The 50,823-nt window shown below is 34.6% G+C and overlaps 3 protein-coding genes across 3 annotated transcripts; 1 reads left to right on the top strand and 2 right to left on the bottom strand.

The window, feature by feature from the left end:
* Positions 1-4,109: 4,109 nt before the first annotated feature.
* On the bottom strand, positions 4,110-11,699 carry LOC132557740 (mitochondrial import receptor subunit TOM40 homolog 1-like). The gene is made up of 7 exons (XM_060222261.1): positions 11,446-11,699; positions 10,319-10,485; positions 10,044-10,145; positions 9,674-9,779; positions 9,054-9,185; positions 8,157-8,342; positions 4,110-7,035 (listed from the first exon to the last, which is right to left on the bottom strand). The coding sequence occupies exons 1-7, from the start codon at positions 11,618-11,620 to the stop codon at positions 6,887-6,889; spliced, it is 1,017 nt and encodes a 338-aa protein (XP_060078244.1). The 5' UTR covers positions 11,621-11,699; the 3' UTR covers positions 4,110-6,886.
* Positions 11,700-24,130: 12,431 nt separating this feature from the next.
* On the top strand, positions 24,131-32,683 carry LOC132557733 (uncharacterized). Its single transcript, XM_060222254.1, has 7 exons — positions 24,131-24,343; positions 25,477-25,771; positions 28,443-29,009; positions 29,388-29,494; positions 29,837-30,071; positions 31,416-31,742; positions 32,070-32,683. Exons 1-7 carry the CDS (start codon positions 24,131-24,133, stop codon positions 32,681-32,683), a joined length of 2,358 nt encoding a protein of 785 aa, XP_060078237.1.
* Positions 32,684-34,277: 1,594 nt separating this feature from the next.
* Positions 34,278-43,255, bottom strand: LOC132557732 (uncharacterized). Its single transcript, XM_060222252.1, has 10 exons — positions 43,219-43,255; positions 41,451-41,592; positions 40,335-40,592; positions 39,482-39,558; positions 38,729-38,850; positions 37,432-37,501; positions 35,787-35,934; positions 35,375-35,510; positions 34,853-34,941; positions 34,278-34,377 (listed from the first exon to the last, which is right to left on the bottom strand). Exons 1-10 carry the CDS (start codon positions 43,253-43,255, stop codon positions 34,278-34,280), a joined length of 1,179 nt encoding a protein of 392 aa, XP_060078235.1.
* Between the last annotated feature and the right edge of the window lie 7,568 nt (positions 43,256-50,823).

The raw sequence follows: 50,823 nt of genomic DNA, 5'->3' as shown, positions 1-50,823 counted from the left end.
TTTATTTCAACTTGTTTTTTTAAGTCTACACAAACAAGATGCAGAGACAACAGTAAATAGGATGTTTACATAGACACAGAAAATGTTTATCATTTAAATATGTCTATCTCATATTTTCTTGTGTTTATGTCTGATGCCTTTACTAGATGAAGTAGTGTTCAGAGTTTCACAACTTGAATTTTGACCATTTGGATAAATTGAATACAATATTTTAAAATCTTATCAATGCTGTAAGTTCAGGAACACATTGGCTATTCTGACATCAGTGGAGTATTGGTTGGTGGTTTTATTCAAGTAACTTTCCAAGATGTTGATTGGCTGGATTATTACAAGGCATGATTGTATAACAGGATCAGAGTTGCTTATTACAGACAAAGCTGTGTACCTGTAATTTTTACCCATCAGGTACTGGAGTAACAGTTTTCAGGAGTAGGAGCCTGTGCTAACTGATGATTGATATCCAAAAATTTAGACAAGTTCCAGTTGATAAAGATTTAAGTTCCACAAGATCAATTAACATTTAAGCATTAGGTGTTTCAGAGATGAAGATGTGACCACCAGAATATGAAATATTGATAAAGATTTAATTACCACAAGATCAATTAACATTTAAGCATTAGGTGTTTCATGTATGACCACTATGAATATACATATGTCTCTCCATTACCTTTTTTTCAGGGAAATTATGCTTATGTTATCATATTCTGTAACCGAGTTTATGATTTAAAACTTTGATCTACTTTGTTTTATAAACCTTTTTGAACCTATTGAAAATTTACTGTTTTGCTCATACATAACCTAGCCTTTTTTTAAGTGTCTTACAAATAGAGATATTAAATATATGTTTACTTTTCTTTATTTTTAGCACTGAAAATGGATATGAAAATTATGATTTCAAAACTTGTTGTTAAATCAAGATATTTGTGAAATTAGATGTTTTGTTTGCTGTATAGTAATTATTATTGGTGAAATTTATGCGATCTTTTACCCACTGAAGAACGAATCCTAGAGTTGATCTTAATTTATATGCTGAGATTAGTACACTGCGGAAGAGTCATGTATTTGGCATCAAATCTTTGATTAGAGTAAAGGATTGTTAATATGAACCTTGTCCAAGATCAAATATATTGCCAAATGCCAGAGTGTTTTTTGTTGCCATGAGCATTCTAGGATGAAGAGCTATTTAGTTGATTCAATTAAATGACCTTGACCTATTTTCAAGATCATGTGAATTAATATCATCAAATAACTCCTTCAGAATAATTATGAATCTCTCGAAGGTCAGTACTATTTCAATGAATCTGGCCTTGCATGCTTTGAAGTTCTCATAACTTATCATGTGAACAGTACAGGTTCACTGAACCAGTTGTTTACAGAATAAAAGGTTAAAGATACAGGTCCATTGAGCCTCTTGTTCACACAACAAGTGTATGATACAGGTATATTGGGCCTCTTGTATGATAAATAGCTGTAGTTCTTTCATTTGGCATCTTCTGAGTGATGTACTTGAAATGCATCAGTTTACATTGTATGTGTTCCTAGGTAATACCTTCTATAAGCATTTATCATTGTTTATAGTAATAATGATAACAAGGTTCACACAAGTTTTTAACGGTGCTTCTTTACTCACACCATAACAGATCTTAAGCACCAACTGATAAATATATAATAAATTATCTTTACAGAAAGATATAAATATATACTGTCATAGGTAGCATCATTATTTCATGGTTGACTGACAAACATGTTGTATTTTTAGCAGGTTTATTTTCATCATTTCCTGTTCACCTTACTGAGACGACACATAAAATTCAAATCATACTTCAAAATCATAAAAGAAACCAGTGAGTCAAAATACTAATTCCAGATGTCCTTTGACATGAAGTAAGTGATAAGCAAATTTACAAAGTAATATATGCTAAATGACTGTCCGGTGAAATTTTCATTTCAGATTTATGTTAGCTGTTGATGTGAAATTCATAAGGTACGAAACAAGGTATAGCTTAACTGTACCTGAGTTTTTTAAGCGATGCCAATTTTATTGATTGTTCAAATAAAAAATAATAAAAATCCAACAGTTTGAATGATTTAAATCCAGCCTTAGAGTTTCTTAAAAGACTCGTAAGTTTTGTTCTGAAATTAGGATGGAAATGCCAAGTGGTAGTTAGCCTTATGAATTTACGTTAAAACGAACAAGATTTTGTTTACTTAGATATGTTTTACTATCCATATGTTCTTGTTAGAGGAACAATGACTGTTTACCAATTGTAGTTATTTTGTATCGTGAAATATTGTTTGTCAGATGTAGTGCCAAACATGTCAGATTTAAGTGTGTATGTGTAATCAGTGGATCTCAGTTAAATGTGACACAAGTTTATCATTGTGATTGTTTGGACATTTTTTTAAACTAATATTTCGCCTTGGCATCATGTTGATTTCAATTTCAACCAGCTTATAAGAACTGGTTTTTCCATCAGTACATATTTATGCTTATCAGTACTCAGATAGTGCTACATTTTTTAAAACTGTTTTATCTATAATTTGCTTCATGTCAACTTGATTTTGAATGCTAACAAAAGCATGAAATTAATAAATATGTTACTATTTATATTTTTTAATTCTTTGGTCAAATTATGTTCACATTCAGTTATATTTTTGTTCTGTTGATGGGAATTTTCTTTCAAAAAAGGTTGATAATGTTAAGAAAGGAGATGTCCATATTTCATAAAGAATTAGGTGATATCATGAATTGATATAGCTCTGTCACATAGGTTTAGAGCTCAGTATATTTGATTAAATATAGATAAATATTAAATGGATGATCAAACATTAAAATTTATACTGGTTTGTATTTCAAAATGGCTGCTTGACTTAATTTACAGAGTCTCCACTTGTGCTATGAATTAATCCACATAGTTTGATAAGAACAGAGAGTAATACTAAAATTGATTACATTGCATATCAGAATGAAACCTTGGCCCGGGCGAAAAATGGAGCGATACTAGGATTCTCAGCCAGGGACAGGGATGATCAAAAGGAAGTAAATTTAAACGTCTGAAATTGAAAGTGTATATTATGTTGTTGTTGATTATATATATATATATATTAAATAGGTGATTTATTAAAATTGCTTTAGTAAATTGAAATATTTGTCTGGGTTGTATTTTTAAAGAGGCCATCATGATCTGAATACAAGGGCTTGGCCAATGTCTAAAACCAAAACAAGTATGTCTGATTTGAAGTGGTAAAGGAAGACAAGATAAACTAGCAGACTTAAGGGGCTTGATAATTCTTCACAAATTGTTAAGGAATCTGGAAGCCAGATTAAACAAGGTTGTGTATAAAAAATATCCACAAGTAATAGAACATAGGCTATCTACTGTGATACTGTTATCAAAGAAAAATTAAAAGACAGTATGCTATAGATATATTGACTTCAAATGTTTCTCTTTGCCTGAAGTTGTGATCATGGACCCTGTTATGCTGCAGTGATTGTCATGGAGTAAAAGGTTCACCATAATTGTACTAGATTGCATGCTAGTCCTCCCTTATGTTGTTCAGTGTGAAAACTACCAACCGACTGAATCAAAATGACCTGAATCCTCAAATGGCAATAAACCAACAAACGTGAAATTCTTTATGAAAAATAACTGCAAGATCTTCCTGAACTTTCTGTAGGATATTAAACTGAATGTTCACGAAGTATTAAAAAAACAGACATCTTGATTCAGAGTTTCTACAACAAGACCTTGACCCTAATCATATGACCTTAATCTTACTAATGAAACAGACTGGATAAAGGAAAGATAACTCTTAAACATTTTATATTCATGTATTAGCTGTCATATTATCGATAATCACAGCATGGGTGGATAGCAAAATTAATGAGGTTGGATGGTTATTAAATGTGGTGCAGCACAATTATAATCAAGACAAACTGGTATTAAAAATAGTACACAACAGAGAGTAATAACAAACTTTGAACTAAAGATGATCACCTACTAGCAATACTGTTCTTAAACTGCTAGGATCCTCAAATGATGTTTAAGTGATGACAATAATCAATTACAGACTTTCAAATAGACCATGAACAATAAAAACAAAACTGATGATGATTTCTGGCATTTAATCCGGCTTCTCACAATCATTCACACACATATACTTCCAATATGTACAGAGAAAAAAGCTTAGCTGTAACAGTCAAAATAGTATGATACACCTGCATATACATCATGTATTCTGCAATAATCTGTCAGATATATATGACCTTCCAGATATACAGGAGTCAAGATATTATATATAATCTTCCAGATATATTAGGGTCCAATATGTGAGTTGTTCACTAAATAATTTGATCTAAATATTCAGACAACCTTATCATGTTCAAGGATTCCAGAAACATGCCATCCTTTGTTGTTATTACTGTAAGTTAATTACTGTAAGTTAATTAAGTACTGTAATTAATTTCTATTGTAAAACCGTATGTGACCACAGATGCAAAAAAAAAAAAAAAAAAAAACACCTCTGCAACCAGCCATATTAAAATTTTTTTTTGATAAAACTGACTTGATCTCAGTGGAAGATTCATGGTGAATACTTATGAATTAGGAACATAGAGAGTGTTCATAGATTTTTCTCGTCATAAAGACTTAAAAGTCACAAAAAATACATCCAGCACTTTGTGTAATATTTTAGTTGCATCTTCGTGTAAAAATCTTCCAGATGTTAAGTTGATGTTTAAAAAAAACACTGCATCAATCAAGGTAAGCTATGCAAAGTTTAGAGACTGTTATGAGAAAATCTTTAAATTTTGATTATGAAACAGAGGCCAGTACAGGGTTGAGATAGAAATATTGATGGATTAGATGTACAATGTTGAGAGTTAATTTGTATACCCAGATCATATTCATCCATTCATGAACAAGTCTGACATTCATTTTAATACATGTATACAGTATATTCTACCAAATGCATGCAAAACTACACATTTACAAAAAATATTCAAACTCTGCCAGGTAAATAAAGAGATAATATCTGACAGTTCATGAAAATGGATGTGATGGTGTGTAAGAGGCTGCCTCTGAGGTCTAGTATAGAACAACAGGAGAGACTCATTGTGGGTGTATAATAGTAATTTCTCCCTATGTTCAGCATTTGTATATAAGTACAGAAAAGTTATTATCCATTGTACTTAAATATTTTTTTGAAATCCTACACGTCTACATTTTTGCTGTGCCTTTGGACTATGTATTGGACATTATTACATATCTATTGTAATGTATCTACTCAAGCTAACACTGTAATAACATCAGCTGCCATAGATACATTCTTTAGAAGTGTTTAAACATTGTAGGAAATAAAATATTCTGATTCTGTCTAAACCTGTCAAACAAACCACACGTTTGCTACCTAACAAACCATACATATAAACAAGCTGTACAGATCTCTACACAAACATGTCTGTCGAAGCTACTCCTCTGTCAGACTCGGGCTTATCATAATGAAGTATCGTTACATGAACACTGGAATAGATGTTGACAAGATCAGTCCTCATCTCTTCAGTACAATCACAAGTTTAAAAAGATGTAGATGCTCTGGAGGTCTCAATAAATTTTACAACAAGATTTTAATAATGCTACTCCATCAGAAACTACAGTTACTGTCATCACACAACAAAATTTTCATGTAAAAAACTTTAGAAAAATGCAAATCCCTGAATTGAAAGAAAATGCGGCAGTTGGTTTTTTACATGCTTATAATGACAAGTTCTTAAAATCATACAGGCCTACAATCCAATTGTTTTGGTCAATTCAAATGAACATTTTTATACTTCAAATATGTGCTCCACAACCTTTTTCTCTGAAGCTTTCTAGTAACATGTCTACATTTGAGGTTCTACCTCTATTAATTGTTGATAAATCTATTACCTGATGTAATGTAATGGAGGAAACAAGGAAAGTTCACCACAGTAGTATGGATAAACCTGTCTAGAAAGTAGTCTACACTTCAGTGTAAAATTTTCATATTTCTCAAAACATCACTTAGAAGTGGAGAGATTTTCTGTAACACTTTCCTACCATAAAATTGTAAAGGTAAAGAGAATGCACCCGTTAATGTTGGTGTTATGTGGTAAAATTGATGAAACCTCCCTGGCAAATTGCATAAAGTGATGACATGATGTTTTTTTTACCACATTTATTTTAATGGGTAGGTATAATGATGTCTACTCCAACCTCAGATGGAAATACCTGTATGAAGTATGGGATAGCACTTTCTTATTACATTTCCTGTGCCTTCCAAACAGTTCCATAATGATAAACCTTTCAGATTCTACCTATCCTCTGTACCCTAACAATACACAAACTGTATCTGGTCAAGTTCTTGTTTAATGTAGCTGTTGGTATCAAACTACAAGCTGACTTTACATTGTTCAAATAAAGAAGGATTTCAACATTATTCTTTCAGATTTATCCTGTTTTGCTCAGATTTCATCTGTAAGATTACTACTAATTGTAAAATCAAACTTTAAGTTAAAAATCTTGACACAATTTCCTATTTCACCACACTTTCTCTGTCTTTAAAAATAGACAAGTTTCTGATGAAAACATAAAACTGAATTCAAGATTTGAAAACTATTTACCATGTAAACCTGATTTCCAAACACACCAGGTATATCCTTAAGTGTGAGCATCACTTCAGTGTACATGCATCAACAAGAAATCCAATCAGCTTTCGCATCATTTAAAACTAACACGAAAGTAGTTTTATCAATATTCGTTAGATCAAACATGTGCCCACTAAGAGTAAGAACAGCCTTCAGTATTTGTTACTTATATCACACTGTAAATGAAATAATGATGTAGTCTTTATCACTGTCACAGATTTATCACCCAACTATCAGTCCTATACCAAAGCGGTACTGAGGTTTCTGTGTATTCGCATAATTTGCCATGCCACTAAGGGCAAAGGTGAATGGAAGTGGCATTAATTTCTTCTCCATCGTTGCTCCTACAGACCAATTAGTATCTACCTGGCCTGAAACATCCAAATTACAGAAAAAGTTAAATACAGAATTCTTGTTCAAGTAAAAATATTTACAAAGACAATGACAGAAAAAAGTTAAATACAAAATTCTTGTTCAAGTAAAAATATTTACAAATACAATGACAGACATTGCATTACTATTCAATGATATGTAATTAAAACAAGAGGCCCATAGGCCTTAACGGTCATCTGACAAAAAGCAAGCCAAACTCTAACAACAGTGAGTCTGCTGTTAAAACAGTGGGCTTTATTCATTTGAACAAACATGGTAGCCCTTCCTTCCAGCATACTACAGACCCAATATCAGCACTCATGGACTTTTGCTTATTGAGAAGAAGTCGCTTGTATATTTTAATATATTTGACCCATGTGACCTTGAAAGAGGGTCAAGGTCATTCATTTGAACAAACTTGGTAGCCCTTCATCCCAGCATGCTACAGACCAAATATCAGCATTCTGAGCCTTTTGGTTGTTGAGAAGAAGTTATTTAAAAATTTAAACGTATTTGACCCCTGTGACCTTGAAAGTGGGTCAAGGTCATTCATGTGAACAAACATGGTAGCCCTTCATCCCAGCATACTACAGACCCAATATCAGCACTCATGGACTTTTGCTTATTGAGAAGAAGTCGTTTGTATATTTTAAAATATTTGACCCCTGTGACCTTGAAAGTGGGTCAAGGTCATTAATTTGAACAAACTTTGTAGGGCTCCATGCCAGCATGCTATGGGCCAAGTATTAGCCCCCTAGGCCTTCTAGTATTTGAGAAGAAGTTTTTTGAATGAAAAGTTTACGGACAACGCATGGCGCACGACGACAGACGAAGCATGATGGCTATAGGTCATCTGGACCCTTCAGGTGAGATGACCTAAAAAATCCATGGGAGGGCCAAAGATAATGGGATGTAACAAAAGTTTCTATTGGATAGGTGATTTACAAAATGAGTCAAAGAGCAACAAGTCTGGTATGATTAGGTATTTGTTGAATACAATCACTTCTCTTAAATGAACCTGCGAAGATCACTTAGAGGAATAGTCCCTATGAAAGCAGGACATTTTCACAGCCACTTGTTGTAAACACATTTTTATAAAACAATATTTTTAATCTCTTACCTTTAAAAGTAACATTTGTTGATGGTATTTCTAGTTGGTAACCAAGTGTGCCAACACTTTCCTTGCTGGCCAGACTAGTCTCCACCTCAGCTGCTATCTGAAGTTGTTCACTAACTTTGTGGTGGTAGCAAGCATGAGCAGCCCCACCAGTAGGACAAAAGTTTCCAGTTAACTGCCACTGCTTTCCTGTAAATGTAAAGGTCATATTAACTATATGACTCTCCACAAGTAGATATGCTAACTTGGTATCAATTTTCTTTTTATCAATATCCTCTAGTAAAGTTCACAGTAACAATTAATTCTAATAGATTGGTAGATATTAATTTTGCTAGAATGTAAAGAATTCCCTACAATCATATGTCATGGTCAAAATTAAGAAGTCTCACCTTCCCCACTTTGTCTCCGTAAAACTGAGCTTATTTTTTTTTAAGATAATTTGAACACAGATTCTAACAGCAATATCAAAGAAAAAAGACGAAACTTCCTCAAAAAGACAAAACTTCCTCTCCATGTAAAGTTCTTTTTATGTTATAACTCTTTTTATCTGTGCACAATAAAGAATCTCATCGGGTAACATGAGTGATGGATCATCAAATTTCCTTAATGGCAGAGCTAGCCCATACTTCACATGTCAGTGGTCATCAATTCAGGAAAGACATATAACACACAACAAATAAATGCTGGTCTGTCAGTGTGTAACCAACAAGTAAATCAGAATTAGCTCGTGATATCACAGTGAATTGTTTAGATAACAGTAAATTGTTGTTCTACCTGTTATACCTGTCTAATGACACCACAGTAAAGAGTTTAGATAACAGTAAATTGTTGTCCTATCTGTTATACATGTCTAATGACACCACAGTGAATTGCTTAGATAACAGTAAATTGTTGTCCTACCTGTTATACGTGCTGCTAATGATACCACAGTGAATTGTTTGCCAGGAATCTGTGGACCAAACTGATACACTAGTTCTCCTCCAAGTGCTAACCGTGAAGTTACTGTTTGTAGGTACTGTGTAACCAAGATACCTACAAGACAATATATGTCAGTATAAAATCACTTTTCTCAATATGACGTAAAAATCAAAATAAATCCAGTTATACTTACAATTTGGTCTGTAATTATAATTATGGGCTAAATTCCTTAAACTTTATATTCAGAATACTAGATGCAAAAAGCAAAGTATTATTAGGCAAATTATTCTACATATGAAGAATGTAATTTCATTGGCGAGACTCACATTTGGAGTTTTAACATCTCTGCGTGTAATGTAGGAGCCAACAACAAAATAATAATTTTCTGAGATAGAGTCTTTCTCAAACAAAAAATCTCATTCAAAAAATGAAAATATCTTTAAAAGATTTGTCCTTCAAAATAAACCAAAATGCCCTTAGATTTTTTAATTTTTTAAAAATTTTCTTTTTTCCTCACTATTTTGAAACAGTTGGTAGTGCATCCTTTACTGTTGGGAAGTCTGTATTTGGATAGTTTTTAACTTTAAACTTGATGCCCTTACCTGAGTTATTTATAACGTCTATATTTCCAGCTGTAAGTGATGCAGTGTAGTCACTCCCTTTATAGTCCAATGTTCCCTGGGCAGCAGCGCATTTATTGTCTTGGAACTTTAAAATCAAATATAAAACTTTATTTCAAATTTGTCTATTATTATTTTAAAAGAAACAGGAAGTACAAGGACCATAAATATATGCTAAGGACAGTAAAATGGTATGTAAATCCTTGCCTAATAATGAAATGGCCTTTCACCATATTGGATACATAAAGAGGTAAACAGGTCTGCTCAATTTACCCTGAACCTACAGGAGGAGGGTTAGGTAATGATAGTTTTTACAACATAATTCATTTATCAGACATTTGTCTCAATTTACCTGTGAAACAAATTTTGTTCTTAATCGATCAGAAAATGCATGAATGATGTTGGCGTTGAGATTTCCACTGGCATCCACATCCCCTATAATGACTGGGTAGACCTGTGAAAAAAAAATTCTTCATAAAATCTAGGAAATTGGGAAATTTGATCAGTAACATTAAAAATGAAAGAAATTTGTCTTCACAGTAGGATCTTTATGTTGTCTGTTATGATGGACTAAAAAACCTTTAAATGACATATTTTTTCCATTCATTCTCCCATCCTCTTCCTCACCTCTGAGGGACTAAGTTGCTTTGATCCTATGTAGGTTGTACCAAATCTGTATCCTGATAAGGCTGGGTTTGTCCCACTCATGTTGATCGTATGACTTATCTGGAAATGGCTACTGAGACCTTTTGATATTATAAGTTTTCCTCCTTCAAAATTCTGTGGGAATAACTCTGTGAAATAAAAGTCACTGTTAATACATATAGTGGTATTGTAGTAATTTAAGAAAGCAAAGCAGACAGTAGATAATAATCTAAATACCTGTCGAGATATCAAGAAATTACATGAATTTTAGCACCAATATTTGTTAAGATTTGCGTTGATAAATTCATGGATATAGGATATACATTGCGAATTCCTGCACTCTTGCTTATTTGTTGAATTCAATACCAAGAGAAGTATGTAGTCATTTACTAGAGATTAAAACTGGGCTGACAAATAGTAAGATAATACTACATAAAAATCTGCAGAGATTCAGGGATTTCAACAACATGATTTGTTATGTTGAAAGTTCTCTTAATGGCACTGTATACATGCCACATCATACTCTATACACACATCATATCATTCACTAAGTCTGAGAATATTGGGGTATGTGTATGCTCAGTTAAGTTAACATTATCCACAGTGCTTTTGTACTGTCTTTTTCCATCCACAACAAAAACATTTGTTCTGATTGCAGGACAACACATCAATACTTTACCAATGAAATAAATTCATCATATTCTTCATTTGCATTTTAATGCAGGTCTTCATGATTTCTTTAAGAAAGGCCTATAGATACGTGCACACTAACACTGACCTCTTTAGGCTACAAACAGATCTCCTGCGATGAGGGACATCTTTATTTAAGGCAACAACCTTAAATAAGGATGTCCCTCGTCTTTTAACTATGTCTCGATTCGTGAGTATTTGATTATCCATTGTAGATACAAATTATAAACCAGGATGTATATTTATCAATTTCGTCGTAATTCCATTTGAAGATATCAATCTCGACAGAGAATGATGACATAATTGTTTGCCCTTGACACCATACACCTTATGACAGAAACATTTCATAGCAAGGTAGACAAACACTAGATCGTCATATCCAAACAATTTGTAACTAACAAAAATACATCACACTCTACCTTTGCATTTTTTATGAAGGTCTTCATAAGTGCCAGGGTTGTTATCGTCTGCATTTGACGGCGGTTGCGGAGCCGTTTCCCCGGGTGCACTGGTCATTGGCGGTGGTGCCAATATTGGGGGAGAAAGCGGCATACTGGGTGGAGGAGGGGATGCGGCAGCGTAAACGTTACCCATTATTTATGTTGGTAAATTTTCAAAGAAATTTGCAATGTACTTTCCTTCACATTCGCTACTAGAACATGTCTGTCTACTGTCCTCGTGGTTTCACGCCGCCATTCAGTTGACAATCGTGCATGCGCAAATTGAATATCCGCCTTTGTTAAATTTGGAAACAACATCCGACTATATTTCCGGATTATGACTTGCCATTAAAGGCGTTTATTTTCTCGATGGTAGTTACGTGCAATTTAAGGTCTTCATTTCAGCATAATGAACGAAGGAGATTCAGACAAAGAATTAGAATATGCCAATCAGGAGAAAGTTAAAAAAAATTTGACCATGCTGTAGAATGTATCAAACCATTTAAGCATTAGACTTTAAGATAGGTTCAGTGCTGTAGTTATTGAGGTCGGTAAAAACTTTACATTACCGTGAAAATGTCAACTTATACCAAATATATATCTTGTATCCGAATCTACTTCTCCGTAAATATTTTGTATTGAACTTCAGATGAAAAAGCAGAGACCAAGACAGAGTTTGTTCATTTGTGCCATGCTTTTGAAAACAATGGATTACAATAGTGCCGAAGCTAAACAAGATAAATGAATGAGAATATCAAAATGATACATCAAATCCCGCCCCCCCTCTCCCTTATCAATACGTGATAATAGTTTTCTGTGTCAAAAGCAAACACACATTATATATATATATATTTTATGCTAAGAGCATTTTTTTTTCAAATCCCAACCTGACTAAATTTCCAACTGTAGTTCAGTCAGATAAAACCAGGAGTATGCGCTAAATGATAAACTAAGTTAAGGAACAAGGAGCTAATTCACTAAATCTGAATTTAACGAATTTAATGTGTATCCTGGTCACTGACAATTAAAAGGAATTTATTTTTATTCCGTATAATCCAACTGAATCAACAAGGTTGAAAACCGCATCAAAATTGGCCGGCCCAATACCGAGATATTGACCTGTCTTTCTCCCTACCGCACATGACATCGGCTCTCGTTCACTGAAAGGCCAAATAGAAGGCGTATATCCCGTTAAATGTTCATAGCAACCGCATGGAAGGATAAAACTGGACCTTTCCCTAAAATATTCAATTAATAGAAACAAATAACCTTAAAGCTCCATCTCAAATCACGGACTAAGAACTGAATCCATCTATATCTAAATCCGTGATGAAATAGCTTTGATTTAAAGTTTTACGGGAAAGCGAGCTAGTCGAGTGCAGTGAGGGGGTCGTGGTAGTCAGTATAGAAAGGAATATACATTCTCGGAACCCATCGCCTGTCAAGCTTATCGCTATACTGACAGAGTGAAACGAAGGGCAGTAACTCTGGGATTTCAGAATGAGAAAATAAAGCCACGGGCACAAATGTTAGATTGAAACGGAATATTTTTTAGTCTTGAGGAATTAGATAAAGCTGATGATAACACTAGACCAGAGGCGACGTAAATCTCTCTGTACACAGTACGTACAGCCACTTGAAATTTGTAAAAGATTTCAGTCACGGCCTTGGATTGAATAGCAAGACATCGCGCTGTATGACACATTTTATTATATATTACGATGACAGATTTACATTGTGCACTCCTGATGTTAGGCCAGCAATTCTAATATTTGATATTATTTACAACAGTAACTTTTAAATATCGAACACACGATGTACATTCGTGACCTTTTATTGTTTAACGTGAAGTACTTTATTCCTGGGAATAGAAAAACTTTCAGGGTATATTTAAACACAATGAGCTTCAATAATTCACGGGATCTTTATCTTTATTTTCATTTATGCTAACTAAGTTATGGACAGAAACTGAAGACAACGAAGATGTTCAACGAAATACATCAGCAGGCAAGATTAAATCCAGGATAGCGAAATCACATCATTTTGGTAACTTATATTAGTTGCACGAAAACACAAAGTTAAATGTTTGATTAAGAAAGATAAAAAAAAATGTATGCAAAACAAGCTGAAAATAAAGAGCATGGCGAAAAAAATCAGAATATATGCTAAATCAATATAGCACAATTTACCGCAAGGACCCCCCCCTCTCTCTCTCTCTCTCTCTCTCTCTCTCTCTCTCTCTCTCTCAGGTCACGATATATCTTGAATCTGAGCCTTTTTTACAGGCGCTGATGTGGTTGTTTCATAGACCCAAACTCTCTACACCAATTGCTCTGAATGGAATGCGATGGGCCTCCCGCATGTTACTCAGTGATGTAGCCACTAGCTACCCCAAGGAAATCCTTAAAATTACCCTGATTAGTTGTGGGCTGATTAAAAAATCCAACAAAAATATTTCAAAAGTAGTCCAAACATTCACCTACAATCACTATTAAAGTGTATAACTTGATTGTGTGATGTTATAGACTAAGTTTTACCAAAAACTGTCCTTGGGTTCATGAGATGTCCCGTTCTGAAGATTGTTTATGAATACGCACAAACAACGTCAAACACATAACATATATTAAAGATAATATTTATTGATATATATATAGATTACATCTAATTTGAATAAGCATGCGAGAATGAGTAGAAGTAAAGTCTGATTGTATCCATGGTAATCTATCACCACTGGTATTGTTTCCGGACATTAGAAGGACAATCTCTTTTGACGGAAGACAGCATATCTCACATTGGACATCAATTTATTTCCGTTGGAATAAAATCTTATATCTTCGATGACGAAGTTTTCGTCAATTATACCAGCCAACGTTCCCATGCTATATTGTACAAGTAAATGAGTCAAAATATCTCACAGAATAAAACAATTAGCCGTTCCAGTATTTATATTCAACATGTTATATCAATCACTAAAGCCGGACATAAAGTGATAACATTAATTCTATTTATTGAATTAATCATCCTCAAATTTCAGGAAAAATGACTACTGCCTCTAAAAAATGCCCGAAATGGCGGTTCTAATTGATTACTAGTAATCTTGGAATTTTCTTTCATCAATTTTTGTTCCAGGTGAAATCCTGTAAAAGGGGGCGGGAGGGGGCGTGCGTGGTGGTGGTGGTGGTGAGGAGGAGGGGGGGGCGGGGCGGGGCGGGTACATGTATTTATTGATATCATCAATCAACTGAATTAGTGATATCATTTATTTCAAAAGTGGGTAAAGGTGACCAGTAACCTTGACCGATGACCACCAAAATTTAATCCGATATCGGGAGTGTGATTTTATCGCTTGAATATTTGAATTAATCTATTTTAGGACTCACGAGACATCTTGTAAAACGTTTTTATTCCAAAAGTTGTTTAGAGTGGCATTTACGTTAAACAATGCCCATTAAAACTAAAACGAAATCATAATTTAGAACTTAACTGCGTGCTATTATGGTGCGAGTATGATTTAAATCTATCGAGATGTTTATGAGATATCTGGGTAAGCTCTGTGCTGGACGCACGAACAGACAGACAGACGCACAAAGGTGTTACTATCTACCATATAATTAATTGGTGTAAAATTGGACATACATGTGACTACTGTATGAAAGGTTAAAAAGATATTAAAGTTATATATTTGAGCATTGATTTCACAGGCTGTAGCCCCTTTGAATATGCTGTGTGAAGTTGGTTAAAATACAACATTCATGATTTGAATGCTGCGCAGTTCGGCGTACATCGTTCAACATTCATAATCTGTATGTTGTGCAGGAAGAAATTCGACATACAGCTTTCAGGATCTAGTTATATATCAATCAAAATGCGGCATCTGGTATGTTGACTGTGAGGTATCTGGTATGTTGACTGTGAGGTATCTGGTATGTCGACTGTGAGGTATCTGGTATGTCGACTGTGCGGTATCTGGTATGTCGACTGTGCGGTATCTGGTGGTATCTGGTATGTCGACTGTGCGGTATCTGGTATGTCGACTGTGCGGTATCTGGTATGTCCATTGTGAGGTATCTGGTATGTCGACTGTGCGGCATCTGGTATGTCGACTGTGCGGCATCTGGTATGTCGACTGTGCGGTATCTGGTATATCGACTGTGAGGTATCTGGTATGTCGACTGGGCGGTATCTGGTGGTATCTGGTATGTCCACTGTGAGGTATCTGGTATGTCGACTGTGCGGCATCTGGTATGTCGACTGTGAGGCATCTGGTATGTCGACTGTGAGGTATCTGGTATGTCGACTGTCGACTGTGAGGTATCTGGTATGTCGACTGTGCGGTATCTGGTGGTATCTGGTATGTCGACTGTGCGGTATCTGGTATGTCGACTGTGCGGTATCTGGTATGTTGACTGTGAGGTATCTGGTATGTCGACTGTGAGGTATCTGGTATGTTGACTGTGAGGTATCTGGTATGTCGACTGTGCGGTATCTGGTGGTATCTGGTATGTCGACTGTGCGGTATCTGGTATGTCCACTGTGCGGTATCTGGTATGTCGACTGTGCGGTATCTGGTGGTATCTAGTGGTATCTGGTATGTCGACTGTGAGGTATCTAGTATGTCGACTGTGAGGTATCTGGTGGTATCTGGTAAGTCCACTGTGAGGTATCTGGTATGTCGACTGTGAGGTATCTGGTATGTCCACTGTGCGGTATCTGGTATGTCGACTGTGCGGTATCTGGTGGTATCTGGTATGTCGACTGTGCGGTATCTGGTATGTCGACTGTGCGGTATCTGGTATGTCGACTGTGCGGTATCTGGTGGTATCTAGTGGTATCTGGTATGTCGACTGTGAGGTATCTAGTATGTCGACTGTGAGGTATCTGGTGGTATCTGGTAAGTCCACTGTGAGGTATCTGGTATGTCGACTGTGAGGTATCTGGTATGTCGACTGTGCGGCATCTGGTATGTCGACTGTGCGGTATCTGGTATGTCGACTGTGCGGTATCTGGTGGTATCTGGTATGTCGACTGTGCGGTATCTGGTATGTCGACTGTGCGGTATCTGGTATGTCGACTGTGAGGTATCTGGTATGTCGAATGTGAGGTATCTGGTATGTCGACTGTGAGGTATCTGGTATGTCGACTGTGAGGTATCTGGTATGTCGACTGTGCGGCATCTGGTATGTCGACTGTGCGGCATCTGGTATGTCGACTGTGAGGTATCTGGTATGTCCACTGTGCGGCATCTGGTATGTCCACTGTGAGTTATCTGGTATGTCGACTGTGCGGCATCTGGTATGTCGACTGTGAGGTATCTGGTATGTCGACTGTGCGGCATCTGGTATGTCGACTGTGCGGTATCTGGTATATCGACTGTGAGGTATCTGGTATGTCGACTGGGCGGTATCTGGTGGTATCTGGTATGTCGACTGTGAGGTATCTGGTATGTCGACTGTCGACTGTGAGGTATCTGGTATGTCGACTGTGCGGTATCTGGTGGTATCTGGTATGTCGACTGTGAGGTATCTGGTATGTCGACTGTCGACTGTGAGGTATCTGGTATGTCGACTGTGCGGTATCTGGTGGTATCTGGTATGTCGACTGTGCGGTATCTGGTATGTCGACTGTGCGGTATCTGGTATGTCCACTGTGACTGTGTCGACTGTGTATCTGGTGGTATCTAGTGGTATCTGGTATGTCGACTGTGCGGTATCTGGTATGTCGACTGTGCGGTATCTGGTGGTATCTGGTATGTCGACTGTGCGGCATCTGGTATGTCGACTGTGCGGTATCTGGTATGTCGACTGTGAGTTATCTGGTATGTCGACTGTGCGGTATCTGATATGTCGACTGTTCGGTATCTGGTATGTCCACTGTGCGGCATCTGGTATGTCCACTGTGAGTTATCTGGTATGTCCACTGTGCGGCATCTGGTATGTCGACTGTGCGGTATCTGGTGGTATCTGGTATGTTGACTGTGCGGTATCTGGTATGTTGACTGTGCGGTATCTGGTATGTTGACTGTGAGGTATCTGGTATGTTGACTGTGCGGTATCTGGTATGTTGACTGTGCGGTATCTGGTGGTATCTGGTATGTCGACTGTGAGGTATCTGGTATGTCGACTGTGAGGTATCTGGTATGTCGACTGTGCGGTATCTGGTATGTCCACTGTGAGGTATCTGGTATGTCGACTGTGCGGTATCTGGTATGTCCACTGTGAGGTATCTGGTATGTTGACTGTGCGGTATCTGGTGGTATCTGGTATGTTGACTGTGCGGTATCTGGTATGTTGACTGTGCGGTATCTGGTGGTATCTGGTATGTCGACTGTGCGGTATCTGGTATGTCGACTGTGCGGTATCTGGTGGTATCTGGTATGTCCACTGTTGGTAGCTATCACGAAAACTGTGATGTTGACAACACATTCTATTGTGTAGAAGTACACGCGCTGTACGTGACCATATGTTTGATACAGTAAATGGTTACCGTTCAGAAATTGACATTTAGCAGCTGATTACTATCCTGAACTAGAGTGTACTATTAATCCTATGTAGTCGTTACATTTCTTTTCTGTAATCTAAAGACAAGACATCATCATTGACATCAATATGCCTTAAAAGTACAGTACTTGACACGGCATTATTTACCAGATAACAAAAAGAAGGCAGCAAAATATATACAGCTCTTTAACGTATACCAATAGTCTGTTGACAAATACTTTCCACAACCAAAGACTTTGAATAATCCTTTTGAATGGTGAACTGGACGCATTTTCACCGTTCTGAAAGTGAACACATCACTGGATGTCGGCAAAGAACGGACTCTTTTCTGTACACACATTGCGTTCTGCTTATCTAAAACGGATGTGACTGTGCCCCCCCCCCCCCCCCCCCCCCCCCCCCAACCTCAATTTTGTTTTCTTTTTCTCATTTTATAATCCCATCTTTAACTAAAAATATGAAAAGTTCTAAGGCTATTGCGTGACTATCTTAATTTGTATGTTTTAATTTGTTATGGAAAGGGCTTAAGTAAGTTGTTATAACTTTTGTCCAATCCTGTTGTATTTTGTTTGCAATAAAATTGATTTAAACTAGAAACTGGATGTTTTTTTTCTTCCTCTTTCTGACATGTATCCAAACCTACAAAATTCTGACGTGTTATTTCAGGAATTCGTAATATTCGTAATATAACGTGTGGACACCCCAGATAGAACAAAAACCTCTATCGTTGTATGAGGTAGATCAAAATTGAGTTTACAGTGAAGAAGTTGTATCATTATCTTTATTACGCGAGTATACAGTAAAAAAATATACAGTATGTCCCCTCTTCGTTACCGTAATAAAAGGTCTTAGGTGCGAAATTGATTCTGATGTGCTACAACACACACATATTTCAAAACTTTTTTTTTCTCTCTTTCTTCCTTTTTTGATACTAATTACAAAATATTAAATGTTGTAGATAAAGCGTCTATACCGTTATAGTTTGGAAACATGCCTTTTCCTTTGGTTTCCCTTAATCTTCGGACTTTTGAAGTGTAATGTTTGAACAAACTCCTTAATATATTTATTTTATGAATACCATTTACAGATCTACTTGATTTCAAGGTTTTTTTTAAATGTTTAAAAAAGTTATATTCTTGTAGAGAAGGGAAATACATGGTACAAAAAAGTAGATTTACTGTAAGGATTAAAGTAGTATTAATGTACTTTCTTTCTGATGTCGCCATCATACTTCATAATTTGTCCGAAGTCGCGATGACAAGGCATGTTGCCATGGTTTTGGACAAGTACTTACACCAGAAAACTTCACCCAGTATATTTTTCCTGTACAAGCGTCGTTGAGAATGGCCTTATCGTGATTACTGAAAAATCGGATTGTAAATAACAGATTCAGTAATCTTGTTTGTTTTAACCTTTTGTTCTTAACAACCACTTAATAATTATAATAATAAAAATGCCACTCGCTTGGTGATCTGGTCTACAAAACGTTTGTTCGTTCGTCATTTCAAAAAACTCCTTAGCAACATCGAACCTGTGTAGACTCTTCTGTTGTATGTGAATATTGCCGCGGAAAAAGGACGACTAAAAATATGACTGGTAATCGACATCGGCACAGACCAGGAAGCTTTAGTTTTAAACACTTTTACAAGTAATTAATCGTTGTTTTAAACAAAATTGTACAAAAACACACAAGTGAAAGACACCGTACAAAGAAATAGGTACATTAAGTCCAAAACTGCATCATACAACTGTTTCAGTTTTCAGTCTAAATATTGAAATCTCCGAGATTACTGAAAAATCAAAAAAATTGTTAAGATCTAGATGGGAGAAAGAAAAACCTATAATTCAATTAATTTCGAATTTTGTATATATCTAATGATGATGAATAAATTATTCTCGTATAGGACAAATACAATTATTACAAAAACAGCAATTAAGTTTACTTCAAATGTAAATCTATCATATTTCTGCTGAATTACTTTTTCTATACTCAATACCAATACATATTGGTGTATATATAACTTGCATACTTATACACAACTGGTCATTACTATGAAATAAAAACAATGGATCAGGGAACTACCTTTTTCAAAATTTTGGTTTGAGTTATCTCCCTTGACCAAAATCCGTGACATACATCATTTCCCATTATATCCTTTATATACTACTATGCTACCGTACTCCCATAAAAACACAACCACTATATGCATGTGAGCCGAGCGGACGATAGAGCCGGCATTTAATGTCATATTCTCTTTTTTTTTTTTTTATATATATATACATACCCTTACTCACTCACTAGCCTCTCGCTGCCCTAATTCTACCATGTATAACAAGCCTTAGGAGAACCAAGCGAGCCACCCAACCTCAAAACCGTTATACGGGATGAGAGGAGGTGCACCAGCCCAAAGTGCTTCAGGCTCCCGAAATAATGCTGGGATTTCAATTGTTCATTGATTTTAAGCACCTGCATTTTAATGGTCTACCATGGTATTTCTACCGGTCGTTAGATACTTTCACGCTTTATATTTCTTCAATACCTTTACTGAAAAGCGAAAATATGTAAATTATATATTCTATACTATATATAAGTGCCTTGTATACGTTTTCAAACCCTGAAACTATAGCAGTCAACTCTTTGGAAGTCCGCGGCTAGAATGAATACCCGATATACCCCTCACGTGCGCGTCGGTACCCTAGTACTCCACGTGGCACGCCAATCATTCTCCTGATTGGTCAGGTACTATACACTGCCTTGCACGCCTTGCGTACATATGTACGTGACCGAAACTATAGGATAGCAAATTTCCGCTATTCTCCGAAACGCGGAAATTTTTGAAATCACTGCGGGCAATCACATATATTACTGAAATTATCCGATAAATTCATAGTTTTTTTTCAGATTCTAATATGGCTGAAAATAATTGTGTCTTAAACCGTATTATATACGTACTTATGGTATTTTTCGTATGTTCAGCCGGTGACTGGCATTAGATTTTACCTTTGACCTTGATATATCTCATTCTCTTTATATAAATGCAAAGTCTATAGAGAATATTTTTCATTCAACAAAAATACGATACATTTAGAAGATCAGCTGTGAGACTTTGGTTAACTTACGTAGATTACTCAGAGCTTTTGACATTGTTAGAATGAATTCGCGGTGTAAACTTCATACTATTTGGAATAGTACTAAAGTATGTTAATCGTGTTCCTTTCGTTATCATTTAGTATATAAACGTGTTTTTTTCAAAATTACAACCATTATTTACATATCCTGTAGCAAACTGATATCGAAGAATTGAAAATATCACTATTCCATGTTTGTAAGAACATTATTGTGGAATGTCTGCTTATCAATAAGTTTTATTGTTGGTTGAAATTTTCACAAAATTGAGAATTCTATATTCATCAGATCAAATTCATTAAAATTATTTTGTATGAAACTTAAGTATGGGACTACTATATAACAATAATTTATTATACATTAGAAGAGTATGTCGTCTTTTCTTACACTGTAGTAGTATTCTTCATCAATAATTTATCTTTCTTGTTTTTATATCAGTTAAATGTAGACTTGCTTGTGCCCAGTTCAAAATAAACAATGTAGCTGTGCGCATTTTCTTAATACCTAAAAGTAATTTTACAAAATTTGAATAAAGATGAAATAACGTAACCCATGGTTTTTTTGCTGGAAATTACAAAATGTACAAAAATTGTGTTGACCTCCAATATCATTACCGCCATAAGTTTTCATAACCTACAAAATCATTAGGTGCTTTTCTCTTTGTTTCAATTACACTGTACTTGAGATATGTTAGCTAAGAAAAGAAAATTGATTTCATAGTTTTTCTTTGTGTTGTAGTGATAAATAATCCAATATTATATATATATATATATAATTCAATATTTTATATACGGTTTATTTATATTGTTGAATAATATACATGTACATTACTTTATGATATTTATAGTCTTTATTTTAAACAGAGTTATGGTTCTTTGCGGTCAATCTGATCCACCTCACTATTCAGACCACCTCGCTATTAAGATCACTTTTGTCCAGTCCCCAAAGTGGTCTTAATAGCGAGGTTTCACTGTATAATGATTTGTTGTTTGACTATATGATTTAGTGCTATATTGTAAAATTTAATTATTCACTTTTTTTTCTATTAAAATGTCAAATATCTAATAACTTCAAATAACATTTAAATGTTTTCAAAATTATCATTAATCAAATATGAGGATTATATATTATATTTTATTAAGAATATAATGTAAAATAATATAAAGTATTATGTGAATCACATGTACAGGTAAATCTCAGGTAAAAGTCCGGATGGATAAAAAGACAGCTAATATGAAATGGAAACAAAACCTCCTATCTTTTAATAAAAGATATTGGCGTCCAACATACATCCCCTAAATTGGTCTTACAATAAATTATTCGAAACTAAGGGATTGGATAAATACCATTGTCAGATTTATAGCACTTTAAATACAAGATGTGCTTACACAAATACTTTAGATTTGTCTATCATATTTTTTCAGGTCACATTTCAAACAATTAGTCATCAGTTGGTAATTTATGAACTGATCTTTAGAACAATACAGAGGCACGAGTGGAAATACAGGAGTGGCCGGTTATCTGGTTCTTGAAAAATAATCTGCGCACGCGCGTTCTGTTTCTTTCTTTCCGAGTTATCTGCTGTAGTGTATAGTTATCCTAACTCTAAAATTTTATTATAATTTTGTCATTTTTCTCTTTGTAAAATTCATCTGCAATCTATACTTGTTGTATACGAGCTAGAAATTATTCGCATGTAATAAGTGAAAAGCTTTTAGTAAAACAAAAATGGATTATTTATAATATAACGAAATAGATGAAAATTTGAAAATCAAAATGTAAATAAGTTAAGCTAACTTTACGTGATATCCGTGAATACAGAGTCAGGAAGTGTCCGTAGTCGTGGAACTCTTCCATATAAAAGCAGATTCAGAAATCGACAGTCAGACTTCGCCTCCTGGTTCACGAAGTCGTACTCGTCCTTCACGCACCACTGGAACACATCTCCGGCCCGGATCACCATGCAGTCGGATTCTCTTACAACGTGTCTTTTGATAGGTAATCGGGAATATGTTGTTCCATTTCCAATTGTTGTATCAAAGAAAAGTGAAAATACCGATTTTATATATGTTTCATGTAATTTTTTCTTGTTTTATATTCACTTTAGTTTCCAAGTTTACAAAACTTTTTTAGTATGAATTTCAATTTATATTTGCGCGAAAACGTAAGATTTTGTATTAATAACTTATAACGAATGTTATTTACCTCGTTCTAATATTAACAATGTCAAATTTTATATATTTTTTGTTCGTGAAAAATTCATTTCTAAAGAATAACTCGTGTTTTAAATTTGAAATGATGTGATATTTCCGTGAAATCTTGTGATTAATATCTTTCAAATCGCACTTAATGTTACAAAACATATGACCTATGTAATGAAACTCATATTCTAGATTAAAATTTGCAGTGCGCAGTACATATAGAAAAAAAATGGGAGCACTTTTTAAACGTCTGAAAATTTAACAGGAAAGCGCTTATGCTTTAATAAGTATTTCCAGTTTTATCATGATCTGTATATGTTACATCTTGATTATTGGTGAAACTCGTGATTTCAAAATAAATTGATTTATGTTGTTTAGATAAGATACATTTTCTTCACTGTGTGTTGTATAGACAATTAAAATTTTATTTTATGTTCTTTTCATAAAATTGATGTAAAGTTTTAATTGATACAAAGGAAACACTTTCGATTCATGACCACCACAGAAAATTAGCTTTTCTCCTTTGTACTAATTACCCCCTTCTTCCCTCCTTACCTACCCTCCTTCCTTCTCTTCAGTCCTTTATGTTTCAATCAAAAATGATTATTATATATATATTGTTACATTGCTTGTTGTTTAAGTATTGGTGTATAAACTATGTAATGGAGAGGGCTTAATAAGTTAGTAAAATCCTATTGTACGAACTTTCTGCAATAAAATAATTATTAAATAAAAAAATCACTAGAAATTAAAGAAAAGGTCATCAATTCTGTTCCTGTGTGAATTTCGCCCTTATGTAAGCGCGATGCCGTACATTTTCCTATTCTATTCCAATAGTAATGCTGCAGTCGTATTGCAATGGTCAGTCCGACTTGACCATGCAGGAGCGAACATTTGGGTCAGCAGTTGTCCAGGCTGTTACTGACCGTATACGAGACAGCTGTATCTACTCAGATGACCGATTGTTCATTCGACGCTTGGCTATTGTCCAGTCGGATGACGGTGAAATGTCCACTACCTATAGACCCGGTTACAATGGCGGGATATGGCAGGTACGTTTATTAATAAACTTATATTTAAATCATATTTTTACACATTTGCTGCTGGGATAATATGCTGACGTTCTATCGACCTTTTTCAAATGTCGGCTGGGAGTTCGTGAGAGCTCTAACCCTATACAGAGAGAGAGGGAAATCAGCGACCCGCGCGTTGGTTGGCATTCAAACGATATTTGTTTCATATGTATAACACACGTGGATCGAAATGTCTCTTCTTTATCTACACAATTTGCAAACATGCAATGTCCCATAATACCAATATACCTACTTCAATTCAACTTCAATAATTACAAGTATTTTCCGTAAAATCTGCAGGAACGATTCTTTCCACTTAGTTAACATTTGACTGGCCAAAATAATAATAAAGATAAAAAAACTCAATTTTCTTATAACCTCAAAAGGTAGGAACGACAGGAGAACACTTCCATGATGATTAAAGCAAAACTATCTTTTATAACCTGTTATGACCTTCAATCTTCATGAGGAATCTACAGTCAGTTGGTTGGCGTATTTAAGCTACAATAAATCTGTGACGATAAGAGAAAATAAAATCCATCTTGTATCTGGCTGTATACTCACTAATGGAACCTCTCAGCTGACCTGACAAGTTCTTTTGTGTCTTTCCATTTTGGTACATGAAATATCCCTTCCCTTATTTTTTCTATAATTGGTAAAACCCAGTTGGTTTCGTAATGCCCTCTCGGACCAAGCAGGCTTGGGGAAATGATGAAGTATGCTTTGTACCAACTGTAGGCCCCCTCATTATTATATTTAATGTTTGATTGCAGGTCCATTGTTTAGAAATATTTCTCACAACTGCAAAATGAAGTGTCCTAATAGTATCTTTATGCCTCCTTTCTGTCGTATCAATTTGCTGTTCCTTTGTGCATGGTTTCCTTAAATAATAATGCATTTTTTTCTGTTGAGGTTGGGCGTGGAAATGAGCACTGTACGCATTCACTTAAAACACACCCAGCAGATTAGAAAATGAACTCTAGCCCTGTTCGGTCTCTGAAATCCCTGGTAACACTTTGTCATAGTCTCCAATTTCACCAAAGGTTTAATTTTATATTGTTTAATGTCCTACCAACAGCTATGATAACAGGACGACTCTATTTTGTATACAGATTGATGAAGCCAAGTTCATTTCGACAAGAAGTTGCGGCTCGTCCGCCATATACCAAGAATGTGGTCTTATTTTGTCTAAATTCAACATCACGTGGTCCAGTGTCCAGTGGACTGACCTTCTGAAGCCTCTGTACTCTGGCCTGGCAGCGTCATTATACCTAAAACTACAAGGAGCGGATCCTGCTCCAGGGGACGTGGCAGGTCAGGCTTCTCTGTGGAAAACGTATTTCCAGCCCAGCCAAGACGTGGCGACATATACGACAAAAGTCCAAAAGGCCGAAAGTGAAACTGACGGTACGTGTTTTACTAGTTACTTACTTCAAAATTATCAAATTAACAAAATTCTGTGCTTTTTTAAAAAAATTTGATAGTATTTGATGACACCTGATGGATCTTGTTATATTTGGTTAAGGTATATGATGCTTCGTCAATAAAAATCAAAAGTCATATTTTGTTTTGATTTTCTGCATATATTTTTTTTTATCTAGATCGGTTACTTCGTAATTCTAGCTTTGATTGAAGTCATACTACCTATGCATATCGACAGTCGTAATGTTGTAACCGGAACTTATTTTGTCACCGTTTAAAAGGAATGAGTTGTTACAAAGGCTATTTTATTATCCCCCGCTTTCACCGGAGATATTTATTGGGTTTGTCCGTCCGTCCGTCCGTCTGTCTGTCACACTTTCGTTTCCGTGTTCTAACTTCCCTAAACATCAACCAATTTGGATGCAACTTGGTCCGCAGATGCATCCTGGGGTCATTAAGACTGAGTTTAACCATCAGTGTCATCTGTTAATAATTATGCATACTAATGAGGTATCCTTTGATTTCATTGGTCGGTTCATTTCCGTGCTCTAACTTCCCTAACTATAATCAGATTTAAATGAAACTTGGTCATTTCATTGGCCGGTCAGTTTTTGTGCTCTAACTTTCCTAAATATAATCTGATTTAGACTTGAAGTCCCACAAACATTATCCAGTCCCCTGTACTGATCATCATATTGTGTGGACTACTTTACCTGCTGATGACCATGGATCTGCTTAGCACCATTATAGTTACTAGTATGCAAGTTTTCTTCAATAAGTTCACTTCATTGATTAATATTTGATATGTCCAATAAAACATCTACTCTCTATAATCCTTTACATCTTTCTCTAGCTTTAAAGCAATACATCATAGTTCAAGAGAATATATCAATCTACAAAGCATAATGACATGTTTACTCCTAACCTCTAAAATATTTACTTACAATATGTTTGCAAATCGGGGGATATAAGTTCCATGAATTTGCATGTTATGTATGATTTCGACTTCTTATTACAATCAAATCCACTTTTTTTTTGGTTAAAATTATTATAAAACAGTCTGGCCACTGTATTTCAATTTCCAAATTTGGAATGCTTCCCGGGAACAACCGTAATCATGTCTCATTTGTATATTTTTTAAAATTTATTTATTTATTTATTTGTTTAATAATTTTTTTTTTATTTGTTTATTTTTTAATTTGTTTAATTTTTTTTTTTGTTATTTGTTCATAATTTGTTTTGTTATATCTTTGTTTCTTAATTTGTTGAATGATTTGTTTATCATTTGTTTATTCGACAATCATCATCTTCAAAGTGTAAATGACGGAAAATTGATTTTTCAGTCAGTAATGACAGTTCGTCCATGAATACGCTATTATACATTATTCTAATATACGCAAATTTTAGGTGGTTACCATGGCAACCATAGCAAACAAATATAATTACAATGGTATCAGGGAAGTATTTCGAATAATTAAGGGATTTATGTGATTCATTATGAATTTTAAAATTCAGTGGGTTGGAGGGTCGAAAAAGGACAAAAACAATGCATAATCATTTTTAAAATTCTGATTTCAATTTCAAGTTGTCAAATTCCCTTTCCCCGTCATTATTTTGTGTCTGATACTTGTATTTTACTAATGAACAAAATATTGTTTAAATTAAAGTAAGTATTCTTCAAAAACATTATTTTTATTCCTTCAATCTTAGTGGGGATTCCAAAGACAGTAAACTGACGACATTGCAATCTTAAATATTGTTCGCTTTGTCAATTTGTTTGTATAATTTATCAAAATATTGTTCGCTTTGTCAATTTGTTTGTATAATTTATCAAAATATTGTTAGATTGGTTAGCTTGTACAGTCTTTACTAGTCACTACACAATTATAAGCTGCTAAACTAAGACACCACAAACCCACTGAAGGGTAGCCATGTGTATACTGACGTCCCATGATTTCATATGATTTTAATTTGCTACCGAATACGCAAAACCGTGATTTAACGTTAAAATATTACTAGTTGGTGGAGATGTTCAAAGGTTGAATTCTAATGACATATCTTCTGTGATTGTTCCAATAAATTACAGATAACGACTTCGGGAGATACAAATTAGATATAAAAACCCTCTGATTAACTAGATCCAGGCATATCTTATAATAAATTAGGAACCATATTATTATGAATTTGTTTCTTCTATACCCCTTGTCAGCATACTATGATCATTTAGAGGACAAAAGATTTATATAAGTAAATTTGAGTAGCAATGCCATTTGGGACATATTAGTGATAAATCACCGTAGCAGATAAATGTGTAAGGATCTTATTTATATAAACCCCATAACTTACAGCGTCTAACTATTATTCCGTAGCATAATTGTTATAAAACAAGAAACTTCCTAAATATCGATTTTCTCAAGTGAACAAAGTTAAATTAACGATGTTCATGACAATATGATTAAGTTAAACAATGGTAAAATAAAAAACCTCTAAACATACAAGCTAGACTAGAATATTGCAAATTTTAAGATTATGTTAATATAACTGATTGTTTTCTGTACTTTACATCCAAAGTTCATTTGTAGCGTCTATTGAATATTTTAATATTTAAACAAGATGACATTTGATAATCTTTTTAAGGAGCTCTGTTCTGATTCAGGTTCATGTGACTACAAACCCATTGATATCGTTTTCATCATTGATGAGTCTGGCAGTGTGGGGTCTACCAACTTCAGGAAAATATTGAACTTCTTGGCAGAAGTTGTAGACAATCTAAACATTGGACCGTCAGCTGTGCAGGTTGGCCTTGTTAAGTTTAACTCTGCAGCAACCAGGGTGTTCTATTTAACAACACATTCCGACAAAACTTCTTTAAAGTCTGCCATTTTGAACACTGTATACCGTAGTGGCGGAACAAGCATCGGCGCAGGAATTCAACACGCAGACAGATACATATTTCCGGTTAAGTATGGCGGCAGGGAAGACGCAACAAAGATTGCAATTTTAGTCACAGATGGTGCTTCCTTTTCTGCTTCGTTTACAAATCAAACGGCAAATGATGCAAAAGCAAACCATATCAGGATCTTTGCTGTTGGGATAGGGAACATCAGAATATCGGAACTAAACTCAGCTGCAAGTGATCCTGACTGCACTCATGTCTCCGTTTTGACCAATTTCAACCAGATCGACGATATAATCTATGAAATCAAGAAAAGTGCATGTAGAGGTAATGGCATTTTATTTCACGGAATTAGGATGTTTTATGACAATCACAAGGTGTTTACATTCTGTTATATGTATTCATCACAACACGAAACAAATTCAAAGCGTCTTCAGTGAATCTAGGGCAAGGTATTTAACCTTGCTAGTTCATTGCACATACCAAAAGAAACATGGAAGAGAAACAGCTCACAAATCATAAGCGTGCAGTATTAAAGAAAATTTGAGAGAAATAATTACAAAGATCCCGTTTAAATATCGTAAATATATTTTTTTCAATAAAACCTCACATTCAACTATCGTTACAAATTACTACTCACGTGCACTCGCATTCCATCAATGGAAATTATTCACTAAACAGTAAACGTTTTGACCTATGTTTTAGCGTCGAACCCAGTAGGACCGGAAGCGGAAGTGGGAGGGGAGGTTGGCGATGGAGATGGATCTACTATTGAGATAAGCACAGAAGACGGGAACAACAAGACCATTACTGTATGTATGTCTTCACACGGTATCAAAACATGCATTTATTTGTTCTCATATTTAAAACAAAATAACAAAGAAACATGTGTTTGATTTCTAAAAGAAAAAAAAATTAATGATCATATCTTTTCGTAGTTTACAAACTACTTCACTAAGATCTGATGAGCAAGAACTCCCTAAATGTTATACTCTTTGATGCTACTTTACAGTGGTGAATGCTTGTTACATCAACATTAAGTTAAAGTGTGAATTTATAATTATATTGCTCTCCTCTCATTTTAGAATATGATTATAATTACTCCCACATTGTCACAAAATAATTTAACTGTATCCTTTAACATTAATTTACAGACTGAGGTTGATTGTGGTGTGCTAAACGTGTATAGCTCTTTTGCTACGCCACATCCAAGCCCAGCGTTCTATGATAAAACAGACACTGCTATAGCAGGCTCGCCGTCTATTTTCGTTGTTCACGTAACCGACAAAAGACCTCTCTTCGTCACGTTCGTCCGACTCAATCCTGATCCTTCCTGTCCTAACGCGTCATATACAGGAGATGTGTCAAACGATCCACCAAAAGATACAGGTAACAATATACCTAATACAGGGTACAATATACGTCACACAGGTAACAATATACTTAATACAGGGTACAATATACTTAATACAGGTAACAATATATATACTACAGGTAACAATATACATAATACAGGTAACAATATACATAACACAGGTAACAATATACATAATACAGGTAACAATATACATAATACAGGTAACAATATATATAACACAGGTAGCGTGATATAAATAACAGATTATTATATACATTTTACAATTTAAAATATACACAACACAAGTAGCGTTATAAATAATACAGGTTACTATGTACATAATAAAAGATACATCTATTTTTGTAAGAATGTTTCTAGAATATTTTTGCTTATAAATGGACTCTTTGTTTAATGATGGACATTCTACTTCAAAATCACAATATCACCAAAAATGAATTGTTCTAGGACATTTCTAATATTTCGGTCAAAATACTGACCCGAAATTTTCAAGTAGCATCTTTTCGTTCAAGATATGTGATAATAAGTATGTTATATAACAAATGTATTCTACTTGACGAGAAACACATGTTAGATTAATATGTTGATGAGTCCTTTTCTAGTGGTATTTTGTAATGCGAAGTTTTCTCTTTGAGGTACGGACATTATATGCAAGGCCAATGGCGGCTGGCGTTTGTGCACTTCTGGTGATGTAGATGGAGAAGACTTTGAAAACATTTGTGGAGGTGTGCATTGTTTTCACTGTCACATGAAATTATGTTTTTGTCGTGTGGCATTTACATAAAGGAGATATGATATGTGAGAGCATGGTTGTCACAATTTTATCGTGTAATAAGCTTTGAAAAATGCTTAGAAGTAATATCCCGAAATTTAAAAAAAAAATCCATGTATACTTGCAATCAATGAAAATCAATATTGATTTTTGTGGATATAATACTAAACAGTGATTATTTTTTTCGGGCTTATATTTTTTTCATTGATATAACACTATTAGTAATTAAATTTTGCGGGCTTATATTTTTTTCATTGATACAACACTATTAGTAATTAAATTTTGCGGGCTTATATTTTTTCATTGATATAATACTAGTCATTAAATTTTGAATGCTTAATTTTTTTTAATTGATATAAATCTATTAGTAATTAAATTTTGCTGGCAAATATTTTTTCATTGATGTAACACTATTTAGTCATTAAACTTTACCGGCTAATATGCTGTTATTGATATAATTCTATATAGTCATTAGATTTTGTGGGCTAATATGGAAAATTTACCTCCAATACAGCAAAATTAATTTCTTTCAAACTTTTATACTTTCTCCGTAATCAATAATAATGCGTATTGTTGTCTGTTTTAGTTTTTGCGAATAACGATTGGAATACCATATCGAACCCCTGTACCAAGGGCGGCGCCAAGTTCCACTCTCATCCGACAGACCCAGCCAAATTCATCACCTGTGACGACTCACAGAAGATGTATATAACACAATGTTCCTCGGGCAAACTCTACAGTAATGGAAGCTGTATACATGCCCACATGATCACAGTTGGAAAAAGTAGTACTCCCGTTGGAAGCCCAGTCGATGCTCTAAGCACGCATTTAATTCTTTGCAGAGTCAGTGGAATTCTTCAGGAATGTCAGAGCAAGGACTTGGCAGAAGACTTCTATGCTAAACTCTGTGATGGTATGTAGACGAACTTCCCACGATCTGTGTTACCGTGAGGAGGCTTAAAACAAGCGAATGAAATTCCATAAACTGACCTAAACACACGAAGAACATTGCTTTAAACTGATTTGGCACTTCTCGCTATTTCTTTATTACTAAAATGATATAAGGAATATGAACATGAATTTGTGTTAAGAGCACATCCCTATTTGTATTATACTTAAACCGATTTTCATAAGTCCTAGATATGAGCCATCACCATTATTGAGTACTGAAAAGAAACCACATCTTTATGGTCATTGTAATGCATTATTTAATTCTTCTTTATCAATCTTTTTCTTTTAGGAACAAATCCACCAATAAAGAATCCTTGTACTTCATGTGCTATTGCTGACAGCCATCTTGTCCATCCTTACCCTCTTGACGACAACAAATACATCACGTGTGATGGGGAGGACAGTCATCTGATCACACAGTGCCCAATCGGGGAGAGGTTTAGTGTTGCCAAACAAAGCTGCATCTCATCGTCAGACAGTGAAGAGGAGGAGGAGGAGGAGGAGGAGGAGGAGGACGGCAGTGAAGGAAACGGGAACTCAAATGATGGTATCGACGGAAATCCATGTACAGAGGCAGCTAGAGCGCAAAACAAATATTACTTTCCATATACACCTGATCGAACCAAGTTCATCCAATGCAATGAATGGGGAGACCGTTTCATTATGCCCTGTCCTTCTGGTGAGATTTGGTTTGACGAAATTTCGTCCTGTGCTGCTGATGCACTTGGCGAAGCAAGCAGTGGAGGAACTTCTGGAAATCCATGTACAGATAACGCCGGGAAGTTAGTGGCTCACTCCAACCCTGCCAAGTACATCCAGTGTGATAATGGTGGTGTCGCGCATATCATGTCGTGTCCGGGAGGACTCCGCTTCTACCCTTCAAAGTCCTACTGTGATTGGTGAAGCTTCATTTATACAATGGATGTTTCTTAAAATAGACGTGCAACTTATTCTTTTTTTTTGTGTTAAATCATTTAATTTTATAGATTTATTATTTCATTGTCCTTGAGATATTATTACTATTTTTGTCTTATCTAAACTGCTAAAATAGACGTAGAATTAAAGTGTCATATCCTCGACACACGAGTCGGTGGTTTCTCTCTGACGACTATCGTGGTGCTCGTCTCTTACATTACCGCGTAATACATGTACTTTCAATTATTACTAAAGTGAGAAATTACTATAAATCTGATCAATTCCAATTTAAGTTTCATACTTGAAATGACAAATATGGATCATTATAATCAAATTGTAACCTAGTGGTAAATATAATCATTTATAGCTGAATCACTTTCAATAACATGTTTCCTGATATTGGTATAGTACAATGTAATGTATGCATGCTTTATTGAATGTGGTGCTTTGATTTTGTTGTTATAGTGTTGTGGAAATAAAGGACCGTAATGTTGACAACATTAATTTCACTTTCAATGGTTCAGACACAAAAACCCTGTACTCATGTATTCCTAAAAATGCTAGGATAATAAAAAGCAATAATATTTGAATTATCTCCCTTGGGTTGAAAATGGTGTCGCACTACCATCGCAGGCTCATGAATATCAAGTTATACCGAATAACTTTTGTTTAGATGATAATCTTTTTAAATTTGTTTTTAAGTTTTGTAATTATTTATCTTATATCACACATGACGGTACTGTATAATACCAATAGTTTGTCTTATTTCCTACCTATTTGTTCTCTTGATTTTGTTATCATGTGTGTGATAGCAAAACTGACTTCAAATTGTTTTGTCCCATTTTTGTTGCCATTATAAATCTGTCTTGCATTTGCAAATATGATCGAAAATTATTAATAAATATATATACACGGAAACATTACTTTAAGTCTTGTTTTCATTGACATCATAAAACGATTAAAAACAACCCAACTCTTGCTCGATTCGCCCCTAATTTGTTATCGCTTTTGTTTCGGAAACAATAGACAATAACTTCATTCTGACTTAAGATATGCAAAATTTTCAATGATTAGCACCACATTGATATGTATATCAATCTTTTCGTACACCTTACCAGACGTTTAACACTGCCACACTGTTTTCTGTTGTCGCACATTGATATTTTCTTAACTTTTCTCCTTTTTTTTTTGTTTTTTTGTGTAGCACATTTCTTTGTGGGATATGAATTGCAAGTGTTTCACTCTCGTTAGTTTGCCTGCTAGTTCCGTTATTGTACACCTTGTTCTCGTTGGAGATCGTGACATTACTTACTTATTGTTTGACCAAAATTTACATGGCGAGTGTCATCTAAATTATGTACTCTTCCGGAACATATGGTGTCATTATACTTGTGCTTTTCAGGAGTCTCCTTGCAAGTATATCTTTTGTTCATATTTTGAATTAGAGTTTGATTATGATTATGCACAAGTGCTGGTATTTTCTTGTTTTATTTTCTCTACAACAAACAGATATGTAAATATTTTTGATAAAGTTCAAAATAGCCACAATATAATAAAATATTTCAAACTAAACTGAAAACAATTACTTCCCAATTTCTTGTATTGTACTTGCATCTTTACAATACTGTAAACTTTGTGACTCTAAATTTGGGTCTACACATTTCGCTTTGGCAAAAGCACACCTACAATAAAAAGATAAATTGATGTAATATAGTAAGCCATCATAAAGCTATATTTACACTTAACAAATTATTTCTTTTTGCAACAATACTCCTACAAAGAACCGGAGATATGACTTCCCCTTTATCAGGGATATATCTATGTGTTGAAAATATTTTTGAACATTTCATGGGAGATTAGGTTGGGACAGGTAAGGGTACTAAACAACTTCAGTTTTTTCGTTTTTACGTGTGAATATCGAATTTTGATAAAATTAATAATAATTGCGCCTCACAAATACTTTTATAATCTAACTCTTTTCTTTAGGATTTGCCTACAAACTGAAGTACGTTATGGTGTATGACGCTCGTTTATATGCAACGATTATAGGAACAAGACTTCAAACGGAAATTTCTGTCACGAATTTATAAAAAAAGATGAAATAGTTTAAAAATCAAATTACCTTAAAAGGTCATCAGCCAGTTATTGTGTACTTACAGATTTTGGTATGTTAGGCCGTCGTTACCACAGTAGGGGTCATGACCTTCTAGCAGGCAGTCAATATTATCGGCATTCTTACAGAAAAACTGCAATAACACATCACAACTTTGTTAATTAGACAGAATTACAAAACTGATAGATGTACTTTAAAATCCGTAGGAGCTAACAAAACCAGACATGAAACAAGCTTCCCTTCAAAAGGCATTCCAACGCTTCACGTATTTAAAAGAAATTAACAACTCATAGAAGTCGCAGTTGTAATTACATTAAAATCTGCAATAAGGCCTACAGTACTATGGAAACAACCTCTTACCTAATAAAGTAATCCACACCACAATTAAAGTACTGTAGACTTATAAGCCCAATAACTTAACATTGTAAACAGTGACATTATTATGCTTTACCGGTTGTTTTGTACGAGCAAGGTAAAATATTGTAACATAACCATTTATTTTTCTAAATTGTCGATATTTCAAACAATCTCCTGCTTTCGTTTGAAGGTGAATGTATACGTTGTACCTGTATTATGACGTCAGGATGTGGTGTTGTTGTGCGGTCCGGTGGCGGGGTACTCCTAATATCATCTACAATACAGCTGCCCACATTAGTGATACCTATGTTAACGTTGGAACACCTGGCTTTAGCGTAGTGGCAACTGTAGACAAATTCAGTTTATTGTTTATTTATAAGCAAGATTATATAAACAATGAAGAACATACTACAAGGATTCTAACATAAGATAAACATTTTTATATCAACTTCTGTCCTTTGTTATATTTACTTGTAGTGACGACTGATGTTACATGTGAAGCCAAAGAAATCAAGTCAAGTCAACTTTGGTATTTAAACACGGAAAGAATGTCTAATGTAGTACCACTAGCATGATCACCTTTAAGTTCTAAAGAGACATAGAAAGACATTTATCACTTACAAATTTTCATACGTTATTCCATCCATGCCACATGTCTGTTCGTCTCCGTGGCTAACATATTCTGTATCACAATCCATGTGTTCAACCTGTTCACAAAGTTGGTCTATAGATACTACGGGCAGACCGGTCTCCCCTCGTTGGATAAGGGCTAAAGTAAAAATGCTTAGTGTTTTTTATCATTATTGTTTCATTAAAACTGTTCATATTAGTATTCTTTTCTATTTTACATAGTGCTCATCTCTGTTACAGATGAATAGTTCTAAAACGTCTATATGTTCAGTGTCGACATAGTATATACCAACATCTCTTATTTCTTACTAATAGCGCTCAGAGTTTTCAACAAATGGTCTCGTATTTGTTTATAGCTGTCATAAAATTTCGTTGGTTGTGAGCAGCTATCCTAAAAATACAAATTAACTCGCATCTATTTCGTAATATATAAACGGATAGATAGTCATCGGTATTTAAAAAAATAAACATAATAATGGATTTTAAATTAGATTTATCAAACAACAGAAACGTTGATGATTGATTGCTAAGAATTCGTAGGTTTTTTGTCCTCCAATCTCATAATTCTCATTCAGATTATTTTAAAATGTCGCTTTATCATTATTTCATATTTGGTATGAAAAAGTGATAGAGGATACAACAATTAGTCTTGATTCATCAATGAGTTAGTTTAAACATCACTTACTTGGATTGACCAAGATTAACATTAGCAAGTGTTGAAGAAGAAGCAGGAGACGCGGAGCCTTTTGAAACGCCTGGTTTATTCTCCTTGTACTTTTTCAATGGATGCATCATTAAATGTGGTTTTTTTCTGGTATTTTACATTCATTTGATTGATTTTTAGCTTTTGGTCACACGTCGATATTTCATTATTCTTTTATAAACAAGTTGTATATAGTCAAATATCAACAACCTCTTCCATTTCTTTCATAGTTGTGATGAAAGACCATGACCTACGGAAGCTGTAGCGAGATGGACAAATAATCAACTATCGTGCCACACTTATTTGGGTACAGGACAGTACTCTAATAGGTACAAAACATAATCCAATTCTCGCTGTTTCCATGGTTTGAGGCACGTGTGCAACTGGATAACTTAAGCTTAAGATTAGGATTAAAAAATAGATGAATGAAACTTATTCCAGACAAATCAATCGCGCCATTTTTTGCTTAATCGCCACACATTTTACAGACTGGTAACATTGATTTTCGTCTGAAAGATATATAAAGTAACTTAATAGTGTCTTACTACAATATAAAGGGGCGTAACTCCTGTAGATCTAACATGATAGAAAAAGGGTTTAAGGTAGTAAGGTAGTTATTATGTATGTTCCATCATGTACAGTGTTTACCTTTATCGTTAGTATAAAAATGTCTCAGCGAAAGAAGAACACTATATCACATTATGCATGAACTATTTGTTTACTTTCCATTTTTAGAGAGTATGATCATTTTTTCTTGTAGTTTTTATGTCTCTTCTATTCCAGTTTGTTTTTCTTATCGGTTTGCTTTCTGATGTTTCGTTGTGTGTTGATGTAAACACATATTCTGGTCCATGTAATGTAAAGAATTCATCAACAGTGTAGTTTAGTAAACAACAAAAAGGATGTTCAGTAATTTTGCTGTGGATCTCTCACCTGTGAATATCAGGAAAAGCAATCCTACTAAATCCTCCATATTGTCTTTATCTACTGACTGGCGACATAGCTGTTGATGTTACACTTAAACAGGTTCATAGAGGAAAAGTCGTGACACCCATATCTGTACATAGGTCGCACTGAACTGATTAGCCTGGCACTTGTGAAAAAGTCACAACTATAAACATTGTTGAAGTACCTGGTTTTGTCTACCATTTCCAAGATGCCTATTTTATTCGGTTTCTCATCTATCTCCGTATCTTATCGTCCGTCTGTTCGAATATTGCCATTGTGTATAGACATTTCCAGACATCTGTGTTTACATCTGTGTAACAAGAAAAATGTGAACAAAAGAAATACATAGAGACTCCTCAAAATGTACAAGGAGAATAAGACCAGGTATCCCAGAGGAGTAAGCGTCTTTTGCTTCACCGACGACGCCCGCCAAACGTACTCTGGTCAATCTTAGTAAATAATGTCACGTTCTCAAATGCGAACAATGTATACAACAACGAAACCAAAAGGCAAACTAATGAGCATTAAACGCGTCCAACTTCATATCGAACAAAGAAAACATATGCCGCAATGAGATCACTATGATGGCCGTAAAACTATAATTTTCATCAAAATACATCTTTGGAACCTTGTGTTATGAGTTTATCCATCTATATCTATCGTGTAAATCTTAAAGTGTAGTTTTCATATCCGGTTCAATGAAAACTTGAACAAAACCTTAATTAATTAGTTGCTGAGACAAAGACAAATCTTAAACAGAGAAAGAGTACTTATGGGATCGTGTGCCTGGTAAGGTAAGTAATTTCTGATTTATTGCTGACAATGTAAATGATCAAATGAGGTAATAAAGCATCTTTAAGATGGGTTACACATCTAACGTGTCTTTCCAGTGTCTTGTAATTATTACCTAATAATTCACAATCTGTCATCAGAAACAGGAAAATATCGGCATGTTTTTATAATCTTGGTTCAAATTAAAAATCGATTAAACGATTGGAAAATATGAACATAAGAAAGCCTCACAGGGAGACCTTCGAAAAATCACAAATTAGAATATCAGCTGTTCCAGAATGGTAAATGTCTACAGCTTGATCGATGACGCCCATCTTTTCAATCTTGGTCGATCCACGTTTGTAATGTCATGTTCCCAAAGGAGACACAGGTTTATAGCAATGCAACGATCATGTTATAGTAGCGGACAGTTCACGTCATATCGCTCAAAGAAAAGACCATTTCGCCAATGTGGACATGGCGAATTTCCTGATAGTCTTCGTCACCTTACATTTCTCGAAGTCTGTGCTATGTATTTGTCCAGCAGTTGTCGATATCTCGGATTCGAGATATAGGGGAATTTTAATATTGACTCGAATGCAACGTGCAAACACCACAGATTTTGCAGGCTATCTGTAAACGGAAATTTCACAATAGGAAAATCGTAACGATCACAATTACCATACAGTTTCGTCACTGGGAAAGGTCGAATAAAGTGGATAAAACCTAATTCTGGTTGGAATATATGATGGAGATGATCAATGAATGTCTTCTTAATTAAAGACAATACAGACAAGACGTCATAAATGTGTATATAAGGGAAATTGAAGGAACTCTTGAAAACGCTAATGGCATCAGCTTTATCAACACCTGTCGTGTGATATCATAATCAAGATGTTTCATAACCTTTTCACGTATTTACTTTCAATGTCACCTGGAAATATATAATTTCAACATGGATTTTCATTCTTAGCTTTATATTATCAATTGCATTTTATTAGTTGTCGGTTCATGAACATATTCTAAATAAATATTTATAATTGGCACGCTTGTTTTAGCTGCAAATTTACAAAAAAAAGTTTTCTTTCCTTTTCATTTTTTTTTATTTTCCTTTGTTGGTTACGAGTCTATATCTGTGTGTGATAGCATCATAACACACCACTATCATAGCAACCATTATTTTTCACAATTGTCATCTTCAACTCAAGATTGAATCGTCGTTGTGTTTTATAAAGTGATAAATCCATTTTCTCATTTTAGGTACGTTTTCCATCTTTGCAGTTACTTAAAGATTGTAGTTCTAGAGTTCTGTCCACACATTTGCTTTTTTGGAATTCACACCTAAAAAGGAAACATTGAATTATGAAATATAAAAAAGAGGTTTTACAAAAAGATGAACATTTCATTTTGAACGGAGATATCAATAGAATAGGACAAAGAAATGGGTGGTACGTGATGATCTTCATAATTTCCAAATTCTTTTTAATGAGTGTAAAAAGACAATTACAATGAAGCTTCTTAAATAATTTCCATGTGATATATTATAATTGTACAAAAGACAAGCAAGTGAATAACACCTTTCAATATAGAATAAGAATAAGGTACGGTAAAGCCAAATGCGTCAAGTAGCTGTTTCATCCTTCTAGGACTTGTCAGTGATGTTAAGGGCCTAAATTTTAAAGTCTATAAGGCGACAGAGAGAAAATCCAAAGGGATAAAAACAATCTAGATTAGGAGGTACGCTTACCTAACGTCGCAATAATATCTAAATATTGATTTTTTCTAAGAGATTCATAAACCATTTTAGCACGCATCGAAACAAAATGCAATACGATTTTAAGAAAGAATGTGTTTCGTATAAAAACGGCTTGGACATTTTTAATGCAATTTCATTAATTTTCCTCTCTTATTTTTTCATGAAACATGAATTTCCGTTTCATCCTGATCCTTCTGATTGCTCTCCATTGTAACGTCATGAAATCATATGCAAGAGTTTTTTTCTAGGTCAACATCATATCATAGAGTCCCAGTAGGTAATACACATAGTGAAATACAACAAAGGTATTTTTATCAAATGGCACGCCGTGTGCACGTGATAAAGATTGTCAAATACTCACACGTTCTGATAAAACTTAAAGTCAGTTCCACACAAAGGGTCTAAAATAGTTGGACATGGGTCGTCCAGTGACGTGTTACAAAATTGTTCGTTTAACTGGAAGTTATACTCGGACGTCATCGTAGACACCTCCGCTAGATTTGTTGTCTCCAATGTCGTCTTGGCTGTTTCAACGTTCGTTGTAACATCATTTTGACATTTACCATCGTACGCTTTATTGATTGTGACGTCATTGCATCGCGCCTGGACATGGAAACATCTGTTTAATAGAATTACAATAATCATTTTACAAAATTAGTTTCCTACAAGCAATTTTCTTATATATATTTATGAAATCATATTTTAACTGAAATTGTCTTTATGCAGAGAATACTGATTTATCTAGATCTTCGGAACACATGATTTGATGACATAAACCAGAGACGCAAAATCATATTGTATACAATGACGTCAGGTATATCAAATATAAATTGATTGTGACGTCATCTAAATTAAGAATATTGTTATCAAGTAAAATCAGTGTCGACGTTGTAATTATGAGATAAAATCCTATACGTAAACATGGAGATGAAAATTATCTTGGAAGAAAGGTGCTAATTTGTGACACTCTGTTCCTGTATTTAATGTAAAAGTCCAGAGACATGCTACATGGTTGATAGATATCCGAGATCAAGTCTGACAAAGTAAGCAAAAAGAAATGACCCTTGTCCATATTAAAGGTCGCTTGACCAAATTTGTTAAAACTTTCAAGCTACTTCTGATGAGCAGAGACGTATATACGTCTCTGTGATGAGTAACTAAAAAGCCCAAAATTTAGCGATAAATCTCACCAATTTTGTTAACAGAAATGACCTTGACCCACAATTTAAAGACATAAGGGTCAAATTTGCCAGAAAAGTCAGCTAGATTATGATAAATCTAGCGTATTCTGTAAAAGCTAATTAGCTTAAGACATATTGCGCATGTCAATGATGTATTCGTATCTGCATTTGAGTGCAAAGGAGGTCCATAACTGAAACTTTTTACCAATGTCGTCAAAACAAGAAAAAAGGGAAGTTTTTATGGTAGCAAATCTAACCATTTGCTCATGTTAGGAAATTGGGCATATTTTACTTACTTGTTGAGGTAAGTCACCCCATCTGTGCCACACAGGGTCTCCTCTCCGTGTACGATATAGTCAGTGGAACAATCAAGACCTAAAACCTCACTACACATCTGAGTGGCGTCAGCAGGCATACCACGTGACACTGATACAACACCTGTGCAGTAATTGCATACGTTATATGTTGGAATACACGTGCATTACGTCAGAGTAATAAATAAAATAATACTAGTATAACTGAAGTGTAACAGAACACGTGTCAGAAAAGTTACCATTTTTTTCCGAAATACTGTACACGGTGACACGTCTCCCAGGATTATCTTCGCCCTATCATACCGCTTAGCAGCAACATTTATCTCACCTTTTCATTTCGCCCTATCAGGCGAAAGTTAAACTAGGACGAAAATTGTTCTGAATACATAATTAAAAACTGAAAATACAGAGTAATTCGCAGTATCTTATTTCCACACTCGCAATTTAATTATATATGCTGTACATTGTATTAAATATATATATATATAAATATTTTCTGTAAGCTTGTGTCATTCTATTTGTTAACCGCGTGTAATATTGTCAAATCATTGAATAAAATACTTTTTAAAACGAACATGAATTTTGATTTTCAAAAACTTACAGGTCTTTTTCATATTTAACATTTTAAATAGTATTTCCCGGAAAGAACATTCTGGTATTTACATAAAACGAAAGCTTGTCCTGAAATTAAACAGTGAAGGATAATGGCGGTCCATATTGACAAAATGGTAAAAAAAATGTCCATACCCTGGACAATGCTTCGAAGCAATGACGATATCGAAAGTAGTAGGTTAGGTTAATTTTGAAGTTTAAACTAAATCTATAAATGCATATGTTGTGTGATGAACAGCTTTGCGTTATATGCAGTGTTACTTGTATAGATTGCATGTAAATAAAAGTATTGTTACTTAAACGCTTCACGTGGGAGAGTTTGAAGAACATTTCTTCACAACATCGAGACTGTTAAAGAAACCTTGGTATACCGCTTGGCCGTCCTGATAAGCTGTGGAGATGTTTATAAGTGTTTATGGTTCTAACTATTATTGTTGCACAATCATAAACATTCCTTTGTGACGCGTCGTAATTCATCTTGTACCTGCCACTGTCCCTTTAAGGAAAGGTCGTGTGCATTACACGACCGCTGGGCGTGACCGAAACTCCACTTCGAACATGTTGAATAAAGCTGAGGTAAATAATCAAATTGAATTATCTGTGATATTTTGGCGTACTTTTTAATCTGAGAGGATTCGTTTTAGGATGGTGATTAGGGCTGAACTCTAATGTCCTAAATCATGACATACAAAGCAAACATCAATTAGAAATAACATTTAGAAGGTTTAGATCAATTGTATACATATCTATAAAAAATATATAAAATATAAACTACTTTAAACCAAGCTTTAAATTTCAACGAACCACCCAAGTAAATGGCGTATTTTGAAAATATTTTAAAATACACACCTTTCGGTAGGTTTTTTTTTTTATCATATTGAACTGTATCGAAGGAATGTACGTGGACGGGGGATTCATCAAATCGATAATATTATCCTTTATTACGATTCATTCAAATTATTCTTTACATGACAACACACATCTACCAATAATACGATATTACCGTCAGCAGACGAATCAGATATATCGAACTGTTAACAAGGGCTAAATCAGAATGAAACATCGTGACGTAATCATTGCATATTAAAATTGAAATAACTTAAGATATTACAAACGAAAATAAAAATAAATTTCTTACCTGATACAACTACATACAGTATCACACTGTAGTCCATCATGCTTCCCCGCGCCGACGTGATCACAATTTGTTAATTCTAAGTTTTATCAGATGTTCTCCAAATGTCTTAATATCGACTTTTTGATAATATTTACACCGTGTCAAAGCTGAAGAGTGTGGCCTCAAATGAAGTGTTTCTTCCTACACTGACACAGTAAATAGAACCTGCTGCAGTAATAAACTACGCGATGTCCTTTTCACGCGCTTCAACTACTAAATTATGGAAATAGTGAATATAAATTTTATAAGAAACGCACATCAGCATTTGAATTGTTTAGGAGATCTCTTGACATCTTTATAAAACATTTTATGAGGAAAGACGAGACTAAGTTGCCAAAAGTTCATATGTGACTTCGTTCAGCAAAACAGATGTGAAAATAAGTGATAACTTGTGTTGAATAACTGTATCTTGTAGAAATAGTATAGGGTCCTTAACTACAGCTGTTAGTCAGCTCTCCAAGCCTTAAATCTCATCAATAACACTGAACCATTGTTAATCCCACCCGACAATAAAATATACCCGGGAAACTGTGAGCGTTTTATACGGGTAGCTCATTCAGAGGATGATATCGGACTTTTTAAACAGGTCTATATACAGACACACCTAACGGATGTACAGCAAATCTCGAGACAACGTAAATATAGCCGTTTCTACTGACGTATGACAGCGTCTAGTATCTTTAAATCAGAGGAGTTTCTTTGGTCCAGATTTTTACGAGTGGTCTGGGAAGTTTATAAGGTCAAGTATCACTTGACTTTATTTTTATCGTCATAAAGTTATATTAGCAACGATTTTGTTTTATTTTAATTTGACTCTGTGTTTATTGATAAGATGAGACTCCACAGACTAATTGAAAAAAACTTCCATGCTTTCGAGTGACAATGAAACACCAATGGAGAAGTCAGACTAAATCCGTGAACATTTCGTCCATTTTCTGTTTTCTTTCTACAAAAACTTCAGAAAGTACCGAACAATGAATGCCGTTGAATTAACTATAACTTTAACGCAATTGATTTTTTATTTTTTATTTTTTGTTTTTTGTTTTTTGTTTTTGTTTTTTTGTTTTTTGTTTTTTTGTATTGATCTGTGATCGTGAAGGAGAGAACATGGACGGGGCAGTTTTGTGTTCGCAGTGAGTTACAGTGCAGACTTAATGAGGTTAAAACATAGAGAAAGAAAATTTGTACGAAGACCTTCGCAAAAGTGCAAGAATAAAAACCCTAATAATGTTCCAGAAGGGTAACCATCTTCTGCTTCGTCATCAACATCAGTCATACAGATCTTGTTCAATCTTATTAAGAAATTATACATTTCCACATGAGAATATGGTAATAACAACAATGAAACTATATAACATACTAACGAGCATGGAACACATTTTATTCTACATTACATAAGGAAATGGAATAATTCCCGATGAGATCATGATGGCACCCTTAAAACTTCCACTTAGCCTCCATCAACTTGCATTTCTCGAAGCCCTGTAGTGTAAATTTATCTGTTGGCTGTCGACAGATGTTTCACAGAATATATGATATTGGGGAAAATGTCCTTGAATATCAAATCAACTGGGATTTTAAACACCGTAAGTTGCTATCCAGAAATGGAACGTTTACTACAGAGAAATCGAAAGTATAACTTTCTCTTAGTTCTGATGTAAAACAATATGGAGTCAAGTCTGTTGAAGAAGAGTATGGTATGATGTAACGTTGATTTCTAAATCTGGTGTATATATTAGCATGGTTAATACTTCTTATCACTACTAAAAGGGGGATTAAATAACTTGGCAACTTATCATTAAACGGAACTCGTTGTTTTACTGTTGGAAATAAAACATTTATATGCACTTAATAATAGAATATTAATAGGGTCATTTTTCACTGAAACTTTTCATGACCAATGCAAACTGAGAAAATATGTTATTGAAAATTGGGAATCAGATTGATAACGATAAACAAACTTGTCGAATTTTAAAACAAGGGGAACAACAATTATTTAGTTTACAACTATAAAGTTCAAGCTATTGTTGGTAGCTACACAGGGCTGACGTCAGTCAAGAAAGATAGTAATGTGAAAACAATGCTCAAAAGCGCGTTATCGAGATAGCAGTATGATCTGTTTAATCCTTGAAGCGATAAACTGGACATCTCACAATGGACAGACAAGTGGTGACCGTCCTTTATCAAAAAGACGTTTGACCCCTGAAACAATATTGCTTTGTCTAATTTTCATTTTTAACTAGCTCATCCTACTTAGTAAGATCTTTTAACGATATTGTTTCCTATTTAATATTTTATTTTCATGTAATTTTTCTGTGTCTTTCACGGGTATATTCAACACGTGTATATATTAGTTGTGTAGTTTTCAAAATGTAGCTTTGTACAGCTTACGCACAATTTTATTTTTTAAAATTTCTGACTATTTTTAATGGAAACAGAGAGAAATGAAACCTTGTCAAAATCAAAAGATTCAAGAAGGACTCTATTGTGACATATATACAAAGCTTCGTTGAGATCAGTTGAAGGGTTTTCGAGGTGCAGCCGGTATAAGCTTGTAAATAGTACACTTTGTATTTCTGAAATCTCGTCAATTATAGATGACATAGCTAGGTAACTATTCTGACATGTGTTTAGAGTTTTGTAGAGATCACTTTAACGTTTTTCAAGTCGTAGCCAGGAAGAAGTTCTACTCGGACGCCTAGACGCACGGACGGCTCCTAATTTAATATCCCCGTACACGGATAACGTCCGGGAAGTTATCAGAGCTAACTGATAATAATGCATTTTGGTTGAGCTTCACATGATTTGATATGTTACTGAATGCTATTTATAGACTATACTTGTTTCTTTATATAATGTCTGGTGTTTGCTTCCAGCCAAATTATGCCCCAGCAACTGATATAAATTCTCTCTCTAAACAGATGAACAAAGTATATACTTTACTACAGAAATGGAGTTTTATTCAGCAAAAACAAAATTAACAGATCACCTTCATCAGACAACCAACCTGTGAATTTGTACAAATAGTCATCAGACAACCAACCTCTGAATTTGTAAAAATAGAATTAGATCGATCTACATGAGCCTGTTTCGGTTAATGTTAAAATTCTTATTGACGTTGCATGACAACAGGTTTACAAGTGTCGTGTGTCGAAGTGAATTGATATTTTAGGTTATATTAACCCCTTGGTTGATTTGATTGAACGGTGGTGTATATTATTCATGACTTCCGGTTTCACTTATTATTTTTCCAAATAACCATCTGTCTCAGAGACCCAAAGAACATATTTCTTAGGATCTAAAAAATTTGGTTATTTCATCAATATGGATAATTTTGTTGACATGTCGGCAGTATCTTTTTCGCGATATTTAAAATATCTCGCATCATAAATTACAAAAACTGCATTTTTTTTCTGAGATGATCAATAAGACACCAGAGATTTCCTCAACTCAAATTTCCGTCCACAGACCGATTTTATCTATTGTGTTCAATTTTCTTGACATGATAAATCAACTGGTATATTTTTTTTCATTCTCGCGTGTTTACTTTGACAAAGAGAAAACGGAAACGAACGGGACATCCCCTTACCTTTCTACACCAGGATAAATCCGCGTGTAAACTTATAAATCTCAGTCAGCGCCAGATCACGTACAACAGCAAAAGTTACGTGTTCATATCAGTATTGTGTGCAAGTTTTTCAGCAGAAATCTACGCCTGTAAATTTAATTCGCCAATCTAATTACATAAATTAGGGCATGGTTGTGTCTGATATTTAAACTAATCCTTTAATACTGTGTTATGTACGAAACTAGAATTATCGTTCGCATTAGAAATATCCTGAGATAGTACTATATCTTTTTTTAATTAGGGACCGATTTCTTTTCCCTACTTATTTATGAATCAATGCAAGTGTCTTTCAGTTCATAAAAATGATAGTCATTCATCCGATAAACTATAGCATTCTTATAACCATGATCCTGTACGTTTTGCTTATTCACAAGTCGTTTGAAGGCTTTCACAGAACTGATTTCTGTGAGTAACGGCGATAGATTATCAATATTACAGGCCAAAAACACCATAAATATCTCGACATGCTCCCAGCGTTTCAGAAGAAGTGATCTCATTGAGATTTTCTTTTTCTTGTGCAATATGACGTTCGATGTGTCTGATGCTCGTCAGTTTGCTTGTTAATTTCCTTTGTTGTTACCGTGTGCTCATTTGAGAATCTTACTATTACTTATATAAACCAAGGAGCAGAAGACGCTTACTCTTCCAGAACACCTGGTCATATCTTCATTGTACTTTTCCAGGAGTCTCCGTGTAAATCTTTCTTTTGTCCACAGATTTCTTTTATTGAATATGAGTTTGGGTTACGCCTATGTTAACATATGGGTATTGTCATAGCTTATTTTCAACCCGACATACATTTGTACCGTCTGTCTTGTGAAAGAAACCTCTCTTCCCGGGAGAACAAATGTGTTTGAAGTAAAGAATTCGAAATTTTCAGACAGAATTCAAGTAATATACATCAATTATATCGCATATTCCGTTTGAATCATGATTTTAATGAGTTTTATTGTCATACTTTTTGTATTCCAGGTCAATTTTACCTCGGAAAAATTGTTGAAAGCTTTCAGATACACACTGAAGTTAGATGTAAACTCGACTTTGGACTTCAAGTTCGACAGGCTTTTAAAAGTTACATAAATAAGACTACAGGTTCAATACACTATTTTCCACATGTTGTATATGGCTCTTCAGTCTGGTATTTATTAGCAAATAAATATCGTCAATGACTTGCTTTCCTGATCCCAATTTAGTCAAATTTACAACTGTGACTTTACCGGGTGTATTCTAAATTTAGAAAATGTGATTTATGATGAAGGATAACACATGTGCAGGTGATATGTTGGAATTCAATACACCGGAAACGATATAAAGTCACTGTCAACTCGTTATAACACTTTGCATCGTCATAAAACGGAACTATCTCTAAAAACCGTTCATACTTACTTTTTATAAAAAAAAAGCACCGTACGTATGTCACAAACAGAATGTCAGTTTTTAAAAAATGGAGGGGAAGGGGGAGGGGGTGTGTGTGTGTTGTGTTATTAAATATGATAAGTTGATGTAGAATAAACCTTTTTTTATAACGTCCCGATGCTTGACTTAATTTTTTTGCGGTTTTGAAATTAAGCACTGAACGTTATAAAACTGTTTATTCTTTATTCACTTACCAGATTAAAAAATCAATATTATATCCACAAGCACTCGTGGACTTGCTCAGGTAATTTAAAGTATTTTCTAAGATTATTCACAGCTAGCCCAAAAAGAGAATCTCACTTTAATTGATGATGGTAACTATGTCATTTAAACTTGAGAATAAGGGCTCGCGAGCGACGTTTCCAGAAATGTGACGTGGAAAATATGGTACAGTGGAGTTCTGAAAGGGTTTATTGAACATACTGGGTATATCGAGGGTTTTGGCTTTAACACTTCTGTGTTGGTATATATCATATTCTGAACTGGCAAGATCCAGATTTTATGCTTTTTAATATTGGACCCCTTTCTCTTTCAATGCTTCACTCAGACTAGTATTTATTCCTTAAATGATACCTTCTTATTACAGTAAAACTTCGATGTGTCGAAGTTCAAGGGACCGTCGAGAAAACTTCGACACATCGGGACTTCGACTCATGAATGGTGACCGTCCAACCACAAAAAATACACGGGACTTGGCAAAAAGTTCGACACATCGAGAAATTCGACTCATCGAAGTTCGACTCATCAAAGTTTTACTGTAATTTCACAGTTCTTGAAAGATCGAACGTTAAAACTAATCAAATGTTCCATCTTTGGAACCATGGCAAGTCGATTAAAAAAGCGGCAAGACAGTGTTGTGTATATGTAATGGGTCAAGAGATGGGAGATAATTGCTTGGTCTTATCGCTCCATCGCTTACTGGATTAGGTACGATTCAGCATTTAGTATTACATACATTGGAACTCTTTTGTATGAAAAGTTGCGAAAAAGGAAATAAAAGAAATCGAGAGAGCGACTCCACACTCTGGACAGGTTTGTTTATCGTCATTTGTTACCATACCAAATTCCCCGATCACAACAGGTCAAATATTAAATTATCTACATATATATTATATATCAAAAAGCTTATTAAAGACAAACACTAAAGTGAAGGATATTTCAATCTATAGTCCATGCTCCTCGATCTTCTATAGGTCACATACGAAGGAAATCGAATGGTACATCCTTGGCATATGAAGATGGCAAGAGTCTGAGATTTAATACATTTGGGTTCCGGAATAAGAAATTCGTTTCGACAAAAATCTTTTCAACAGTGGTGGGACTCAAAACCTTGCTCGAAACATTCAAATTCCGTCTGGAGAAAACCTGAAGTGAACTTATTTTGACCAAAGAAATGGATGCTTGAAATTGAGTCTTCGGCGACCGAAATTTCTATCGGGCATATTACCTGGTCAATCTCAGAAACGCCTGACCTTTGTAAAATCAACCTGTTGTTATTTTCCACCAGGAATGACAAATTCCTATAAACATCAAGCAGATTAAATACTGTTTAAGTGATAAATCAAGTTGTTGAGTCATAATGACTAAGTAGGCAAAAGCATCCCCATGTCCTGATACACATAACAGTTAGTAAATGTCGTGATATATATAACAGTTAGTACATGTTCTGATATATATAACAGTCAGTACTGTCAGTATAATACGATGAGATATGGTTACCATTGAAAACAATTTGATTTCTGATGTTTTAATATCTGGATACAAAAACGACTGATGGCCATGTTTTGCGAGAAAACACTGGTTGAACCTCTATATAAATCGTCAAGGACTTACGAACAAGATTTTAACCATTACTACAGGAAATGGTTTAAAATATAAATAAAAGAAATAGTCATTTCCAATCAATCCCCTACATTTATGCATAACCAGTTATCTGAGTCAATAAGAAATCTTTGTTGTGTTGTCATGGTAACTTCTTTTGATTCAATAAATGTTTGAAAAATTTCATAATATAAATCTTCATATTTCTACCTCAGAAGCCATGTACAGTGAAAATCTGTATTTCAATCAGATTGAGTTTGGATATATATGAATCCCACTAATGGGTTCTGAACTTATCATCACATTTTCTGAAAATATGTATGTAGTGACAAGTTACCACATCAACCAAAATGTTTTGATAAGAATAGCATCTATCTTTGCATAATAACAAATATTTGGGTCATAAATTATGACAAAGATCTGCGGAACAGTTTCTGAGAAACTGTGCTGCAAGAAGAGTGCTGACAGATGAATATAGACAGATTAACACTGATTTCTATACAAAACCCAAACTTTATGTTAAACAGCAAAAAAAAAATTTCCCAGGAAATAAAGTCTTATTTATTAGTGAATACAATAAAACATGTAATGTGGATTAAAAAATACATATTGTAGCAGTGAATTATACCTACTTACATCTCGCACATCGGAAGGTCCAACATCACATGACATCAAATGCCCCACTAAAACATTAGTATTAT

Source organism: Ylistrum balloti, unplaced genomic scaffold, assembly GCF_031769215.1.
Source record: "Ylistrum balloti isolate Yb309-2 unplaced genomic scaffold, AGI_CSIRO_Ybal_v1 Utg370714, whole genome shotgun sequence".
In the NCBI taxonomy this organism is placed as follows: domain Eukaryota; kingdom Metazoa; phylum Mollusca; class Bivalvia; order Pectinida; family Pectinidae; genus Ylistrum; species Ylistrum balloti.
The sequence above is the reverse complement of the archived record's forward strand: the minus strand, read 5'-3'. Positions and strand labels throughout refer to the sequence as shown.

What these genes read in the sequence shown, in the direction of transcription:
- LOC132557740 (XM_060222261.1), bottom strand. Translation starts at nt 11,620, where the DNA reads ATGGGTAACGTTTACGCTGCCGCATCCCCTCCTCCACCCAGTATGCCG. An exon ending in CCTTCATAAAAAATGCAAAG is followed by an intron (nt 10,486 to 11,445) that starts GTAGAGTGTGAT and finishes TTTATTTCACAG; the next exon opens with AGTTATTCCCACAGAATTTT. An exon ending in AGACGTTATAAATAACTCAG is followed by an intron (nt 9,186 to 9,673) that starts GTAAGGGCATCA and finishes ATTGTCTTGTAG; the next exon opens with GTATCTTGGTTACACAGTAC.
- LOC132557733 (XM_060222254.1), top strand. Translation starts at nt 24,131, where the DNA reads ATGCTGCAGTCGTATTGCAATGGTCAGTCCGACTTGACCATGCAGGAG. An exon ending in ACAATGGCGGGATATGGCAG is followed by an intron (nt 24,344 to 25,476) that starts GTACGTTTATTA and finishes TTTTGTATACAG; the next exon opens with ATTGATGAAGCCAAGTTCAT. An exon ending in CTATGCTAAACTCTGTGATG is followed by an intron (nt 31,743 to 32,069) that starts GTATGTAGACGA and finishes TTTTTCTTTTAG; the next exon opens with GAACAAATCCACCAATAAAG.
- LOC132557732 (XM_060222252.1), bottom strand. Translation starts at nt 43,255, where the DNA reads ATGGACTACAGTGTGATACTGTATGTAGTTGTATCAG. An exon ending in GGAATAACGTATGAAAATTT is followed by an intron (nt 35,511 to 35,786) that starts GTAAGTGATAAA and finishes ATTTGTCTACAG; the next exon opens with TTGCCACTACGCTAAAGCCA. An exon ending in GGCCTAACATACCAAAATCT is followed by an intron (nt 34,378 to 34,852) that starts GTAAGTACACAA and finishes TTTTTATTGTAG; the next exon opens with GTGTGCTTTTGCCAAAGCGA.